Below are 62064 nucleotides of genomic sequence, written 5' to 3' on the forward strand. Positions count from 1 at the left end.
CAGTAGGGAGGGTTGTTATAATCAAGCCAATGCATATGTGAAATGTCACAGTGAAACTAATTTGTATGGTCAATATGCACTAACAATTTTTAAAAATTATTATAGAACACTGAAAAAAAATTCTCAGTTTCACTTCTTGGAAATGAAGATAATAGTAATGTCTATCTTAAAGGTTGATTATAAGGATTATATGTTTTAATGTACATAAAATGCTTAGAATAGGGGCTGGTAGATAGACTTTTGATATTACTTATACATTTGGCTGTTGTTAATTTTGACATAATGCTGAACAAAACATAATAGTGTTCAATTAGGGCAAGAATAAGGGCATGGACAAGCCTTTCTAGGAAGGGCAAGGAAGAACAAAGTCACAATAGGCCTTAAAATTTAAGGCCTTAAACAACAGATGCTTTCCAGACAGACTAGGACAGAAGGAAGTTCTCAGTAACCTTTGCTGAGCCCTCAAGTCTACCAAAATTTCTAATTATGTATCTTTTTTCTTTTGTCAATTCATTTTTCTATTCTGAGCAGTCTACTTCAAATCTCCTGCATTCTTTCATTTTCGATTTTCTTCTGCTTTATTCTCAGATTGACTTCATCTCTTATTTAAAAATGGTGCTGTATCAATCAGGGTTCTACAGAGAAATAAGATATATGTATATATAAAGAGATTTATTTTAAGGAACTGGTTCACATGACTGTGGTAGCTTGTATATCCAAATTTGGTTGGGTAGGCCGGCATTCTGGAAACTCAGAAGATAATGCTGCAGTCTTGAGGCAGAATTTCTTTTCTAGAAAATTTCCATTTTGCTCTTAAGGCCTCAATGGAATGGATGAGGCCAAACCACATTATCAAGGGTAATCTTTATTTAAAATCAACTAATTGTAGATAATTGAAGATGTTAGTCACATCCGTAATAGACTTGTAAAACAACACCTAGATTAGTGTCAAATAACGGTATTATAATCTCACCAAGTTTACACATGAAACTAACCATCAAACTATTTAAAAGGAACCCTCTCAACTTTTCAATACAAAATCAAAAAACTAATTAAATCTGCTCTCATTCATTCCTCCCTCCTTCCTGTGACCAACTAGAGGAATTCTCCTTCTCTGTAAAACCAAACTATATGTCTATGCCTCTGTTCACTCAACAAGTATTCACTGAGCATCACCTAGGTCAGGCACTGTGTCGTTTGGTTATATCAGTGTAAAAAATAATAATGATAAATATTCCTGACTTACAGGGCTTACATTCTAGTAGGGAAGACAAGTAATCAACAAACAAATGAGTAAACTATATAGTGTGTGAGAAGTGATAAATGCTATAGAAAAAAATCCAGAGCAAGTTAAGGAGGTCAGGAATATCTGAGGGGGTTGTGTGGATTGCCAATTTTAATTGGAATCATCAGAGTAAACTTTAATAAAAAGGTGATATCTGAACAAAGAAATGAAGGAAAGAAGGACAGTCTTTCCCCTCTTTTATGTGATTAATTCTAATTTATCCTTTGGATCTCAACTTCAAGATTGCCTCCTGAGAAAAGCTCTCCTTCATTCCACAAATAAGGTAAGTTTGTTTGTAATATCATGTTTCCATTACAATATACATTTGTTCTTAACATTTATCATGATTGATAATTTTTCCTACATTGACCTTTACATATCTATGCTAACTTCCAAGAGAACAACCACTTCATTTATCTTATTCACTTATCTGCAGGGTTTAACCTAGTAAACGCAGTCATTCAAAAATGTGAAATATTTGAATATATGGATGTGAGACACATCCATAAGAAGTTATGAAGTAGCATGGTGTATCCTTTTATAAGTGATCCTTTTAACTAAGGATAAGACAGTCAAAAACTGAGCAAAGAGGGTTGAAGATGAGGCCAGAAACATCACCTGGGAACTCATCAGAGAAAGCCTCAGTTGTGATGCTAAGGAGTACAAATGTCACTGAACTCATTAAGTAGATCAATATGATCATTTATATTTTACAATAATCACTCTTCACTAGTGTTGAAAATTAATTGGTAGGTATCTACTGATAGCAATCATCTTCTTCATTAGAAATAAAATCCCCAGTTTTTGCTGGGCAAATTTTAAGAATCAAAATTACATTTCCCATCTTCTCTTATAAACAAGAGCTGACTACATGACGAATTTGTGATGTACAACTTCTAAGTATATGTCTTTAAAGGAAGGGAGACAAGCCTCTTTACCACCAATCCCTATCCCATTCTGTTCCTTGGAATGCTTATGTGATAAAGAAAGTTCCATCTTGGGTCCCAAGGATAAGAGTCACACCTCACACATAACCAACAGGAAGCTGTTAAGTAGCCTGATTGTCAGGTGACTCCAAAGTCACCATATAAGCTTTGGATAAAATTTTCACTTGAAAGAGAAATAAAAAGTTTGTCAGCCACTGTAATTTGAGTCTCTGTTACATTTAACTGAGATAAATCCTAACTAGTCAAAAGGTGCCCAGACTCAAGGAAAAAAGTTATTAGGAGACTGCTGCTGTAATCTATACAATAGCTGATGAATGTTTAAGGCATGGTAATGATGTTGGAAAGGAAAGTGTTCAAGAAACATTTAAGCAGAATTATAGGATATAGAAATTGAGTGAAAACTAGAACAAGAATGAATTGCTCTAGATGGGGACTTTCACCTGTTGCCTGTTTAAGGACAAAAGATATCATTCGGTAAGTTTTTCAAGAAAAACATCTCTTCAATAATTGGCAAAAGGTCAAAGGTTAAATTTGTAGGTCCACATCTGTCTTTTCTGATAAAGTCTTTTTCTTGGTTTTGTTAATGGTAAATGAGCTAAGAAAAAACTGAAAGATGTTCATTTGACATGTATTTATTGAGCACATATCATGTTCCAGGCTCTCTGATGAGGATATAATGTAACTAATAGAGATATGGATTCTGTTCAAATGAAATATACAAACTGCTAAAAATACTACACACCCAAAACATGAGGAATTATGGGAGCTGAAGTCTGGGAAGAGTTTGTTCAAGAAAGAGAATTTGAACCAAGATCTCAAGAATGAGTAGAACTTAAATAGATTAAGGGGGAAAATATTGCAAACCAGGAAACGATAAGTACAAAGGCCCCGAGATGGTGCAACACATGATAAGCTAGAGGAACTGAAGGTCAGCATGGCTAGAATAGACAGAGAGAAAGTAAAATGTGATTCAAGTCAATTTAACAAGTAGAAGTGATAATCCAATATTTGATAGTCACTGATAAACGGCTGGCAGGCAGGGGCTAGATCATGCAAGGTCTTATGGGTCATAACTAGAATTTCAGTTATTATGTGAAGAATGGCTTTAAGCATCAGTTTTTTTTTCTGGTTGATAAGTACAGAATAGGCTGAAGAAGCACAAAAGCAGGCCAGGGAAAAAGCAGCAACAGCCATAGTCCCAGTGGGAGATTATGGTGAAGATGGAGAGAAACAAGTAGAATCAAGAGATTTTAGAAATGTAAACTGAGAGGAGTTGGCAATTGAGTGATGGGATGATAAAGAAGGATGAGCCTAAGTTTCTAGCTTCTAAAACTGGATAAGTATCAGGCATTGAAAGGTTTATAAGGAAATATGTTGAATTTGGGATGTTTTTGAGACACTTAAGTAGAGATGTCAAGGAGCTTGGAGATCTGGGGGTTATCAGTAACTAAAGCTCAGAGTAGATGAAACTATCCTAAAAAAATTAGTCTGAGAAAGAACAAGACCTAGAGAAAACTTTAGATTTAAAGGCTAGAAAGATGATGAGCTTTCTGAGGCTAAGGAGCTATGACCAAAGAGGTAGTAGAAACATCATTAAAGTGGAAACACAGGCACCAATGGAAGTACCGATGATAATGAACTAGAAAATAGCACCAAATTGCCAGGCCTGGTCACCCACGCCTGTAATCCCAGGTACTTGGGAGCCTAAAACAATAAGGCAGTAAGTTTGAGGCCAGCTGGAGCAAATTAGAGAGACTCTGTCTCAAAATAAAAAATAAAAAAGGGCTGGGGATGTTGTAGCCCAGTAATAGACAGCCCCTGAGTTCAATCTAAAGGAAGGTAGGAAGGAAAGGAAGAGGCACTAAAATATCACCGAGAAGCAAGTTGAGGACTAGGAAATAACCACTGAATCCAGGTCATCACCAAGGTGACCTTAATAAGGGTTGTAGAATTCAAAATGGACTGAGGTGAGGAATGGGAATGGAAAGTGACTTTTAAGATGGAAAGTGAAAGTATTCAACTGTTTTTGAGACATTTAGCTTTAAGGTAGAAAGATAAGACGATGACTGGAGAGAATATGAGGTAGAATGGTTTAACAGGGGGATTTCAGCAGGTTTAAATACTGATAAGAATGTAGTAAAGGAGGAAGTTAAAGACCCTCAAAAAAGAAAGACTAGCATTCATAGCACAAGAATAGACACTGGCATTTGACAAGAGGAATTCCTGCTGTTTAGACAGAGGAGGAAGAAAACCATGCAGATATATGTGGGCGAATAAATGGTGGAATGTTGAGGAAATTACCAACAGATAGCTTCTACTTTTCTGAAGAAATAGGGTGAATAGCAGAAAGAGAAAAGAATGATAGAGGTATTTTTTAAATATTGGTTTAAATAGTTATTACAGTGAGCAGTAAGAAGCAGAAAAATCTAGCGGGATTATAGGAAATAAGATGAAAAGCAAAGAAATTCAGTTAACTGCAAGAAAACCACTGGAGTTTAAGCTGGCTAGAAATCTAAAGGTCAGTAATAATGGGAAAAAAAATGGCCTAAATGCTAAAGAGAAATCAAACAATGATAGTAGAGACAATGGTTCAATAAACAAAGAAGGAATATGGTCAATGACTAAGATGTAGTAGTAGATGTTTTGAAGATGTAGTAGTTTGGGGTGATGACAATAGCTATGATATAACTAAGGGAGGCGCGGCTTAGGGTGGAATTCATTAAAATGGGTCAAGGAATTAAAAGACCTAAATACCAAATGGATTGTCTATAAACATTAAAGTATCACAGGGTGGATAGGAAGATCAAAGAGTAGCAATTTAGAGGAAAATAGCAGGAGAGTAGTAGTTAATGAGTGGTAGAACAAGCAATAACGAGTGTTGTATGAATCAACAGCCTCAAAGGATGAGAATAAGCAGTGGGCAGTTATGTTCTGAATATAATGACAGGAACACTAACTCTGTCTCCAATGTTTGTGATTATCTAAAATACTAGGTCAAAGTTTATTCTATATATTTTGCTTGAAACATTACATTGTTCTCACTCTGCCAATGGCTATCACTTTACTGCAAGACCTGAGGAAGATCAGTTGACTAGACAGTAGTCACAGAAATAGGTTTTTCTCCTAGGTATTGAATATATTTACAAACAGAGAGGAAAAAGCCAAGACAGAAAAGATTGAAAATTTAAGTAAGGGATTGATGGATCAGATTGAGGCACACCTGTTTTCTCATGTCTACAGACAAACTAGGTATAGATGAGATTGCAGATAAAAGCTCAGGCAGTTCAAAAAACACAGGCTTTAGAATCAGATCTGTTTTCCTAGTCTTTCTTCAGCAATTACTAATTATGTCACATAGAAAGGAAACATAATTCACAATGGAAGTTCACTACAACAATACATATAAATGTTGATGGGAATTTCTCCCACCAGCAACACAATATCCTGTCTCCATTCTAGCTCTGGGAGTTGAGAACTTCACAAGCTGTTTGATCTACATTTATACTTCCCAAGGAGAGAATTTTATTGGGGAGATATGAAACCGCTTGGTAATGAATTTCCTGATCACCAACTTTTACCTTACTAATTAACTTTTCTATGCAAAAAATAGCTCAAAAGGGCAAAACTAAAAGCTAAAAGAGCCTCTTTCTCAATAAATGTGTACAAGATGGGCTTCTGATACATTTTAAATTCTTGCTTTCTCTTGTTAAATGGATAACTTCTATAGTTTTAAGATTTAGCATCATGTCTACTAACTTCAGAACCAGAAAAAATAGGTGCGTAATAGATATGATTTTTGAGAGGCAGCCTAGTGTAGTAAAAAGAATATGGACTTTAAAGTCACATCTGCATTTAATATAGTCTGCTACTTCAGAATTTCAGCTTTCTGATCTGTGGATGTCAGAGACCATCTGCTTTGTGGGTGAGAGTTTTTACTTTTTTTTTTTTTAATTATGAGAACCAATATCTAGGAGCTTTAATTCCTCTGTTAAAAGAAAAAAAAAAAAAAAAAAAAAAAAAAGAAAGAAAGAAAAATGAAACACAGTCCCCTCACGGAAATACTTGAGGGAGTAGTGTGCAATTAAAGAGAGTGGTGAAAGTATAAAATAACTGTCATGGTGATTAGGGGAGCGAATGAACCAGGATTCCATGAAGGGTTGCATGTTGGTAGTGAAAACTTAGTTGAGGTTGGAAACCTTAATTGTTCACTAGCATTTATTAACTATTTTTCTCTAGCATTTTGAATGGAGAAATAGAAAATAAGAATGACACAAGAAGATTAAGGATAAGAAAATGGGGTGGTGTGATAAGATCCTCAGACTGCTAAATATAGTAGTACACTACACAAAGGAAAGGGCAATAATGGAGGGGCTGGAATTAAAAGTTAAAGAATAGGTACAGGGATAATATAGGTTAGAAGTGGAAAGGTGGATTTAGGATATTTTAAGTAAGCAGTGAAATATTAAGGTAGCATTAATTAGGTCCCACAGATTTCACTTTGTCCTTGTTTCATAACCACCACCATTTATTTCTCCCATTTCTCTTCCTGAAGTTTGTACTGCAGTTTTCCACTTCCAAATGCCCCTGAAGATAAGAACACAGACCTTTCTTTACCTAAAAATTTTACTAGTAATCCCAGGAAGACAGGAAACACAATGAAAGTAACAGCCCGGGGAAATGGTTGAAATTATAGAACATTCCCAAATTCTTACAGGTTTCATCTCTGTTCTACGGCAATTGACTTCCTAGGGAAGCAGAACCTAAAAGTCTCTTTAAAAATAAATAAATTTTTTAAAAAACCAAAAAAACCCCAAAAAAACTCGGTTGTTCTTAGATACTGTCTTTCTCTAGAGCCAACAGAATTCTCTTCTGTAAAACACAGTCCAGGAGAAAGTTAAAAATCAATGTATACATACTCAGTCATTTAAATTCAACAGACTCAAGGACAGCCAAAAAGAGCACTCATGTGAGCAGGAACCAACTTTCTATTGCTATTACCAAACTTAAAATTGTGTGCACAGACCGTACTTCAACCAAATGCCTGGAAATGCTGAAATTTTTCTCTTACATTAGAAGGCAATTTCTCAGCTGCCAGGGCTGAAGATATGCACTAAGTGAACAAAAGATAGTAACAAAACAGTGAACTAAGATTCCCTGCCCAGAATATAAACCAAACAGAATAAAGAATGGGTTTATTGCCTTCAAAAAACAAAACAAAACAAAACAAAAAGAACAACAACAACAAAACAACAACAAAAAACAGTATCCAGCTTTCAGGTAACCCCTCAATCTCTCTGTACAAGCTTCATTATTAAGCCGAAGGCCTATTGAGTCCTTCAGTCTGAGGATCCATGCAGCACCTTCTCTCCTGGGGTTGGGGATGGCTAGCTGCCTGATGACGAGACTCTGGGCTGTTCTGCAGTAACACCGGGCACAGCTGAGGAAGCCTCGTAGTCTGCGATGCGGCGCTGTACCAGAGCAGGCATGAGCTGCACGTAAGCAGCCATGAGGCGGTGGTTGGAATGGATCAGTTTCCCAGCGCAGCTATGCAGGCAAGCCTCCTGGAAGGAAGACAGGATGGAAATAGAGGCCAGAGGTGTCCTGTCAAGCCCGCCTGCTCCTTCCCCATCCCCAATCTCGGGGTGAGGTCATGGAAAAGCCAGGGTCAGAGGAAGGGTAATGGGGAGGGTGGTGGTGGTGAGCACTCCATCGTTAATTGTGAGAAATCAAGGGAAACCTCCCTACGTTTCCCACCTCCTCAGCGTCCAGAGCTCGATGGTGCAGGCTGGGCACACAGCGCTGAAAGCAGAGTTCTGTCATCCGATTGTAAACCAACAGGAAGTCTCGCAACTGGGAGAAAAGACCAAAAAGTCAGCGAGAAGGGCCTCCACCTCAACTCAAAGCCCCGCCGCCGAGGTTTCCCAGGACCGTGCACCACGGCTATTTCCGGCCCTCGAATCCCTGGCTCTTTAGGGTTCTTGAGATGCGGACAGGGAAATGAACTGAACGTCTGAACCTGAAGCAATTTAGATCTCACTCACGTTCCTCAGTTGTTGCTGCTGCTGCTGCTGCTGCTGCTGCTCCATTAGGCCTTCAGCGCAGGTTACGTCACTTCCTTTACTACGTCCCCGTACCGCCCCGGAAGTAATTTCTCGCCTCTCCCCAGCGACTTGGCCCCAAGATTGCCCCGCCTATGGCTGTAACGTCATCTCCGCCCTTATAATCTGCGACGTGGCCGGCTTCTTCTGCCCAGAGAGGACGTCACTTCCGCCGAGTCCCTGACCTGCTGCTAGAATCGCGACGGGAACTGGAACCTGAGGTCCCCGCACAGCCCGGGCCTGGCGCCCTGAGGGGAAAAGCGTCCCGGCCCAGGTGAGAGGAACATACCTTGGAGAAGGGAAACTTAACGCATAAACCTGTCCTGAAGGCAAGATGCCCCTAAGCCCTGGGCAAGGATGAGGACACACCTGATGCCCAGGTGTATGTGGGTGGCCGGGGGCGGGGGGGCGGGAAGCAGGGACTCGCACACCTGGAAGACATAACCGACTTTGAAAGGGATCGCCTGTGTCTTGGGAAAGAGAAGCTCTTAGCAGACATCGGGAACATTCATCAACTGAATCAACTAAGGCCTTGGGGGGAGGGCCCGAGGAAGAGGAGGTGTATGAGATGGAGGAGGGGGAGACCACCTGAAGGAAAGGGGAAAGAACACCCAGAGATGTGAAGGGGTACGCATTGGAGAACATGCCAGAATGGGGGTGAGCCACCTGAGGCCCTAAAAGGGGTTGTCACCTGGTGGGAGTAAACACACCTGCGTGGGGATAAGTTCCAAGACAGCACAGATTTTCTCTTGTTCACTGCTGTATTTCCCATTACCTCAGGACCTGACACGTCCTGGTCCCTCAGTATACGTCTGTTGAATGAGTGAATGCATGAATGATTACTAAAAGTAAGGATGAATGCTGGGAGAAGACACCTGAGGCTTGGGCACGCATGTGTAGCAGTGTGAACTTTGGAGGGGAGAAGTACATGTACCTGACAAAAGAAGTGGTGCCCCAATGCCAGAACATTCGATTCCTGGGACAACTTCTGAAACCTCAGAAATGGCAAGGGAGGCCTCTGTCTTTTGGAGTCCTGTCCAGTTTCCAGAATTGTTTGTGTTGGGCTTTGCAGGGTGCTGGGGTGGAGACTTTGACTCCAGTCCCTTCCCTAGCCATGACGGACGGGATCCTAGGGAAGGCAGCCACAATGGAGATCCCCATCCATGGGAATGGTGAAGCTGGGCAGCTTCCTGAAGATGACGGGCTGGAGCAGGTGCTTCTGTTTGATTATTCCAATTGTTTCAACTTAGGGATCCCAATTTATAAATTCTGGGCTCTCGCTCCCATTCCAGTAGCTTTCCCTTAACTTATCTTACATCCTTCATTCGTTTTACAAATCTTCATTCTGATTCTGTGTAGAATTTCCTGTGTACTCTTATTCTTCAGTCTAAGCTTGTTCCCACCCCCAAAATGTTTCAGCTGCCCCTATGTTCCTGAAGCCCACCTCTTCTCTGGCCTATAGGACCTCCAGCAGGTGATGGTGTCAGGACCCAACCTCAATGAAACTAGCATTGTGTCTGGTGGCTATGGGGGCTCTGGTGATGGACTCATCCCCACAGGTATGAATGATTAGAGACAGGAAGCTTCAGTGGAGAGGGGAACTGGAATGGTTTGGAGGAGCATAGGATTCAATTAGTAACATTTGAATCATGTTTTGAGATATTGGGAATTTCTGCTTATATAAATCCCATGGACTCTCCTCAGCCTCAGACCAGTTTCTGTGTTGACCATCTGCTTTCCACTTGCCATTTAGTCCCTGAGATGGCTCATTTTTCCTTTTACTATCACCACCACCTCTGCCAAGTTAATACCTCTACTTCCCAGGAATTCCCCTCTGGAGCTTGAGGCTGAGTCAAAACTTTGTGAGACTTCTCAAGAGTTTTACTTTGGAATTTAAAGTTTAAAGGAACAAACAGCCCCGAGTCTCACAAACTAGGATTCCTGTCAATCGGGTTTCCTGTTATCCAGATCTACCATCCTTGACCCCACTCCACCCCAAATTCAGCATATTTTATTTCTTCTGCCCCTATGTACCACTAACCTCACTGCCACTCCAAAGAGGCAAGTACATATTGGGATTTGCTTTTAGGGCACAAAGTTATAATTTCTCCCAGTTAGCAAGAGACTCCAATTGTCCCTACATTCTCCCTTTCAGGAAAGTCATTTTCATGTGGTGGGAGGGAAGTATAAGAGGGCCACAGAGGTGTCTGCTTGTATCTAAGAGAGGCTGGTGTCAGAGAATTTGGTTCTTTAGGGTCTGGCCGCCATCCATCTCACAGCACCACGCCTGCTGGCCCTGGAGATGAGGTGGCTCGGGGCATCGCCGGAGAGAAGTTTGACATTGTCAAGAAGTGGGGCATCAACACATATAAGGTGGGAATGAAGCACCTCTCCCTTCTCCAAAACTCCCCCTGGGTACCTTTTTCCTTCCCCCAGATCCTAATATCTTATCTATGGCTGAGACTAGGAGACGGGAGGTGCTGATGTAGGTACCTGTTGGGGGGCAGGATCTATGGTCTCTGACCCATTACGCCATTTCCCAATCAGTGCACAAAACAGCTGTTATCAGAGCGATTTGGCCGAGGCTCCCGGACTGTGGACCTGGAGCTAGAGCTGCAGATTGAGTTGCTGCGTGAAACGAAGCGCAAGTATGAAAGTGTCCTGCAGCTGGGTCGGGCACTGACAGCCCACCTCTACAGTCTGCTGCAGACTCAGCATGCACTAGGTGACGCCTTTGCTGACCTCAGCCAGAAGTCCCCAGAGCTTCAGGTGCCTCAGCCAGGGCGAGGAGGGGGGGCAGGGGGACGAGGCCGGGGCCCTTCCAGGCAGTCACTCCTCAGCCTCCCTCCCTCCCTCCTGCAGCCCACAGGGAGAACCCCTCCAGGGTGGTCCCAGCCCTGCCCCCAGCAGCACTCACCTGTGGAGGCAGCCTAAGGGTTTGTACAGAGGTCCAGAAATTGGAGGGAGTGGTGACAAGGGAGGGGGCACACTAGGTGTCTCACAAATAACTCTTTACATTGTCGAGAATAACTTTAGTACTCGACCTAATCACATCCCTTCCCCTGCCTGCTGCACCAGCTCTCCCTGTTTCAGTTTTGTGAACTTATCTGAAAACCCCTACATCCCACATTTCTACCCCAGGCATCCCCAGGGTGGCCCTACTAATTTTCTGGCTAAGAGAGCCTTACTAGAGGCAGTCCTTGATTGTTAACAATTTTGATGGCTGTTTCCTCTGTGGGAAGGAGGGGAATGAAGGGTTTATAGCTTCAGTCTAGTAGGGACTGTTATTGAAGACCTGTCCCTCCCTTCTGCCCTCAGGAGGAATTTGGATACAATGCAGAGACTCAGAAGCTGCTGTGCAAGAATGGGGAGACACTTCTAGGGGCTGTGAACTTCTTTGTCTCTAGCATCAACACTTTGGTCACCAAGACCATGGAAGACACACTCATGACTGTCAAACAGTATGAGGCTGCCAGGTGTGCATACTGGCAGGGCCTAAGGTTTGGGAAGTTGGCTGGCATGGGTGGAAGTTTGGGCATTAGGGGCATAAGAATTCAGGAAGGAAAGGAAAATCTGTGTTTAAAACAACTGGGTGGAGACCAGCCTTTATCACCCCCTCCCCAGGCTGGAATATGATGCCTACCGAACAGACTTAGAGGAGCTGAGCCTAGGTCCCCGGGATGCAGGGACACGTGGTCGACTTGAGAGCGCCCAGGCCACTTTCCAGGCCCATCGGGACAAGTATGAGAAGCTTCGGGGAGATGTGGCTATCAAGCTCAAGTTCCTGGAAGAAAACAAGGTGCCAACCCCATTCCCTTGATCCTAGACCACCTTCCCATCTGACAGTAACCTTCCCCTCTGACCCTCCCCATTGTCAGATGGGGAGATGCAGCCTGGCTAGGGAGTGGGATATTTCCCCAGCCCCTCAACTCCTGAGCCTTTTCAGGTCACCCTCCTTCTAATTGCTGGCCCTCTTCTGTTGGAGGATTGGCTGCTCGTCCCAAGAACATAACTAGGAAAAAATAACCCCTGAGCTGGGATACTAAGACCTTAAACCCAGCAAATCAAGACAGGTTTCTTCCATCAGATTGACCCTTCTCCTTTGACTCCCTGGGTGGAGTTCACTCCCCATCCTAAAAGCACCATCAGAGCAGATTCCACGTGCCCCTGGTCTCTACCCAGGCTCAGGCTCATAGCCCCTCAAGAAGGGCGCCTGAGTCCAGCCTTAGCTGAACCTGCTGGACCCCAGATCAAGGTGATGCACAAGCAGCTGCTACTCTTCCACAACGCTGTGTCCGCCTACTTTGCTGGGAACCAGAAACAACTGGAGCAGACCCTGCAGCAGTTCAACATCAAGCTGCGGCCTCCAGGAGCTGAGAAGCCCTCTTGGCTAGAGGAGCAGTGAGCTGCTCCCAGCCCAACTTGGCTATCAAGAAGGACATTGGGATGGGCAGCCCCAGGGTGGAGGAGTCGGACACAGGACATCCCTTGCCACTTGCCCTCTGGCTTGGGCTCCCTTTCCCTTGCTGGGATTTGACACCAGTTTTGCCCATGCTGCTGTGGTATGAAGAGGGCCTGTAGGCCTAGAAGCTGCTGCCCTGTCCTTTATCTTCCTGACCACTGGGTTTCATTCCCAGATCTTTTCCTTCCACTCCACAGCCAAAGGCTATGACAAACCACTCCCTGGCCAATGGCATCACTCTCAGGCCTATCCCCAGCTCTTGGGGTGTGCCCCTGACCCAATGACAGAGCCTAATAGGCTCTGTCAGCCAATGGCAGCTCTTCTTGGGCTCCCCTGGGCCAATAATGTTGCCTCCAATACCCTTTGTCCCTTCTCTATGCGTACCCATTGCAGAGAAGGGGACTGGGACCAAAGGGGTGGGAATAATGGGGAGCCCCATTTCTGGCTCTGTGTCTGAATGGGCCTCCCCTCACCCATCCACCCAGTTTAATTGTGCTTACAGCCCAGGAAGATTGGGATCTAGCACTAGGAATAAACCTTTCATAAAAGCAGGCCCAGTGAGGTCAATTTGTTGGGGTGGGGGGCACTGTAGGAGGATGGGCGGGATGGGGAAATGCTCAGTCTAATATACCTACATCCTATAAATTCAAAGGAGCTATGGCCAGACAGCTGAAGTCACAGGTTTCAGAAACAGTCTGAAGGTTCTGATCTTCTTCAGCCCCAACTGGAGCCAGAGCTTTATTTTGTTCTTCAGCACCTAAACAGCTATGCTTCTCCAGAGCATAGGGTCCAGAGGAGTTTGGGCTTGCCGATCTACATGGTGCATTCAATCACAAAGCAAACATTTACTGAGTGCTTTTATTTGTCAGGCATTGCAGTAGACCCTGGGGAAATAACAGTGAATAAAACATGGTCCCTGTTCACAGTGCTTAAGGTCTAATGAAGGATAGAAACAAGTAACCAGGCAACTACAAAAGAGAAGTACTAGGATACAGGAATACAGGGCTTGCTGTGGGAGTGGAGGGGCATCTAACTTAGACTGGGGCAGAGATAGGGAAGTCCACTAAGGACTTTAATCCTTTGGAGAAAGGGATCTGTGGAACCTTTTAAGTAGAGATTTGACAATTTGGGGGAAGTTTAGGGTTGAAAAAATAGTCCTTCTGAGGCCTAAAATCGTGTGGAACAGTCTTCAATTTCATCTTGGATTGGCCAGTGGCCCTAGCCCCAAACTTCAAGCATGAACCCCTCCTGAGGCTCCTCCATAAGAACTGGAGCTTTGCTGTGCTAGTTGCTGGAACTCAGTGAAAGATTGAGGCAGTTCCTGTGGCCCTGCACCCAGGTGTTGAGCCCAAATCTGAACCTTAAGTGACAAACTTCCCAACAGCACTGGACCCCGGTGTCACTACTTCTGTTGCCCCTTGACCAAAGAAAGCTTCAGAATTTTTCAGCATTCTCCTGCTCTGGAGGGCTGGAGAAAGGGGACAACCCAGTCAGCAGATTCTCCTAGCACTGGGATCCACACAAGTCTGATTGTCATGGATACAGAATTTCCCAGGAAGACTTCCTGGGCTTTGGTTTGTCTAAAGTCATCTGACTGGAGCTTGATTATTGAGCAGGGGGCAATTTGGGGGCTACTGGGGCTCTTTCAACATAAGGGCACTGAGTCTCCAAATGACTGGTGGTAGCACCCAAATCCTTGTTCCACCAGTTTCTGAGTGATTAAGGTTAATGCCTTGGGGAGCCATAGTCCTGTTCTTCCCATTGTAAACCGGGGCAAATAAAAGAAGCTATCTATTATGGTTATGAGTATTAAATGAGGTAATGTATGTAAAGTGATTAGTTCTGTGTCTAGCACATAATAAGCACAAAATCCCTCTTATAATTTTTATTATTTCCCATCTCGGCTGCTTTTCTAAAATGCAATGATTGTGAGAACGATTCTGAGTCTTTGGTGTGAGGAAGGGAGTCGCTGGATGGTCCGAACCATAATTTTCTCACAAGAGGGCTCCGGAGGCAAGCAGACTCACCTATCAATCCTGCGAACCCCTTTTCCCAGGGCTTTGAGTATTGCCTTTCTCCAGAGTTCCATGCGGAGGTACAAATGATCCCTGCTCTCTCCTACTCAACAGAAACCAAATTAGCAAATTCATAGGCACCCCTCAAGAAATTCAGGAGACAGCCAGGGCGGGTTCCCAGAGTCGGAAATCCCTGCTAATCCAGCAGCTTTTTCCTAAAGGCGCCTCATCCCAGTACCTGAGATCGATCACACCGCCCTTTCCAGGGCATTCGGGAGCGGGAGGCAGGTGGCGGAGATCCGGGATATGAGATCCGGGATCCGGCTCGCCGGCTCCCCAGCCGCACCGCAGAAGGCAGCGCGGGCTAAAGCCGCAGGGGCGTTGGGGAGGCGGTGCAGGCGGGTCGGGGGCAGACGGGCAGGGAGTGGGCGGGGCCTCCGTGGCGTCGGGCGGGGCGGGGGTGGGTCTTCGGGACTGGAGTTGCCCCCTCCCCCGACCGGTCCGCAGCCCCGCCCCAGCCCCTCCCTCCGGCCTGTGCGGCTGGTCCGGCGGCGGCGCCGGCGCGGGGACAGGAGGAGGCGCGGGACTTGGGGCGGCGCCGCGGGCAGGGCCGGGCGGACGGGCGCTGGCAGCGGGGGCAGCGCCGCGGGCCCCTCCGAGTGGCTGCAGTCCGGGCCTTGCCCTCTCATCCTGCTCGAACACCGTGAGTGCGACGGGCGGGCCCCAAGGGTGCGCTGGTTATCCCTATGTGCCTGGGTGTGGGTCCGGGTCTGAGCGGCTGTGTGTCTGTCCGAGGGTCTGTGGGTGGGGGCACAGATGCTTTTCAAAAGCTGTTCCTGCCTCTGTCCACGTGAGGCGTGTCCATGACCATGAGAGCAACGGGGGGATTCTTCGGGCTGTGACTGCTCACGTGAGGTCCATGTTTGCGGGGCGGGAGGGGGGCGGGGGAGGCGGGTTAGCGCGGGTGGATGGGTGATGGTGCCTTTTAGGAGCGAGGGGTTTGGGAGCTTGTGTGTGTTGGCGGAGGGTGGTGAATGCTGCGGCCGAGGGTGGTGGAGGGTGGGTGGGGTTGCTGAGTGGGACTCTGGAATCTTACGGTTTAGCTTGTCCCAAGGTTTCCTTTCTCCCTGGTGCAGGCACCTCCACCCCTTGTCCCCCAGTCTATCCTCTTTGGGCACCCAGAGGCCCACCACACAGGATGGAGGACATCCTTTCCTCCTCTGGCACTGCTGTCTGGACAGGAAGCTTAGCAAGGAGGCTGTTACTTGTAGGAAAGGACCCCTCTGACTCCTTTGCAGCCTGGGCTCCGACTGGAGAACCCTAGGCCCCTCCCTGGTTCTGACCTCCTCCTTTCTGGACTTGGCTTAAAATTCTGGACTGCAAACCTGCAGGGACAGATGGTTGCAGGTTGGAAGGGCAGGCTGCACCCCAGGGAGATCAGTCAGGCTGGAGGCAGGCCCTGGGCATGTTTCTGATGTGGGGGTCTGATGTGGACCCCAAACATCCAGGATTGGCCCCACCAGGAAAATACATCTGGAATGAAGAACAGGTACAGAGGTCTTCTTCACAGGTCTCTCCATGCCAATCTGTCCCTCTCACAAGTGCCCATTCATTCCCTAATCAGGGCTGTGGTTTGCTGCAGAATTGGAATCAGAGCTGCAGGCCTGACAGGTGCCCTGCCTATCTTGGCTTGGATACCTCCAGTGACAGAGCACTTACTACCTTCTGCTGTGGGAAAATTTCCTTATCTTAAGTGGAGCTCTCTCCTAGAACTTCATTCACTTGTCTTGTTATTGCCTTAGATTTTTGCCTTTCTGTTGAAACAGAACTGCGGAGATTTAAACATGGCTCTCCTGTCACCAACATATATTGAGTATCTTCTATGTGCCAGGTACTGCCTCAGCCACCTAGGGGACAATGACATGCTTGCTGAGAAAAGAACTTGAGGAAAAGAGGACCATAGTTGAAATAGTACAGCCTGCCTTCAGAAAAACAGAAAAGCTGTATGGTTGGTGTAGAGGGTGCAGAGAGGGAACATCATGGATGACTTAAACTCAGTAAACATTTATTTTGGAAGCGGGGAGCAACTGCGACCACCCTCTAACACACCTAATCTTATGGGGGAAACTAATAGTCAAATAATCAAGTTAATATAAGATGAGATTTCATCATGTACATGTATTAAAATCTGTAGGGACCTTTGACTTGAAAGAGAGCCTTAGGAATCTCAGATTTGAGAACAAAAGACCACCGCCCTCCCAATTTATAAGTGGATGGGAAAGAACTTAACCAGTCTTATCTTGTGTTAGTAGAATAAGTGACAGTGAGGACTAAATCCTAAATGTGACTTTTTAAACCTAGACACATTTTAGAGCATCAAGGATATAGTCAGAGCTTATATCTGAAAGGTGAAAGAGAAGTCAGAATTGAGATTACTAGGGTTCTGGCCGATGTGACTGGGTGAATGTTGGTACTTTCTATGGAAATGAGAAACAGCAAGAAGAGTATGTCAGGGGAAAATGAATTGGACTAGCGCCTCTGTGCATTTTCCTGTTAGAGATGTCCAAGATGCAGTTGAGTCTTGCTCTCTTGCCCAACTAATCTCTCTTTGTTAATTTTTTGTTTCTCTTCCTTTACTCACTGGTTGTCCAATGTACCTATCAATCTCCTGCTTGTCCCTCAAGACCCAGTCCAACCATCCCTTCCTCTGGAATCCTTTTTTATTCTCTACCAAGTTAAATTTTTTTCTGCCATAGAAGTTTGACAATGTCAGTGTCATGGTACTTATCACATTATAGTTATGATATATGTCTATTTCCCACAGTAGTCTAAACACTTGTGAAAGATAGGGAGCACATTTGATTCAACTTTGTTCCTCCAATCCCCAGTGAAGGGTTTGGCCCAGAGAAGTTTGATTGGATTGGTTCATACCACTACTAAGGGAGTAGTGGTGAGATTGATAGTGTGAGTTTCATCACTTTCCTTTTCTACCAGTCTTTAGTGAAAGGGTTCCTTGGATTTGAGAACTTTACCTCATCCAAGGTTTCTTTTGTTCCAGAGAAAGCCCAAAAACTGTATCCTGCAGTCATTTGTTATTTTGCTCAGGTCTCAAATGATCAAATACACATGGAGGCTAGAAAGTAGGTGTGAGTCATTTTAGCAAGTGAGCCTAGCTGACTTCTTGAATACACTTTTCAGCCGTGCCTTGGTCATCTCCACCCATGACTGTGTAAGTCATGTATAAATGAAAATTTTGTGAGGTTGCAGAATGAAGTAGTGGGAAAAATTAGATGCTGTTTGGGGATTTGGAGAAGCTGAAGAGCCTAGAAACATTTTTTGTAGATGTCAAGTATCTAGTAGAGACAGCACTAGATGTCTTCATTTGTCCAAAATCAACTTCTTCCTTTACTCTCTTTATCTGATTTCCTCTTCTCCAGCTCCCAGAAACTACACTCTTTGAGGTTAATGACTGCTTCTTTTGGACTTAAAATCATGGGGTCTCCCTGTGGTATTTCACAGTAAAGATCACTCCCTTAGTTGTGAAGTTCTTTTTCTCCTTTGGCCTTCATATGTCTCTTTTCTGCTTTTCCTACCCCCTCTGACTGTACCTTCTCAATCTTCTTTGCAGCCTTTGCTTCCTGGGCCTATGTCTTAAATATTGGCATTCCTTGGATTCATTGTATTGAACACTGAACTCATCACCATCTCATGCAAATTAGTCTTCTTCCAGTTTCTAAGCTAGAAAACTAGGAATCATTTAAATTCCTTCTTCTCCCTTGATTGTCCTGTAAAACCAACCAGTTGCCAGGCACAGTGGCACACATCTGTAATTCCAGCTACTTGGTACGCTGAGGCAGGAGGATTGCAAGTTCAAGGACAGCCTGGGCAACTTAGTGAGACACTGTCTCAAAATAAAAAGGGCTGGGGGGTGTAGCTCAGTTTTAAAGCGTCCCTGGTTCAGTCCTCACTATAGTGGCAATAGCAACAACAACAACAACAACAAAAAAAAATTACCAAGTTAGGTAGATTCCTCCTTATGAAATCCATTTTAACTGACTCTTTCCTGCTACCCCAATCAAGACAGCCTTTTAACCTTCCACTCTTAACCCTCTAAGCTCTTTTTCCCATAGCAGTAAAAAATATACTTCAGTGACTCTATGCTTAAACTTCCTTTCCCTCAACCACCACCAAACTTTCCTTGGCTCTTTGGATAAAGTCTAAATACCTCAGCAGGGGAGGATAAAGTCTAAACTCCTTAATAGGGCCAGCAAAATATTGTGTGATGTAGATCCTACTTACCTCTGCCTCTCATTTCTTAGCCCTCTCCTGTGACTGTGTTTGATGCAGTCTCCTGAGGCAGAAGGTCCCATGTTCTCTGTAACTTACTCATTTTGTAGTTCTCAGCTAAAATGTCACTTTCCTTAAATCTCCCTTGACCTCCAACCTCTGGACGTACTCCTGCTCCAGATCTGTTAGGTGATTTTGTGTGTGTGTGTTCCCAGAACAATCTGTTTTCCCTTATGGTCCTCATCATATTGCATTGCAGTGATTGTGGAATCCATGAAGCTGAGTTGTGACAATATAACTTTGTATCCCCAACAGAGGTATTGAGTAAATGCTGAATGAGGGAATGAGATGCCTTTAGAACTGAGCCATAAAGGATGGGTGGGATTAAGGATGTAGGGGTGGCACAAGGCAGCTGAAGGAAGGAGGGTAAAATCCAGCCCTGAATCTAAGACCCTCTAAGTATCTGTTATGATAAATTGTCCACTTGAACCACTGCCTGTTGGAGACTGATCTCTAGAGCACAGATGGGAGAGGTGGGTCTAGGAGCCCAGAAGAGGAAGGGAATCTTAGATTCACTCTGGGATGTGGCCTCATCAGCTGTACACCCAGTAAAGTCTGGGTGGGGAACTGAAGCAGGAAGGGGAAGGGAGGGAGGAGCTGTTGGTCCTTGGATATAGCCCAATCCCCGCCCCTGTGTGACAGTCTGGGAGAGCCCCTGGGGCTTGGAGAGAGGCGGAGTCTGACATTCAGCTGCCCCAGCAGGGCTCTGCAAGACCACTCCTACTCTTCCTCCCTTCTCTTGACTGGAGCTTCAGTTTGCTTCTAGCAGCTTCCTTTTCATTCTGCCAACCCTCACTTTGCCTTCCCTTTTGCTATGTGATCCTGGTATTAAGTCTCCAGATTCACATCTGGAGAGAAACTCAGGACCCCAGTTCTCATGTCAGGAGAGAATTTTCCCAACCTTCCCATGCCCACTCTCACACAAACATAAAGCAAGTACAGCTCAGCCCTTCTTTTCCTCCCACACCTGAAGAGAGCTCTGAACTGTCCCCTTGCATGCATGCATGCATTCATTCATTCATTCATTGTCTTTAGAGAGACTCATGGTATATCTAATTGGGGACAGCATTGGTGACCTGGTCCTAGTTACTACCTGTTTTGAAATAGCGTGGCTATTTTTTTGTCTTCCTTCATGACCAAATTTCTGACATGAATTGCCTACGTCTGCTATGTTAACTTCATCTCCCATGCATTATTTAGTCACTCTGTCCTGGCTCCTGTCCCTACCACTTGCCACATCCAAATCTGGTAAATACTTTTCAGTCCGTCTTACTACATACACCCCCTACACACACACACACAGTTTTTTTTTTTTTTTAATGGTCCTGGGAATTCAACCCAGGGATGCTCTACCACACCCTTTCCAGCCTTTTTCACTTTTTGAGACAGGGGCTTGCTAAGTTGCCCAGGCTAACCTTAAACATGAGGTCCTCCTATATCTGCCTCTCGAGTAGCTGTGATTACAGACATGCCTCACTGTGCCCAGCAACCCCATCATTTTCTTGAGGCTGTCTCCCTGGGTCTCTTTGGTTCTACACTCTCTTCCCACCCTACTAGGTTCACCTCAGTAGCCTTTGCTGGCTCTGCTCCTTTAGGTGCAGCCCTTTTCTTATCATTCTTCACTGTATATCCCAAGATGATCTCATCCATTCTCATTGCTTTAAGTGCCATTGATATCCCAATGATTCCAAATCAATAACCAGCCCAGACTTCTCTCTTAAACTCCTGTGTTCTGTTCCTTACTTGACAACTTTACCTGAACATCACAGAGACACCTTAAACAGCATGCCTAGAACAAAATGCCCCAACAAAATTCTCAACTTTTTTGGGAGGGTGGGTAAGAGGGGTACCAAGGATTGAACTCAGGGCCACTCGACCACCAAGCCACATCCCCAACCCTATTTTGTATTTTATTTAGAGACAGGGTCTCACTGAGTTGCTTAGCACCTCACTTTTGCTGAGTCTGGCTTTGAACTCAAGATCTCTTGCCTCAGCTTCCCAAATTGCTGGGATTACGGGTGGCCGCCATTGTGCCCAGCTTCTTCTCAGCTTTTACTGTCTGTTAATGGCCCACCATTTGCTCAAGTAAGAAATCTGGAAATCATTATTGATTTTCCTTTTTCCTTCATATGTCCAATTCATCATGATATCCTTTTGATTCTGCTTCATGACTGTTTCTCCTAATAGTTCACTTTTCTGCCTGTAGCTCTGCTAATACCCAACATCATCTAACCTAAAGACTGGGGTGGCTTCCTAAATGGTCTCCCTGATTCCACCCTTGCTTCTCTCCTTCTTCAGTTCTAATAGTTACCAGAATAACTTTCTAATTTTTTTTATGCTTGTAAAGTATATCATCCCTTTCTCTACCTTAGGATAAAATCATATTCTTAACCTAGCCTACAAATCCTTTATAATCTCATCTCTGCCAATTTCTCAAATTCACCCCTTAACCACATGGTCCACGAGCCTTCTGCCTAAGAACCTTCATATGCTTTTTCTTTAGCCTAGAATGATTTTCTCCCTGATTCCTTGTTGTTACCCATCCTCAACCCTACCAGTTTTCTCTCATCTTCAGTTTTGCTTAAGTTCCCTGCTTGGAGAGCCCTTCCCTGATTATTCAGTTAGAAGTGTTCTTTTTCATTGTATCCTCTTAGTCTTTGTAGTACTCCCCTGACACTGATGTGACACTGTCATGTAATTTTGTATTTACTTGTTACTTTGTTACTTGCTTTTTTTTCCCCCCTTAGTACTGGTCATGGAACTTCTCCGTCTCATGTTAGGCAAGCACTCTACCACTGAGCTATACCCACAGTCCTTTTTGTTTTTTATTTCAAGACAGGGTCTCACTGAGTTGCTCAGGCTGGCCTCAAACTTGTGATCCTCCTGCCTCAGCCTCCAGAGTAGCTGGAATTCTGGGCATGCGCCACCATACCCAGTTTGGAAAGCCTCTTGGAGGAGGGTTTGGGGGAGGCAGAAGAGATGAAGAGTGGGTGTGTCAGTGAAGAGGGTCATCCCTGTGTCATGCACCTTGTGTGTACTATTTCATATTCTAAAAACAGCCACCGGATTGGGGTTGTAGCTCAGTGGTAGAGCGCTTGCCTCTCATGTGTGAGGCACTGGGTTTGATTCACCACATATAAATAAATAAATAAAAAGAAAAACAACCATTTGAGGTAGGGAATTATTATTCACCTGATTGCATATTAGGAACTGAAGCTTAGAGAAGGCTTGTTTAAGGTCACACAGTTGATAAGCAAGAGACTGAGCCAGGTTAACCCAAGTCTGCTGTGAGACAGATCACCATGCTCAGGGCTCACTCATCACACCCACTTTACCCTGTTCCTTCTAGTCACTGCCCTATCCTGCTCCTGTTAGGGAAGAGAGGGGTGCATTTCTCTGCAGGGGATTTGAGTGGTGGGGATTAGATGGAAAGAGGGAGTGCTGGCTTCCCTGCTGCTGACCGTCTCTCTGTACACAGGCTGGTGTAAGTGGCAGGAGCCATCTGTGGTCACCATGGCAAAGAGGGAGGACAGCCCTGGCCCAGAAGTGCAGCCAATGGACAAGCAATTCCTGGTGTGCAGCATCTGCCTGGATCGATACCGGTGCCCCAAAGTTCTGCCTTGCCTGCATACCTTCTGTGAGAGGTGAGGGGGTTGTATACTGGGGATGGAGGAGGACCTTGCAGGCACCGCAAGAGGGAAATGGTATGCACAGATCTATAGTAGGTGAGGAAAACATTCACTCATGTGAGGGAAGCAGGTGATCCCCAACCTGTTTGCAAGAACCTGTGAGTTCTAGAATCTGCTAACTAGGCCAGGGTTCCTTCCCAAAAAGGCTTTTCTCTGCCCCTTCCCAGATCCCAAGGCAACTTTTGGTACCACAGAGATATCAAACAGTGCTGAGTCTCTTAATCAGCTCTGGCACTGTGGATTTCGCGACTAGTAGGAGGATAATTGAAGCTAGGTCTATCCTTCCCTGCCCCATCCTCATTGTCATGCTCAGGCATTGATTGAAAGGCAATTCCTCCCAGCCTCTAGTCTTCTAACCATCATTCATTCATTGAATATTTATTTATTGAGCAACTACTACATATCATACTCTGTCCCTGGCATTGAATATGTGATGATGAGCAAAAACAGATAAGATCTTTACTCTTAAGTAGCCTATATTATAGTAGATGGGCATAGTGGCACATACCTGTAATTCTAACAACTTGGGAGGCTTAAATAGGAGAATCACAAGTTTGAGGCCAGCCTGAGAAACTTTGTGAGACCCTGTCTCAAAAATACAAAATAAAAAGACCTGGGGATGTAATTCAGTGTACAGCATTCCATCCCCAGTACTGCAAACAAAACAAAACAAGCCTCCCAAAACAAAGACCATATTATAGTGAAGAAGATAGTAACCAAATAATTATATAGTCAGATTATGGATAAATGTAATATTGCACCCTTAGTTAGTGCTGCAGATAAAGTGCTAAGCCATGATAACTTGGAAGGTAGGATCTGTTACAGTTTAGAGAATCAGGGAAGCTTCCCTAGGTGCAATGCTGAGGAAGAACAGGAATTAACTAGGTAAAGGAAGTTGGAAGAGCATTCTAGGCAGGCAGGAGAACATGAAAGAAGCAGCTCTCCAGTTCTGCTGGAGCAGAGCAAGTGTATTGAGAATGCCTGGGACAAAGCTGGAGAAGGAACTGGAGGCCAGACCATGTGTGCTTGATCTGTTTGTTAGGGAATTTGTGCCTGCCCCTGAAAACCACATAAAGCCTTTGCAGGATTTTATGCTTGGTCACATCTGTATTTTGACTGTATTCTCTTTTTGACCCTCACCCCTTATGACTTTTTCTTGGATGTGCTGGTCCTTGGGTCCTTCTCACCTTCACCTCCATCCAAGCCTTCGCTCTGCGTCCTGTCTCCACTGAAACATGGCTTTGTCCAAGGCACTGCTTCCTTCCAGATCTGTTCTTTTCAGATTCTAGCTTCACTGCTTTCTCCCCTCATCAATAGGAAGTGACCTCATCCTTACTGCTCACAAGTTCTTCTGTCAACTTGGGGACTTCACTAACTACTTAATGCTTCTTAGTTTGTCCCTGTTTCTTCCCTGTTCCACCTCAGTATACTTTCTACCAACAGTGGTCTCAATCTGGTCATGACCTGGAATAATACCAATTTTGTGGTCATAAACTTCAATATTCTAGGGTTGGGAGTGTAGCTCAGTGGTAGAGTGCTTGCTTAGCATGTGTGAGGCACTGAGTTCATTCCTCAGCACTGCATATGAATAAATAAAATAAAGGTATTGTGTCCATCTACAAATAAAATATTAAAAAAAAAAAACTTAAGTATTCTACTTGTGGCTCTTGTGGCTTTCATTACCCCTCTGTCACTATGCCATCTTTGACTCCCTATGAAATCTAGCCCCGCTCAACTGCTCCCTTCTCTCCCAGTCACTGACTCTACCCTGACCTTCTTTTCTTTCCTGCCCATCCTGTATCCTATGGATGATCATCTGACTAGCCCCTACACAGTTCCCTCATAACTTGGGCATTTGCTAAACCTATGATTGCTCAGTGCTGGATCAGAACTGTAATTGGACATCTCTGCACTTTCTCCTGTGCCCAGATCACTGTGTACTCCTGAAGAAAACAGGTGCCTATGAAATTATAATAACAATAGCTACAATGTATTGATTGCTGTTTGCCAGGGACTTTCTAAAGGATTTGCATGTATTGATTTACTTAATCTTCACAATGGATACTTTATTACCCCCATTTTAGAGAGGAGGGAACTAAGATTCAGGGTCATTAAGTAAGAAATATGGCCAAGGCTACACAGCATGTAAATAGCTGAGATCTGAATCCAGGTTTGACTGCAGAACCTTCATTCTTAACTACAAGTCACTCATTTATCCTTTGATCCCTGCTCTCAAAGAGCTTATACTCTAGTGGTTAGTGATGGATAGTAAGCAAGTGAATAAACAAAAAGAGTTGCAGCTTCTGCTAAGTGTTTTGTAGTAAACAAACTGTAATGAGTGTGACTGGGCTGGAGACAATTCTGTGTGGTCACCAAGGGACAGCTATGAGGAGGTTACATTTGACCTGAGTCCTGACAACGAGAACAAATAGATGTGTAGATTATTGTAGGCAACAGAAAATCTGGGCAGAAACCTTAGGGAAGAAGTAATCAGGGCATGTTCAGAGACCAGAAAAGAAGCTAGTATGTATGACTGAGTGAGGAGGAAATGAGGAGGAGGTGAAATCAGTCATGGCAGTTCATAGGGGCACTTGTAGGTTTTAGGAGAGTGTTTGGATTTTATCCTAAGTGTGAGGGAAAGTATTGGATGTTTTCTCTCTCTCTCTCTTTCTCTCTCTCTTCACAAAATAATGTGATATAAGTGAGCTTTTTTTCCACCATGGTAGTAGTGCATGCCTGTGATCCTAGCAACTTGGAGGGGGCTAAGGCAGTAGGATCAATCAAGGCCCGCCTGGACAACTTAGTGAGACCCTATCTCAAAAAATTTTAGCTCTTCTGCCATCTTTTCATGCCGCCATAAAGGTGTGCATGAATGTTCCAGCTGATGTTCTCAAGAGCATCAACAATGCCAAAAAGAGAGGCAAACGCCAGGTCCTTATTAGGCTCTGCTCCAAAGTCATCGTCCAGTTTCTAACTGTGGTGATGAAGCATGGTTACATTGGCGAATTTGAAATCATTGATGATCACAGAACTGGGAAAATTGTTGTCAACCTCACAGGCCGGTTAAACAAATGTGATCAGCCCCAGATTTGATGTGCAGCTCAAAGACCTAGAAAAATGGCAGAATAATCTGCTCCTGTCCTGTCAGTTTGGTTTCATTGTATTGACAACCTCAACTGGCATCACGGACCATGAAGAAGCAAGACAAAAACACACAGGAGGAAAAAACCTGGGATTCTTTTCTAGGGATGTAAAACATACATACAATGAAGTGCCTCAATGAATTCTGCTTTTAAAAAAAATAAAAAATAAAAATGTTTAAAAAGTTTTTTTTAATTCCTAGTACCAATAAATAAATAAATAAATAAATAAATAAATAAATTTTTTAATTAATAATTTAATTTTAAAAAATAATTTTTTTTTAAAGTTTACTTTGGTTATATGGAAAATGGAGTATAGAAGAATGGAAACAAGAGACTAGTTAGGAAACTTGGTTATTGTAAGCCAGGTACACTCAACAGATGGGAAGGAGGAATTGATAAGTTAGAAGGTATTTTGCAGGAGTAATGCTAGAATAAGTGAACTGGGAAAAGAACTGCAGGGACCAGAGAGATTTCAGAGTTGATGCAGTGGCAGTTGATAAGATGTGGTTGGTGGTAGGAGCATGGGTAGACAGCTGGGGTGAAGTGGAAGAAAAGATCACTGGGGGCGATCATTGGGGGAATTAAGAAATCAAGAAATCACAGTGGTGACAGGTCATTTTGTGGCGATCAGAGCCACTGACAACGATGGCAGAATGTGAGGGAGTTGGGATATGTAATAAAAGAGAGTGAGTCAGGAAAAAGACTTCAGCAATGGGGGAGCAACCATTAGGTCAGTGGAGACAGTGACAAAGAGGGGTGGTACAGAGGCATGAGCTTCAAAAGAGCTGAAGAAAAATAGAATGTTCCAGTTGGGAAGAGTGGGGGCTCCACCCCACCTCTGACCCTGTGGAATGTGGAATATGAGACAAAAACCACCCTCTACTTGAGAGGACTTCAGGGAAAAGTAGGTCACAATTAAATAAGCTAATATTTGTGAAGCACTTAAAATTGTGCCTGACACATAGTATGTGTTAAATTTTATTTCATTAGGGGAAAAGGTATAGGGAACATTAAGAGAAGAGATTAAGAATATGGAGAGTTTGTGTGATGCAGGTCTTCCCTCCACAAATTTGTGGTCTTCAAATACAGCTGCTTACAATCCTGATGTCTGTTTCTAGTAAGTGTCATGCACCCCCCCTTCCCTGGGGCAGTGACTAATCCCAGTCACCACAGCCTCTGACTCCTCCCTCTTTCCTCTCTCCTGTTCTCACTGCTGCTGATCTTGCCTGAGGCAAGTTAGGCATCCTCTCTGGGACTTTGCCCCTGTGCTCCTCTAAATCCACCTCTTTTTTCCCCCTTCCTTTCATCAGAGGATGGTGTTCACTCCACTCGTCCCTTTCAGGACAACCCAAGCCATTCTCCCTATCCCAAAGTCTTTGTACTGTTGGTTTGCTAATTCCTTCCATCTCTCCCTCTCTACTGCGCCCTTCTTAAATTATAAACATGCTCAAAACTCCCAGTATAAACATAGAAAAACTCTCTGTCCTCTTGTCCCCCTCCAGTGCCATCCAATCCCTCAATCCCATTCCCATTCAATTTCCTGACTCCCCCTTTACAACTTTTATCAGTTAAGCTTTTCTTCCCTCCTTTTACTCTTTCTTTCTCTCTTGGAGAAAACTACTCAGATTTGCCAAATTCAGTGGGCATTTTCCAGTCCTCACCCTTTCTGATCCCTCAGCTGCATTCCACCCTGGTTAGTATTAATTCCCTTTTGTACTCATCTTGCTGCCCTGGCACTGTTGTACCTCTGGCCTCTCTGCTCTCCTTGTTCAGTATATGCTGAATGCTCTGTCCCTCTTATCACTGTCTGTCCTTCTTGACTGATTTCATCATCTTCCTTGGATATAGAGGCCATCTAAATGTTGATGGCAGTCCCATTTCTATTTCTAACCTGTCTTCTCCCCCAACTGTCTACTGGAACTCTACCTGAATATTCTACTGTTTCAGTAAGACAAACAGGAAAAAACCAAACTTTCTATAAGTTACTCTGTTTCTCTTCCTCTGGAATGTCACTACTATCCATTCAGGTAGCTAAGTGAGGAAGCCAGGAACCAACCAACATTCATCTCACTCCCCTTACCAATCAAACAACACTTTTCACTTGTTAAACTTAAATACTTCTCAAATTTGTTCCCTTTTCATAGTCTGTGTTGCCCCTGCCTAAATCCAGGCTCCCTCATCTCTTTCCTAGAATCCTGTAAGAGTATACTGCTTAGGCACATGCTTTGTTTTGCATTTAAATCCAGGTTCCAGAGCTCACCAGCTTTATTACTTTGGACTACTTGCCCTTTCTGAGCCTGTTAACATAAAGTGAAGTATAGCTTCCTGATGTACATGTACTCATAAATAAATGCTAACTAGATGATGTCTCCTTCCCTTCAAATTTACCCTCTACACAGGTTGGTGCCAAGGAGCTTGATAAAATGCAAACCTGCCTGTCCTGTGTTCTTATAGCTCCCTCTTGCTACTGGGATTAACGTCAAGCTCCTTGAGTTCTCTTACCATTCCTTAGTTTGAACTTTGTCTCCAATCAGTTCAGGCTGTTTCTAGCTCCCCACAGACTATGCTGATTCTTGATTTCTTCTGTATCTGGACCACCCTTCCTCCTATCCCTATATCTTTCTCTGTTTTGGCTAATAATTATTTATCCATGAAGATTTTAGTTACATTACCTCCTCTAAAGCCTTTCCTGGCCACCTTCTCCACTCACCTGAGCCAGATAATGACTGCATCTACTGTGTTCCTTATATTAATGATAAGTAGTATATTAACAATACTACTAGTCTACCTTATGTAGCACTTTGGTAAGTCAGGCATTTTACATTTAATCCTCTTTAAATGTAAGCAAGTCCTTTACATTTACTCCTCTAACAGACCCTGTGAAGTCTGCACTGTCTCCTTCCTACAAAGGAAGAGTCCTTGGCTCATAAAAGTTAAGTAAGTTGTCAGGGGTCCACCACAGTACAGTCATGACCTAGGAGTTGAAACCCACGCAGCTAGCTCAGGACTCATGTCCTTAATCATTACACTGTTTACATCTTTAAATTCTGTATTTCTGTGATTTTTTTCCCTTCTGAAGTCTATAACTATTTTAAGGGCAAGCTTTGTGCTTTAGCTTTTTATCTGCAGAGCTTGGCTCAAATTAGGCAAGAATGGGAAGCCAGTAAATGTTTAATGAGTTAAAAGAGGGTGGGGAGGCTAGTTGTACATTTTCTTGAGGTTTTATAAACACCTGTGAAAGGTAAAACTGTGTTTGTGCATACTGTGAGGAATGCAGCTATGTCTGCTATTCTGAGAGCACCCAGGGATATATTTCAATTCAGTCATGAGAGGCCTTTTATACCTGCTGGCAGATGAAGTATATGTGTCAGTCAGAGAGGTTTCAAAATGAGTGTATAATGGAATACCTGTAAGGAGAGGGGTCCACACCTACGGGGGGAAAGAAGCAGATGCTGCCCCACCCGCTTCCTTTAACTGCCCCTTCTCACTGACCAGATGTCTCCAGAACTACATCCCTGCCCAGAGCCTGACGCTGTCCTGCCCGGTGTGTCGGCAGACGTCCATCCTCCCTGAGCAGGGTGTCTCAGCACTGCAGAACAACTTCTTCATCAGCAGCCTCATGGAGGCAATGCAGCAAGCGCCCGATGGGGCCCACGACCCTGAGGACCCCCACCCCCTCAGTGCTGTGGCTGGCCGCCCTCTCTCCTGCCCCAACCATGAAGGCAAGGTGGGCCCAAGCGAGGCCCAGTGAGGCCAGGACTTGGGGTGGGAGGAGGAGGAGAGGCAATGGCGGGGAGCCGAGTGACTGTGGGTGAGAGGTGTTTCTCTAGATGAGTGGTCCAGGTAGGGGTGCACTTGGAAGGTGAGGGGCAGATTGGAAGGGGAGAGGGCAAAAGAGTGGTAGTGTTTGGCTGTTGCCTCACCAGAGTCCTTGTACCGCCAGACGATGGAATTTTACTGTGAGGCCTGTGAGACAGCCATGTGTGGAGAGTGCCGTGCAGGGGAGCACCGGGAGCATGGCACCGTGCTGCTGCGGACGTGGTGGAGCAGCACAAGGCGGCCCTGCAGCGCCAGCTCGAGGCTGTGCGTGGCCGGTAGGCACTGGGTGGGGACCAGGGCTGGTGAGGCTGTGGCAGTGGTGTCTCAGTCCGTGGGGCAGGTGTCCTGTGGAGGGGAGAGAAAGAGTTCAGCAGAAATAAACGTCTCAAGAAGGTCTCAGTGGAGGATCTTCCAGAGGGTAGCAGGCTGGGGGCCCCAGGGAAAATGATGGTTTGTTTAATGAGGTGTTTCCAATTCTCCAGCTTGCCACCAGCTGTCTGCAGCTATCGCCTTAGTGGGGGGGCATCAGCCAGCAGTTGCAAGAGCGCAAGGCAGAAGCCCTGGCCCAGATCAGTGCAGCCTTCGAGGACCTGGAGCAAGCGCTACAGCAGCGCAAGCAGGCTCTGGTCAGCGACTTGGAGACTATTTGTGGGGCCAAGCAGAAGGTGTGTCTGCTTACCCTTCCCAATCATTGCCTACTATGAGATGTCTTCTTGCCTCCATTGCCCTCCCCCCTCCTCATTTTCCACAGCAGCACTTCCCTTTACCCAGCCTCTATTTTCTGTGTCCTAACATGGCCTCATAGATGCTGCAGGCATATCCCTTGTCACATACATCTCTATATTTCTTTCATGCCATGGTAATACAAGTTCATCAGTAGTCGCAGAGACTCCCTTGGTGCCAGTCCTGCACACCCACTCCTTCCCTCTCGCCTCTTCAGGTGTTGCAAAGCCAGTTAGACACACTGCGCCAGGGTCAGGAGCACATCGGCAGTAGTTGCAGCTTCGCGGAGCAGGCCCTGCGTCTGGGCTCTGCCCCTGAGGTGTTACTGGTGCGCAAGCACATGCGAGAGAGGCTGGCAGCACTGGCAGCTCAGGCTTTCCCAGAACGGCCACATGAGAATGCACAGCTGGAACTGGTCCTTGAGGTTGATGGGCTGCGAAGATCGGTGCTTAATCTGGGCGCACTGCTCACTACCAGTGCCACTGCACATGAGACAGTGGCCACAGGCGAGGGCCTGCGCCAGGCACTAGTGGGCCAACCCGCCTCGCTCACTGTCACTACCAAAGACAAAGATGGGCGGCTGGTGCGCACAGGCAGTGCTGAGCTGCGTGCGGAGATCACAGGTCCCGACGGCACGCGCATTCCTGTGCCTGTAGTGGACCACAAGAACGGCACTTATGAGCTTGTGTACACGGCACGCACTGAAGGCGAGTTGCTCCTCTCAGTGCTGCTCTACGGACAGCCAGTGCGCGGCAGCCCCTTCCGTGTGCGTGCCCTGCGTCCTGGGGACCTGCCACCTTCCCCTGACGATGTGAAGCGCCGTGTCAAGTCCCCTGGTGGTCCAGGCAGCCATGTGCGCCAGAAGGCGGTGCGTAGGCCCAGCTCCATGTACAGCACAGGTGGCAAACGGAAGGAGAACCCAATCGAGGACGAACTCGTCTTCCGTGTTGGTACAGATGGCTGAGGGTGGAGCCAGATGGGGGCGGGCTCAGGTAGGGGGTGGGGAAAGGAGGAGAGGGGGCCCAAATGATATCCTTTTCCCTCTCATCCCTCCTCCAGGCAGTCGTGGAAGAGAGAAGGGTGAATTCACTAATTTACAAGGCGTGTCTGCAGCTAGCAGTGGTCGCATTGTGGTAGCAGACAGCAACAACCAATGTATCCAGGTAAGTGCCTTTACTGCTCTCCCTCTCACCGAAAAGGGTTTCTCAAACTACAGCCTCTTGAAAAAATAGTGTGTACAGGTTACATTCTGAAAGGTGAAACCCTGCAGATAGTACCATTCACCTGTCCCCCAAGGCCACTACAGCAACCAGAACCTTCAGTCAGGCACCAGTTTCCTGTGTCTACAGCCTGTACCTCCCTGGCCATGCTCAGGTTCCATCAGCTCCTGGACCTCAAGGATCTGGTCATTCCTCCTTCCCCTCTACCTCATGAGCTGCCAACTGGCAGGCTTACCTTCTCCCTTTTGTCTTAGTGGTCAGGATACAGCCTGCCCTCTCATGCTCTTTTCCAACGTATCAGCCTGGCTCCAGGGGGAATACTGTCTGTCTGGAATCTCTTCAGTCATTTGGTTGGCTAACAGTTTAATGCAGGACTGGGGTCACTTGAACAAAGAGGATACTTTGCAGTGGCTAGAAGGTGTAGTGCAACCTCACAGGTGGGTCCTGCTTCTGCCTCACACAGCTGACTAAGGCATCTGCCACATTGAATGGTCATGGTCTCTGATGCATTGTGAGCTTTTTAAAACCAGGAAACATGTCTTTTTTTTTCTTTACTCCTCGTAGTATGTCCAGAGCCCAGGACAGGGGGCAGTAATGGGATTAACAGTTAAAAGCTCAGCCTCTGAAACCAGAAACCTGGGCTTGCATCCCAGCTCTGCCATGTACTAACAAGTCATGTGGCCTCTTTGAACTACAGTTAACTCATGTATAAAATTAGGAAAAGCACCTCTCATGGTTGCTGACAGTATTGTGATGTAATGTACTGTACCTGACACCTAGTGAACCTTCTAATATTAGCTGTAGTTAAAAATATCATTGTCCAGGTGAAAGCTGTAAATAAAGGCAAGGATGTAGGAAAGTGCTGGAGGGGATTGTTCAGAGAACTGAAGGATCCCAACAGGGCTGCAAGTAGATTACTATTAGGAACTAGGGGTAGCTGAGGTCAGAGTGTAAATGGTTTTGGAGATGATGATTTGGATTTTGATTTTATACCGCGGGGAATTATTTCTAACTACCATGTGCTTCAGTTATTAGAAACATGTTATTGGGTAGCAAAACTTTTTCCTGAAGATCCTTACCTCACAACAGCTATACATTTAAATTTCCTGAACCTCCCTGAGGTACTTTTGTCATGGACCCAACTCTGCTAAAGTCATTTACCTCAATGGCCCCTGCTTTCCACTTAGGAGGCTAACGGTACCAGGAACTCTTCTGTGGCCAAATTTATCAATTCTCATCAACCCTCTTTATTCCTGCCCTGTTTCTAAGGGCAGAGGAACAAAGAAGTCCATTGCAGCACAGGGGAGGCATTTGGGCTAAGCCTGGATGGTGAGGTGGGGCTTGGGGTGGAGCACAGGTTCTGGGTCTCTACTTGGGTACATCTTCCACCTTCCAATTTCTTTCATCACCTTAGGCCAGGGATACTTCCTGGCACAAAAGTTGAAATTTGGGACACACCTTTCCTGTTGTGTAAACACATGGTGCTCACGTGGTCACATACACAGAAAAATGGGCACTGCTTTGTCCTCCCTAGTGAGGATGTATGCCTGTCCATTGTTTAAGGGTGCAGAATTGAGAGCACAGGCCTCAAACATCTACTACTCCTAATGCAGTCTTCCTTTGACTTCTACTCCCACCGCTAGCCCAGTGTCATATCTCAGATGCCAAAGCTGAGATTTTGCTTCTCTTACTCTAGGGTTCTCAAAGTTGGTATGGACTGGAATCCAGATGGGATGTGAGACCCCCATTTGTTCATAAGGATTGGGATCCTTGTGAACTTCTCCTCTTTTGGTCCTTCTGTGGTGTAGGGTGAGGCAAAGCCATCATTAAGCAGAACCACCTGACGAAGCAGAAAAAGCTCTGTGATTCTGAATGAATAAAAATCTCTGTGATTTTGAATTAGGAATTTAATTTGTATATATTATGTCATTGTCTTAATCCAAAAATTTTATCAGGTCTTCATGAAAATATCTTCCTTCCCTTCAGTCAGAATGTTGATCAGTTTCTTCTCTGATCTCCCTTAACCTTTTGCTATAGCAAGTTTTCATACTTTGCTAGAAGCATTAGTTTGTTCTATTGTCATTGTAGTTTTCTTTATTTTTGTTTATTGTTTGATTCTCTCACTTAGATTATTCAAGTCAGGGATGTACTTACCAGTACCATGGCATAGGAGAGATATTAAGGATCAAACTAGGACACCAGCAGATTCTAGAGGTATTAGGGAAGTAAATATGATGAGCTATCAGATGTTGAGGAAGAAGGAGGGATCAAGAATAGCAGGACTAGGGCTGGGGGAGATAGCTCAGCTGGTAGAGTGCTTGCCTTGCAAGCACAAGGCCCTGAGTTCGATCCCCAGTACTGCAAAAAAGAAAAAAAGAATAGCAGGACTAGCTGGGTGCAGTGGAGCATGCCTGTAATCTCCGTGCTCGGGAGTCTGAGGCAGGAGGATAGTAAGTTCGAGGCCATCTTCAGCAACTTTAAGAGACCCTCAACAACTTAATGAGACCCTATCTCAAAAAAAACAAAAAGGGCTGGGAATGTGGCTCAGTGGTAAAATGCCCTGATTTCAATATCCAGTACCAAAAGAAAGAAGAATGACAGTACTTGGTAGACTGGGTGGATGGTTGTCGTTCAGGAGCAGGCCCAGGTATGTGTTGATGGGTTCACTTTCTCACATTGTTAAGTTTGTGGTAGCTGTACAGCTTCCAGGTGGAAATATCCAGTTTAGGCCCGAGATTTAGCTGGGGCTTCATTTGTTTGTTGAGTGTCCGTTGTACACTGAAAGCTATACCAGTGCTGAAAATGCAGCAGCAAGCAAAACAAAGGCAGTCCCTTTCCTGTGCAGGGCTTGTATCCTTAGAAAGGGATGCAGAGGTTTAACAGTTAATTAATCACAAAGTGACTGCTGGTATGAAGAGCACTGAAAAGTATGTTATGGGGCCCTAACTTTACTGTATATATTGATTTGAGGAAGGTGAGGACTGGTCATTAATGTTCTCTGAAGAAGTGACCTGGAAATTCTGAGAATCTAAAGATGAGTGGAAGTCGTCCAAGTATAATAGGTGAGAAGAACATAGCCTTACAAAGCCTCACCAGTGTTAAGCCTGAAACTGAGTTTTACAGACTAGAGGAGGCGGATGCACCATCTCACTGCTGGCCTGATGGTACTTTTTAGTCCCCCTCACTTCTGGTCTTTATCTTGTGCTACCTCCCTTCTCATGCTGACAAGGGCTGTCCTGATACAGAGGAACAGTGCAGAACCCATGTGCTGTGCTAGCTGGCCAGACGAAGGCTTGCTAGAAGATCTGCATCAGGAGGAGGAGATGTTTGTTGGTGACACCAGTTAAAACAGCCCTAGAAATCTTAAGACGTGGGGCTGGGGCTGAGTCAGGGAGCCCAGGCTACCAAGGAGGGAGCAGATCTGGATCAAAGAGCAAGGCCAAAGCTTAGAAACTGGGTTCTCCAAGGTAGCTCCTGGCTCTGATTCATCTTGTATCCCCATAGCCTGTAACAAAGCAGAATGTAGGAGAATTATGCAGTGAGTAATGTTTTGGCTGTGAAGGAGAAGCCGGAAGGCTTAGTTTAAGAGGAAAGGAGGATTAAAGGAGGTGCTTCTAGGATGGAGAGATCTAAACATGCTGGGCAGCTTAGGTGGAGGAGGTAGAAGAGGGGAAGTTGTAAGGTTCATCCTTTCCAGGAGCAAAGTAACCTTGTCAGCCCCATAGTCTGAATGGACTAATCCTTGTACACTTTGTCCTCCTTCACCTACCCCTTTCCAGTCTGCTGTGAAGTCCTGTTGAGTCTTCCTCCTATCTATCTACTTCCCTTCAGCCTATTTCCTTGATCCAAGCTATCATCATTTCTCACTTGGACTCCCGTAGCAGCCTCTGACTGCTTCACTAGCTTCCAGTCCTGACTTCTCCCTGTAACCAGAGTGCTCTTTTATAAAAGTAAATTTGATCTTTTCACTTCCATACCCAGATATTTTCAATGATTCCTCATTACAACCAGGACAAAATATAACTCCTCTTGGTCAGCAGAGTGCTCCCCGCAATCCAATGACACAGCACAGGCCCTTGAGCAGTGCCCATACTCAGCTGTGCTTTCACACACTGTTAACTCCATTTCCTCCCTTTTTGGCTGATTTTGGTTCATCATTTGGCATCCTTATTGGGCTATTAGCTCCAATATCCCCTTCTCTTGGTGCCTTTACTCACCATTCCTCCCAACCCCTTTCCTCTCACAATCCCCTTCACCACCTTTGCTGCACGTTCCCTGAGGTCTGCTGTCACATTTGATTCCTCTTTAGCCCTGGCGTGGTGTCACTGAGTGCTTGTTGAATGACTGAATAAATGGGGGCGTTTCCTCCCTCGGGATCCTGCTCTCTTCCCTCTGTGCCTACAGTGTTTCCCCTCCTTCCTGCTCCCTCCCTTGCTCCTCTGCTCTAGGTTTTCTCCAATGAGGGCCAGTTCAAGTTCCGTTTTGGGGTCCGAGGGCGCTCACCTGGGCAGCTGCAGCGCCCCACAGGTGTGGCAGTGGACACCAATGGAGACATTATCGTGGCAGACTATGACAACCGTTGGGTCAGCATCTTCTCCCCTGAGGGCAAATTCAAGGTGAGAGGCCCACACTTGCTGTACTTGGTACCCTTGGTGTCCAGCTCAGCTGACCATGCTCATGCCTCTTGCTGGTCAGGGCCTGAAGTGGTCCAGTCCTACCTCTTGTTGCTCTCTGGTCTGTCCTCAGCCTGAGGTTCTGGTTTGATGCCAGACCTGGAATGCTTTCCCTATTAGTCAGGATAAAGCCCCTTATGGTTTTTCCTATCTCTAGACCAAGATTGGAGCCGGCCGCCTCATGGGGCCCAAAGGAGTCGCTGTAGACCGGAATGGACATATCATTGTGGTTGACAACAAGTCTTGCTGTGTCTTCACCTTCCAACCAAATGGCAAGCTGGTTGGACGCTTTGGGGGCCGTGGGGCTACTGACCGCCACTTCGCAGGTATGGGAGGACAGCTCTAAGATCTATCCCAATACATCCCAGAAAACTCCCCTGGATACCCTAACTCTAAAGACCCATCCTCCTGTATTTTGGCCCCTTCACTGTACCCTAATCCCATCATCCTGGAGACAATTTATCCCAGCCTTAGACACTGTGTCATTCTGGGTACTCTTTCCTGTCCCACTCAGTACCTCAGCATAATGCCCTGACAACCACTTTCTATTTCAGGGCCCCATTTTGTGGCTGTGAACAACAAGAATGAGATTGTAGTAACAGACTTCCATAACCATTCTGTGAAGGTCAGTGTCTTCCCTCCCTCCATGACCACTGTCCCAGTGTCCTTTCCTCTTCCACAAGATTCCTTTCTCCCTCATCTCCTTTTTTCCCTCTTGAAATCATTCATTGAACCAGTAAATGTTTATGGCATGGCTACTTTGACCTAGGCACTATGCTAGAAGCTGGGGTTACAGTAATGTACAAAGCAAACACGTTCTCTATCTTCTTGGCTTGTCTAGTAAGAAAGAAAAGATGGTAACCAGAAAATTACAATATGATATAATAGATTGTTTAATAAGGAGGTTCAGGGAACTGTGGATGTGCAGAGCAGAAGCATTTGATTCAGGCGAGACTGTTTGGGGAAGACCTAAGGCAGAAGTGGGAATTAACCAGAAGGTAGAGAAGGAAGAGTGTTTGAGGCAAAGGGCACAGGAGGACCTAGGAATGGGAGATGGGCACCCTAATAGGGTGTTCAAGAAACCAGATGTATTTCAGAGTGAATGAGGAGTACACTGCTCTAAGGTGATGGTGAGGCCCATGTGCCCTGTTAAGGGGCTTACTCTCTTCCTAAGAGTGCTGAGTGTCCTTGAAGGATTGCAGGTAGGGGAGTAATGCAATCCTGTGTGTCTTAGAAAAATCGCTGTGGCTCAGGTAAGACTAGAGGTGGGAAGATTTAATCTTGCAGTGATCCAGATAAGAACTTGGGTCATGATAAAGGTGTGACAGTTATATACATATGGTACATATTTGAAAGGGATTTGAGATAGAGTTGAGGGTTGTGTTAACTCTTTGTCAAGCAGAGAACATGGTGGAGTTGAGAATGACCCATGCCAGTTGGGTGGTACCACTCATTGAGAACTTTGACAGCTGCTTTCTCAGAAAGATGTGCTGCTTAATTGATATGCTTAGTGGACATCTGCTGAGACATCCAAAAGGTGATAGGTTATGTGGATTTGAAACCTGAGGAGAAGTGGGCGACTGCCATAGATCTGGGGTTCTCAACCTTAGGGCTTCACCTCATCTTTCTCTATGGACCCGCCCTCTGCCTGAGGCCAGGTCTCCAGTCCCTAGCCCCTTCCCCCGCCAGGTATACAGTGCCGATGGAGAGTTCCTCTTCAAGTTTGGCTCCCATGGTGAAGGCAATGGGCAGTTCAACGCCCCCACAGGAGTAGCTGTGGACTCCAATGGAACATCATCGTGGCTGACTGGGGGCAACAGTCGTATCCAGGTGAGTCAGGCCTAGGGATAGCATGAGAGTAAGGTTTCTTGCTATGCCCTGTGCCCCTCCCCCAAGCAGCCTCTTACCTGTCTGACCTTACCTTTCCCTTCATTCTCCACTCCTTCCCCAGGTGTTCGACAGCTCTGGCTCCTTCCTGTCCTATATCAACACATCTGCAGAGCCACTGTATGGCCCACAGGGCTTGGCACTGACCTCGGATGGCCACGTGGTGGTGGCTGATGCTGGCAACCACTGCTTTAAGGCCTATCGCTACCTCCAGTAGCTGCACAGGGGCCCTGCTTGGCTCATGGAGGGACGGAAAAAGGGGTGATTGGACAAGAGGATCTGGCTGGGAGGTGGGCCAGATCTGGCAGCACTGAATGTGGGCTGTGGGCTTGGGTGTGCCCATGCCCTCTCTTTCCTCCCCAAACCCCATGGTTGCACTTTATTTATTCGGTTCTTGCTTTGGTGACTGGGTGGGCCTGGACTGTGTGTCCCCAAGGATGTGTGCAGAGCTTCACCTTACCCCTTTACACACCTCCCCTGACCCCTCAGTCTGCTCTCTGCCCCCCCTGCCTGGGGCCAGAACAGCCTCTTACTCCAGGACAAAAGTCCCTCTGGTTGTCTCCCTACCACCCTTTACACACTGACAGAGACAGCAATACCCCACCCCACATATTAAATAAACGTCTTCACCAAGATGTTTTTGCTGGGTTCTTGTGGGGTGGGACTGTGAAGAATGGGATGTTGGAACCAACTGAACTAAAAGATACACAAACAGGTAGGCAGGAGACCCGCCTTCCCCACAGGCCCTTGTGTTTTAAAACTTCAGGAGAGGAAAGCAAGAGAGGGTAAATCCCTGGGACCCTGAGCCGCTTCCCAAATCTCCATCTCAGCATTTATGGAAACAGGATAGTCTTTTCCTATCTACTCTGGGTCTGAGAAGAACAGGGGAAGACCATTGCCCAGAACACAGCCAGCAAGTCCAGGGAGAACAGTTTCAGGGTATGAAAGCAATGCTTGAAGCCCAAGCCTGAACGGGGGACTTGAGGCCAGCCCAGGTGGAAACGGGCTGGGGCACTCCATGGCTGTTTTAGAACTCAAGTCCTGAAACCCTAGAGTTTATCCCCTTGCTCTCCATTCCAAGGTTACAGCCCTTTCCCCACAGTAGAAGAAAGATCTTTTCACCCACTCCTGAGCTCTAGTTTGCCAGAATTTGACTGCCAATTCCGGAGATAATTGAGACAAATAGCATTCAGTAGCCTAGGAGGTAGAGACTATGATTTTTACTTCTGTTCAAAAGACTAAATCTCAGAGCAACAGGTCATGATGCTGATGAAGTGCAGAGAACAGAATTGAATCTGTAGCTGTGAAACTCCTAACTGGTAAGTTACAGCATCTTACTTATCCTCATGCTCTGGCACCTCGCTTGATGACTAGCAGAGAAGGCACCCAACAATTTGGGAAGTGATAGATCTGGGAAGACTGATCATGACAGATCATAGAAAATATTAAGACTTCATCCTATATAGCATAATTTCTGGACTGAGAATAGGAGTATCTATCCATGGACTTATGGAAGACCGTGAAGGCTTTGCAGAGGTCAAGGGGGCACTACTTGGATCATCCATATGAAAATCTTGATTATACTTATCTCTGGTCCTCTCTGTCCCCACTGGTTGAGATGTGGGAAGCAGGTGGAGGGACAGATGAGTTCCTTGAAGGTTCTAAGGCAGTCATTTTTATAGGGCCTATACTTCTGGTTCTGATAATGAACAAGATTGACTGAGCCACACACCCTGGCCAGCAGAGATAGTGTCATTTATCAACCACTCCACACCAGTAGATTCTTACTTAAGAACTCTCATATGATGGTCTATTATTCCCCTGCACCCCCATTTTGAGCAAAGTACTAGCAGTAATACCGAATGGAAGCTCAAAGTTCCCGTACTTAACCTCTTGCACTGTGAGTACCTACAGGTAGCAGAGGAATAAAATGGCAATAAGATACCCTTCCTTGGGTGGGAAGCCTCAAGTGACTCCCCTACCAGCCTAAGAATAGGCTGCTTGGGCTAATTGCCTTAGATAACAAATTGGTGGTCTTCCTATGTCATGCAAAAAGTCCTCCAAGTGAGGTTACTTTGTTCCTCCTAGAACCAACCATGGTGGGCATTTTCTTTCCAGTTCAGGCCTTGGACCAAGTAGGTGTGAATGGTGCCTGACTGTGGAAGCCATGCCTAGCTTTGGCTGGCATGTGAACTGGATGCCGTATGAAACAAATTAACAGTTGGATAGTGAGTGATTCTGTGGGGTAAGAAGAGAAAGGAGAATGCAAAACAAGACAGTTCAACATCTCTAAACTCTTCTTGAAGACTGAATACTTTAGAATCATCTGTAGCCTTCCAATTTTAGGAATATAGTCAAAGAATATAATTTGGAAAATGCACAAAGAGATAAGTGCATCGATGTTCATTAAAGCTTTATTTATAAATTGAAAAAAATCCCAGAAAAACCTAAATTTTCATGAGCACGAAACAATTATTTAAAATTTTGCTTAAATGTTTAGAGAAACTATTTGCACACTTTTAAAATGCTTACGTTTTAGATAAATCATATTTTTTCTGTTAAGGATGTTATAAGAGTAGAAAAAACTGGAATCAAAAATAAAGGGATCATAATGGTTCTTTGGCTAGCAGAACTAGAACAGATTTTATATTCAAGAAAAATGTTTTAAGCAGGAGATTAAGGTGATCTGAGATATAGTTTTGGAGATCACTGTGGTTATTGTGAAGAATGCATTGTAAAGAATAGAAGCCAGGGAGGCTATTACAGTGGGTAGATCAGAAAAAACTGTTTTCACTACTAAGAGGGCAGGGAGAAATGGACAGATTTCATGTGTAATTAGGAAGTGGGGACCACAGTATTCAAAGTGTATGAAATACATACAGTTTCTTGCTGTCGTTCTAGGTGCTGAAGACATAGCAGAGAAAAAAGCAGATAAAGTTCTTGTCCCATCCATTCAGGTAGTATGGTGGACATTGGGTGCTGGCTGATCATCAGATTTTCATGGATTTTGATAGCCAGTTTTTAAAAGTCAGCCTTTATTAAAAAGTTAAAATTAACCACATTTTATTAAAACTGAAGAATACTTTTTAAAATTCATCACTTCCTAATTAATTTACATTTTACCATTACCTGTGCCCTGAGGTTCTTCACATTGATTGTGCTGTGGTGGAAATATCATACAGTGGTCTATTGTTGCACATCTCTTTCCAACTCCATGTTTGGTATTGTTTATTAGTAGTTTGATTAGCTGTGGTAGGAGTATTTACACTACAGAAGCCAGTAAATGTTAAAAATCAGGGCATTTCCCCTTCTAGAGAGAAGCTGTTGAATATTTACTAGCATATCCCTTCATAGGTTTAGGAACACAACCAGGAATCAGATAGCTAGAGTTTAAACTGAGGCTCTACCACCTGCTAACAATGTAATTTGGCTAAGATACCAAATATTGGTTCCCTCTGTTGTGCTGCTATAACAAAATCCCTGAGACTGGGTAATTTATAAAGGACAGAAATTTCTTCCTTAGTTTTAGAGGCTGGGAAGTCCAAGATTAAGGTGTCAGTAGATTTGGTATCTGGGGGAACAGAAGAGTGAAAGAGAACCCACATCGCCAAGCCCTTTTTATAGTGGTATTAACACTTAACAGCTCCTATTATGCCCTACCTTCCAACACTGTTACATTGGAGATTAAGCTTCCAGCACATGAATTTGGAGGGGACAAACTTTCAAACCATAGCAAGTACTACATATATTTATTAAAATGAAGTATTCCATATGAATTGCTTAGCACAGTGACAGACACACACAGGTGCCCAATAGATGTGAGCAAATAAATCATTATTCATTCATAAAGAAACAATAATAGGCTATTTAGAAGAACCATTATAGACTGAACAAGAGAAGGATATATGGAGGAATCATTTGGGAGCAGCAAATTCTTTTAGGCTGCCTGAAGCTTACCCCTAAGCCCTCCACCTGGGGTGGGTAGGAGAATCCAGTCTCTGCTCTGAAGTACACAGCCACAGGCATCAGGTCCAGAACATCCAGCATTCCATGGGGTTCAGGAAAAATGATTAAGGTGAGAAAACTCAGATCAACAGCAGGGCAGGTGGGACATAGCCATGCCAAGAGACAGTGGATCAATGTCCAACTTAAATATGGCTCATTTCAGTGCAGGAGGAGGTTCTGTCCATGAAGACATTTGCAGGCCCACATTTATATCCCCTTGGGGGAAGTCAGAAAAGCTGTTGGTTAGGAGAATTGAAAATACTACCCCAAAAAAGTGAGATAGTTGAATTTCTTTGGGCTTGAATTCCCAAGGATATCAAGCAATAGATTGAGGTCCCTAAGCCTGCCTTGGGCAGCAGAGGGTCACAGAGGAAGGGAAAGGATCATAGAAGTGGGGCATGCCACTAAGGTCACTCAGGTAGGGCTGAGGGGAGTGAGAAAGGAAGGCTGTAAAGGGCTAATTTCAGGGAGGAAAAACCCTGGGCTCTAGCCTTCATTGAAGCATGGGCATGCACTGGTTCCTGAGGCCTCCAGGGGGCATCAGTCCTGAATGTGGACAAGCTTCTCAGCCCAGGTCAGAAGGCTAAGAGGACTCAGAACAAGCAGAAGCTGCCTCCTCCAGTGAGGTGTCCAGAAGCAAGGCCTGCCATAACTTGGGTACTCTGAGGGGTGCTGCCTTGTACCCTGTGACCAGCACCAGGGTGGCCAACATATCCACACAGTCCTCTACCTTTCAGCTCCTACATGGAATTTGAGCTTCAGTCTGGGCTGCCTATGTGAAGAAGTCTCTACTGACCAGCTCCCTGGAGGCTCTGATAATGTTTCTAAGCCATCCTGGGGTAGATGAATGGCTTAGGAAACAACAGTGGAAAGGGGCTGTAAAGCATTTTTCTTGGCTAGAGTGATTCAAGGGTGCTGTGAAAGACACCAGAGACCAACCTGAAAAACTGTCATCCCAGTATATGTGCTGTTTCTCCTCAAAGAGCCCAGCTAGGCCAACTGGAGACTGATCCCTGGACCAGCAAGTCAGTAATAGGACAATTGAAGACTTTTCTGGAGAGTGTTCATGACTTGAGGTGAAAGCTTCCATCACCCCAGGCAGGCTCAGCAAAGCCTGTAGTCAGACTCTGGCAGCTGAAAACAAACTGAGGAGATTGATGATGGAGGGTCACTGGGTGCTCAGGAGGCAGAATTCCCCCAGGAAGATTATACAAAGTTTCAGAGATTGTGAGGGAAAGAAAAGGTGAGGGGGAGTCTAGAAGTAGCAGGTCCCGTGCCCACTGCCCAGCATCTGGGGTGGAGTGTGTCCAGTCAGAGATACCCTGCAACAGAGAGAAGGTGGATGTCAGATATCAGCCATTGGAGCTATGCCATTGCCTCTCAAGGAACCCAGCATTGTCCACTGATCTATGAAGAGATGATGGTGTTAATGGCACTTTTTCACTTGTAATTCAGAAGACATTGAGCCTGATCACAAAGGGCTGGTGGCATGTTCCAGAAATCTTTGTTTTTCTATTGGGAGGAAACTTTGCAGAGTAGAAAAAGGATCTCAGAGCTGGGGGTGAAGCTCAGTGACAGAGTATGTGCTTAGCATGTTCAAGGCCTAGGTTCAATCCCCAGCACCAAAAAGGGAGGGAGGGGGGATCTCAGACTTTTGCTAAGGTTGTATAGGGGTCTGTGAGGGGGTTTGGAATACTCTGAGAAGAATTAGGACCTTTTCAGGCTTAACTAGAGAACAGGGACCCCGTAAGCTCAGCCTGGCTCAGTGGATTCTACCCACAATTCTCTCCTGACAGCAACCAATCTCAGATGGAAATGAGGCAAGCTCATTTCCCAGGAAAGTCCCAGAGGGTAGTGAGGATAGCAGGTACTAGAGATGGCAGGTGAGATCCCAGGAAGGAGAAGGATGGGAGACTGGGAAACTGGAGAGAAACAGGACTATCAGAGAAAGGGCAGTGACTAGGGCCACTGTGATCACTAGATTTCAATGTGCCATTTATCATAACACAGAATTACTAATATTCTGCCTACCCCAGAAGAAAGAAAATTGTTAGAAATTTGGCTGTAACTCTAGCAACACTAATCAGCACTGAATATGCATTTATTCCATTCATTTAATGACCAACTATTATATACCATTTTAGCTGGCAGGAATTTAATGGTAAATAAGACTTGTCAAAAATCAAAAATAGGACTGGGGGTGTGAATCAGTGGTAGAGTGCTTTTCTAGCATGCATGCGCCCTGGGTTCAATACCCAGCACTGCAAATATAAAACAAAAAACAAATAACCAACAAAAAGCAACCGAATGAGTAGACATATGAAATCATTTCAAGTTTCAGTAAGCATCATGAAGGAAACAAGCAAGTCTGAAATGGCTTGATAAGGTGGTCAAGAAAGACTTTATTGAGAAGGCAGCATTTAAGTAGAAATCATCTGTAAATATTGTGAAACCCCAGTTACAGTTCTGTTTGTTCCATGATGGGTAAATAAAGCATTTCCCCACTTAAGTGGAAACTACCCAGAGAGAATAATTACGAGTAATGGTAGTGCCCTTTGGACGCAAGACACCTCCTCTTCCCACCCTGTTACTGTCAGTTCTTCCCTGCCAGGCAATTTTTACAATGATCTTTGCCGGCAGGCATTGAGGCTGGGCCTGGGGCTTGGACATATGGCAATGATGAATTTTTATTGCCCCCTAAATCATTAGTCTAGGGATAAAGCTGAGAAGGGTTAGGGATACCAAAGAAAAGCCCCTGATAGAGCTTGGAAAAAGTTGTAGGTCTGAGTATTTTAAAGTATGTTTGTCTCTGTGTGCCAGCCTATGTATCAGTCTCTTTAATTGCCTTAGGGCTTTAGTTGAATAGAACTTGACACTTTCCTACACGAAGCTATTACTTCCCTCCTCATCTCTCTTCCCCCACAGTAGAAATAAACTCAACTATGGAAAGGTGATCCTCAGTCTACCTCCTTCTCTGACTTATGGGTACCTAGACTTATACCAGTATAATGGAGTCACAGCTGGATGTCAACAGGGAAGTCGGGGGAGTAGCTAGTCTCTGCTGAAAATTTGCTGAAGGGGGCAGGGTATACTGCCGGGAAAAGGGAGTCTTGGACTCAGATATCTGTTCAGACCCTGACCTTATTTGCAGTGATGTAATCAGCCAATATTAGCATAGGCCTGGGAGACAGCTCATTCCCAGTAGTAGGGTTGGAAGTGGGGGTGGTGCTGCTGCCAACTCTATATAAGGAGTTTAACCCAGTGCCCAGTGCTGTCCTGTGGCCTTTCCAGCTCAACATGGCTAGGGTACTAGAAGCACTAGTTGCACTGGGGATTTTGGGCCTGTGCTGGTCTCTGGTCATTGCCAACCCACTTCCTTCGTGAGTAAACTAGGGACTAGGGTTGGAAAATTGGAATCTGGGCTTGAGTAAGTTAGGGCCAGTTTTTAGGCCTTGGTCAAGAGCCCAGGGAGACAAAATGGTTCCATTGGATCCAGACTTCTATCTGTGTTCTCTTTAGGACTAGTGCCCATGGGACTGTTGCTGAAGGCGAGACCGGAACCAAGCCAGACCCAGGTGTGATCTGTGAGACCCCAACTCCTTAAGTCCGTCCATCTGTCTGGTTTATCTTTGCATTTTATCATCTTACTGTTTTGTTTTGTTTTGTTTTAACTTTGCCATCTCCCTACCTCCACCCCAGAACACTGCTTGGATGGCTGGAGCTTTGATGCCACTACCTTGGATGACAATGGGACCATGCTTTTTTTTAAAGGTAGGAGGGGCTGTAGTTAGAGCACGTGGTACCTCAGACTCAGTCTCCCTTTGTAGAGGCTATTTCTGCCTATGGAAGGGCTGAGGAATTATCTGAGAGTATCACCAACAACATCCCCATAACAATCTCAGTAGGCCAAATATTTGTTCTGGGTCCCTCAATGAGTGTGGGTTTTTCAGGGGAGATTGTGTGGAAGAGTCACAAATTCATCCCGGAGTTAATCTCAGAGAGATGGAAAAATTCCACCAGCTCTGTGGATGCTGCATTCCGCCGTAGTGACGACAGTATCTTCCTGATTAAGGTACTGCTGGGCCAATGTGAGGGATGGGCCAGAAAGGGTTGGAATTGACACCAGAGACCTCCTTCAAGTGGTCCTGGCATGGAGCCTGTCTTAGTCCATTTTCTGATGCTATAACAGAATATCTGAGACTAGTTCTCTTTAAAGAACAGAAATGTATTTAGTTCATGCTTCTGGATTCTGGGAAGTCCAAGACTATGGTGCTGGCATCTGATGAGGGAATTCCTTTTGTATCATAGCATGGTGAAAAGGCAGGAGGACAAGAAAGATCTGAACTTGCTTTTACAACAACCCATCTTTGTGATAACTCACTCCCATTATCATGTTAATGTGATGACATTAATCCATTCATGAGGGCAGAGCTCTGATGCCCTGATGACCTAATCACCTCTTACTAGGCATCACCTCCCAACATTGTTGCACTGGGGATGGGGTTTCTGACATCTGAACTTTGGGGGACATATTCAAACTACAGCAGATCCCATACTATTAGATACCAGTGTTCCTCCCTGTGCGTTTTCTTTTCCCCAAAAAAAGCCCAGGCTAAGGGAATATGTGTGTACATGGGCCTGAAAGGCACAATCTCCAGTCACTGTTCTTCAGTCCTGGTCTTAAGTTCTTGCCAGCTCTGCTACACCTAACACTTGTTGGCTATCCTTTCCTTAATGTGATTTCTTTCCTTGTTTTTCATGATCCTGTGTCAGCTCATCTTTATATGGTGGGGCAGGTCATTCCCAATGCAATGGTACCTGGTTAAGGGAGCAAGTAAAGGATGAAATACAGACTATCATGCTCACCAAGTCCTGTGCCCTGGTCAGAACTGTGTGTGCTCAGAGAGCCACCTTCTCCTTACTTGCCAAAGGTGCCTACCTTTGTGACCCTGACTGCCTCTTTTCCCTCTATTCTCAGGTTTCCCATCCTCAGCCAATTGCCAGATGTTACTTGGGGATCTACTCCTAGCCCTCTCATACACCCTCCCTGGCTGATCCCAACTATTGCCTTGTTCTCAGGACTCTTCATGCTGTGGACACCAGATCTGGATCTTCCCCTAACACCCCCTCAGATATTTCTTAATCAATTTCCTGGCACAAATCTCTGCCTTTGGTGTTCCGTAGGCACCCTCAAATTCAGCATCTTCTGGATTTATCATCTTCCTTACAGATCAACCTTTCCTTTTCATTCAGCAAAGATACCATCATGTGCCTGGTTATTACAAAGTCAGATGTACATGGGTTTCATGAACTTGACCCTTGGTTTCTCCTCCCTTGTCATGTTCACTGTGTGCCAGCCACAGGAGATCACATAGTTTTTTGAACTTCTTCATTTTTGGACTCTGCTTGCTGCTCCCTCTGCTGGTAACACTCTTTCTTCATTTGTCCATCTGGAAGATTCCTGCTTATTTTTCAACTCAGGCCAAATGCTTCATCTCTGCTGTGAAGGCTTCCAGGACATATATAGTCAGACTTAGGCATTCCCTTATGTTCAAGATATACTTTACATGCTTTCCACGTTAGTGGCTACCTGGCTAGGATTGTAGGAATTGTTTCTGCTTTTGAACAGTGAACTTCTTGAATTCAAAGATAAGATCATCATCCCTTGACTTCCAGTGCCTCTCACAATACCTGGCATTTAATGGTCGTTCAGTAACTGGTTCTTGAATGAATGCATAAGTAAATGAACAAATAAATATAGGAGTGGATAGGTGACTGTAGGATGACTATTTGTGGATGTATTTGCCCAAACTGATAGTGTTATGATTAAGTGTGGCCCAGGAGTAACTGGTTATACTTAGTGAGGCGTGTGTGTGTGTGTGTGTATGTGTATGTGTGTGTGTGCATGTATGTGTGTGTGTGTGATAGCAATAGCAACTGATTTGCACAGAGGTTATGTATTGTGCAAGGAGCAACAGATTGGTTTCCACAGATGGATTGAAAATGTGTGGTTCTGCAGGAGGATATCATATAAGTGCAATAGATAAAAAATGCTGTGTATGAATACCAACAGTATCTGAGAATGCACAGTTAAAAAGAGAGTGCTTTTGGATGCAGGGGAACAAAGTCTGGGTGTATCCTCCTGAAAAGAAGGAGAGAGGATATCCAAAGTTACTCCAAGATGAATTTCCTGGAATCCCATCCCCACTGGATGCAGCTGTGGAATGTCACCGTGGAGAGTGCCAAGATGAAGGGATCCTTTTCTTCAAAGGTCAGTCCAGATTGGAATCCAAGGACCTGGAGCACTGGTCAGATGATGGTGTAGTGGTACTTATAGTGATGATGGTGGTGGAACCACTATAGGGATTTATAAAAAAGGAAAGTAGAAAAGCCAATTATGATATAGAGGTTAAGCAGGGGGAGGAGAGGAACTCATTCTGTTGAAGATAACTAGGCATAATTCTGCTAAAATTCCTTCATTGTTCTCCATGACCACAGAACAAATCCATGCTCTTTAGTCTTATGTCTAAGATTCTCTAAACCCTTTGAACCTCCAGCTTTGACTCTTCTCATACCCTTCTCTTGAATAGTAAATTTGAGAAACTCTATGCTATTCCCTGTACTTTGAGTTTGCTTCTCACTTAGTTCCATCTCCCTGTCTTGTCTGACTTGTAACTCCTACTTCAGATTTCAGTTTCTTGCCTTCCCTGAGAAGTTTTCTTTGACTCTATTGCTGAGCTGATTGTGTGTACCTTGCAACTGAATTTTGTCCTATCTTTCTCACCTGTCTCCTGCTGGGCTGTGAGCTCTCTGTGGCCAGTACCATATCTGACCCTCCCTGGGCCCCAGTGTAAACACAAAGGAGGACATAACCCAGCCTCACCAAATGCTTGTTGATCTATTGGACAAAGGTAACCGCAAGTGGTTCTGGGACTTGGCTACGGGAAACAAAAAGGAGCGTTTCTGGCCAGCTGTGGGGAACTGCACAGCTGCCCTGCGGTGGCTTGGACGCTACTACTGCTTCCAGGGTAACCAGTTTTTGCGCTTCAACCCTGTCACGGGAGAGGTGCCTCCGAGATACCCTCTGGATGCCCGAGACTACTTCATGTCCTGCCCTGGCAGAGGTGAGAAAGCTCCAGCCCCAGGGACCTGCTAGAATTCATCCACCTTCCCTGAACTTGTGGACCACATGTGCCCCAGCTCCTACCTTAACTCTGTGCTATAACACCTTGGCCTTAGGGATGTTCTAATATAGAACGTGACTCATTATTCCCTGCCTAACCCCATTGCCATTCTGACTCTTCCCATTGTCTAGCCATCTCTTCCACCTCAGACCCCACTCTGACCTTTGGTCTCCCCCTCTGTTCTCCTCCTATTTTTTCCTCTAGGTCATGGTCTTAGACACAGAAATGGAACTGCTCACAGGAATGGCACCCACCATGGCCTTGAGTACACACGCTGTAGCCCAGATCTAGTCTTATCTGCCTTGATATCTGACAACCATGGTGCCACCTATGCCTTTAGTGGTAAGAGATTCCCCAACTCCCCCATCTCTGTCTTCCCATCTCTTTTGGTTGTACCTGTCCTCTTTGAGGCTTTTCCTCCATTTTCATCACTTGACCTCACTTTGTCCCCTCTTTCCCCACCCTAGCATGTTCTTTTCCATTCTCATCCCCTTTGATGCATATTTTTCAACCTTGTCTCTCATTGCCTCTAATTTTATCCAGTTGTTAACTTCTCAGTAAGCAGGCATCTACTCCCATGTCCAGGCCCTCTGTGGACCTCTCTGGCCCCCAAGGACTCCTTATGGCTTCCTTGCCCCATGTCCTGCTGAGCCCTCTGACTTTCTTTATTTTATAGACTTCCTTGTGTCTCTGTGTCTCCTTGTATCCTTTTATTTTTGCATATCTTTTTGAGTACACTGTTTTCCCCAGAATCGATCATTAGGGGGCTCCATCTTTCCCCAGGTACCTAGTTCATATTTCAGGTTTCTGAGATCAGCATCACCTTGGGATGAGATGTTACCATTGCTGAGAACCAGTCAAGAAGTTTTAGATATCCTAGGCCTTTATGAGGAGACTTCAAGGAGTTTTCTCCTCTGAGTGTCCAAAGGAAACACATGTCCCTTGACTTATGACATCAATTGGTAAAAGTCATCTATTGATACCTGGAGATGTTCTGGGATTAGTTAGGCAGGGAATAGTGAGTCATGTTCTATACTTAGAACATCTCTAAGAGAGGGAATGAACAACCACATTATACTCAACCTGAGATATATGTATGAACAGATATAAAAGTAGGATAAGTGGTGAAAACAGAAAAGTGCAAATTCCTTTTTTTTTTTTTTTTGCTCCTCCTGGACAAATCTGATCATTCATGACTACCATGTTCCATTCAAAAATGCACAGCCACAAAGAGAGCATATCCCCTCAACAGGAATGCACACTGTAATGAGAACACAGGATTAGAATGAAACACACATGTGTAGTGACAATACAGAACTAAATTGAGGATGTATGCCAAGTAAGAACATGCAAGTATCAGGATGAGCAGATATGGTGAGAGTGTGGGAGAACACGTAGACAAAGGGGTGGGAGGGGTGGGGGAGGAGGGCTTGAGAAAACAGGGCCCTAGGAGTCACACAGAAATATAGAGAGAACACTCAGCCACGGAAAGATCATGGCTATGAAGAGAATGCCGCTGAACTCCTAAATGAAAAATATCATATATGTTCTATATGTTCCATAGCTGAGAGAGCACATGGACATGGAGAGAACACCATTATATTAGAAATACCCAGCTGAGGTGAGAGAACACACTGTCTTAGTGAAAACATCTGTGTGACCTATCTACTCAACATGGGCCTAGTTATCTCCCTTCTCTCTAAATGTTTCTTTTCTCTGTCTAATAGTTTCCTATTCTCTCTCACAACTTTGGCTTGCACAAGGAGCATCATGTCTTCTCCGCCATTTCTATTTCATGATCTTTCAGCCTTGGATCCAACTGACAACTCCTTTAATTGTTGTCTTTGTTTAGTTGATTTCTTGAGAGGGGTTCTGAATGGTCCGACCCCATATTTTCATACCAGACTACATTCAAATGGCTGCAGGCCAACCTACATATGGCTGCAGATGTTTTGGGGACTAATCATTTTTTTCCTCTGCACAAAGAGCAGCATACCTCTGGTTCTCAAAATAGGGGCCCTGAGGGCTGGGGATGTAGCTCAGTGATAGAGTTCTTGCCTAGCATGCACAAGGTCCTTAGTTTGATTCCCAGTCTCCAAACCCATGCCCCCTTTCCTCAGTAAAAAAACAAAACAAAACAAAACAAAAACAAAAGTTAAGGCTCTGAGCAGGGTAATTCCAGCAGAAGGGAAAGATAGATATAGCAATCACCACTACAAACTCAGTTCACAGCTATAAAGCAAGAATACCAAGTATTTACTTAACAAATATTTATTGAGCCCCTGAGAGTCAATGGGCATTGTTCAAGGCACTGGGATACAACAGTTAACAAAGAAGACAAGAAATCTGCCCTCATAAAGCCACTAGAGGGAGAGGACTATAAGAAAGAAGGAACTAGAATGCTTTCACATAGTAGTAAGATCTATGAAAAAATCCAAGCAATGGCACAGGCCTGTAATCCCAGAAGCTTGGGACACTGAGGCAGGAGGATGGCAAGTTCAAAGCCAGCCTTAGCAACTTAGCGAGACCCTGTCTCTAAATAAAATATTAAAAGGGCTGGGGATGTTGCTCAGTGGTTAAGCACCCCTGGGTTCAATCCCAAATACTATTAGGAAAAAAAAAAAAAGAATCTGTGAAAAAAATTAGGGAATTAATGGGATAGAGGTGAGGAAAATGAGGGGCATCTCTTTGGAAGAGACAAGTTTTAAGTTGATTTGTCAGTTATGAAAAGTAATTAGCCACACAAAACTCTGGAAGGAACACATTTTAGAGAGCATGAACAGCATATACTTGGAGTAATCAAAAACACAGTGAAGGAGCAGGTAGGTGACTTGAAAAAGATGGAGACAGGGATCAAATTACACAGTCCTAGTAAGGATTTTCAACTGTAAAAGAAAGCCAAGAGAAGGTCTTGAACAGGGCTGCAATATGTTCTGACATTTTTTAAAAGACAATCCTGGCTTCTTGTGGACCATCAGCAATGCAAATATGATTGTGTAAGCAAGGAATCCAGGTTGTTATTCCTACAGCTGTCCCAGCTGGAAGTGATAACAGCTTAGACTAGCATGATAGCTGTAAAGGTGGTGAGGGGTCATCATCATATATTTTGGGGAAGAGTTTACAGCATCAGCTGGTAGGTGGGATAGTGGTCAGAGTCAGGAGGGGAAAACAGAGGTTTCAAGAATAACTCAGCTTTTGGAGAATAGAAAATTGAATGGCTGGTGTTTTCTTTTTCTAAAATTGGGAAACACTACAGAGAAAGAGAGTTTTGTGTTTGCACATATTAGGTTCATTAGGCATCAAATAAACATGTCAAGTAGGCAATTGAGTTTGAGCCTGAAGTTCAAAGGAGACATCAATCAGAACTGAAGAGAACTGTTGGGAAGTTCTCAGCATGTCATTTAAAGCTCCAGGACTAGTTGAGATCAACCAGAGAGTGAGGGTGTATAGAGAGGAGAAGAGGCCCAAACGAGGACTCCAATCTTCAGATATCAGGATGAAGAGAAGAAGAGTCAAAGAGGTAAGAGGAACGCTGAAAGAGTCTGGTATCATGGGAGCCAAGGTCCAAAAAATATATTTAAAGAAGGGATTAGTAAGCAGTCAGATGCTGCTGACAGATAGTCAGGTGAAGTCAAAGAATCAACCATGAGATATGGAAAATGGGAGAATACTAGTAACCTTGACAAGAACAATTTCAATGGAGAAGGAGACACTAGCATAATTGAAGAGGGCTGAGCAAAAAGGGTGAATGGAAGCCTAGATAATTTCTTTAACAAGTTGTTGTAAAAGGTGAAGAAGAAAAATGGGTGCTGTCCTGGCTACTCCCTCATTCTCTTGCCACTTCACAGGGATCAGAAAAGACCGCCAGGATTTATTTCCTGTATTTCTAGGATGTATTTTCCACTTAGTGGAAGTTTGTAGTGGTCCTTCCCTTTTAACTTCTGACCCTTATATCTCATTACCTGCAACCACATCTCTGTACGTACACACCTGAGATGTTCAGATAGCCCCCACCAACCCCCACAATGTAGCCCTACATGGAAACTTGACTACTGTTTCCCTTGCTTACCTCTTTGTGATATCTTTTTTTATTTTTTATGTTTTCTTTTTCAGCCCTGGGGATCAAACCCAGGGCTTCATGCATGTGAGGGAAGCATTTTACCATTGAGCTACATCCCAGCCCCATGCTTGCCTCTGCTGACTGCATTTCCAGTGGGGCCACAATTCCTAACCTTACTAAATCTTAACTCCATTTCTCCTTTCACCTGACCTCTCACTTCTTGCCTGTGGAGGAGTTCTATCCCTCTCACGACACCTTCCTGCATCTGCCATTAGCCTTTTTGCTGCTTGGGCTTTTCCTGCCAACACTGGAGCTACTTTTGATACCCCACAGGGTCCCACTACTGGCGTCTGGACACCAGCCGGGATGGGTGGCACAGCTGGCCCATTGCTCATCAGTGGCCCCAGGGTCCTTCAACAGTGGATGCTGCCTTTTCCTGGGAGGATAAACTCTATCTGATCCAGGTGCGTTTTGGGAGACAAGTTGAGGTGGAAACTTGGATAAAAATATCCAGCTCTATGTTGATTACTCTCCTTTGTCTTCCAGGGTACCCATGTGTATGTCTTCCTGACAAAGGGTGGCTATCCCCTAGTGAGTGGTTATCCAAAGCGGTTAGAGAAGGAGCTTGGGAGCCCTCATGGAATGAGCCTTGAGTCTGTGGATGCAGCCTTTACCTGTCCTGGGTCTTCTCGGCTCTACATCTCTGCAGGTGAGGGGCTTCTGGTTCCTAAAAGTTGACTCATTGTGCTGCCTCCATGGCATAGCATCCTACCAGGGCATAAGAAGAGCTAAGTCAGCATCCCCATGACATGGAAGCCATGTTACGTTTGGTATCTTCTTTCTAGGACGGCAGCTATGGTGGCTGGACCTGAAGTCAGGAGCTCAAGCCACGTGGACAGAGCTTCCTTGGCCACATGATAAGGTTGATGGAGCCCTATGTATAGAAAAGTCCCTTGGCCCCAACTCGTGTTCTGCCAATGGTCCTGGCTTGTACCTCATCCATGGCCCCAATTTGTACTGCTACAGTGATGTGGAGAAACTTAGTGCAACCAAGGTCCTTCCTCAGCCCCAGAGAATGAGCAGCCTCCTGGGCTGCAGTCACTTAGGAGCCTTCTGACAAAAGTCTGGCTCAATCCCATCTCCCACTTTCCTCCCAATAAAGCCAGATTGCCTCTTCACTTGAATCATGGGGCCTCATTGTGGAACACTCTTCTTTCTTTGAGTTGTAAAGTTACTACTTTCTCTTTTGAGATTTTTAAACTCAAACAAAATTATAGGAAGCAGAGAGGGAAAAGCTAAGGGATGAACCTGCATCGATAATTCTTAAGTCCAGCCTACAAACTGACTTTTTCCAGACTATCTATACATAGCAAGAAAAAGAGAGCATGCCGAGTTTGCACAAGAAAGAGACAGAGCTAGGATTCTGACCCAACCTGCTGAAAACTGACCACAGATTGGTCCCAAGGCATCAGGAACCATGCGATCTGGAGAGCTATAAATGTGCAAAGTGGATTAGTTCACAATAACCATGTGGGGGCTCCTATTTGGGGACCCTCAAATTGCAATTTCCTGGTGGTTTATGCAGAAAACATAAGATGAGATTTTGGTTGTCATGAGTTAGGCATAACAAGTGGTATGAAGTTGAAGTAGGAAAACAAAGACACTAGCTATGTGTCAGAGAAAGTGAAGAGAGGAGAGAGAGAGTGATTCAGCGACCTGGCACCATGAAACACATTTGCAGAACACAGCCTCAGGGGATCTTCTGGAGCCTCAGGAGCTCTGCTGGCAGAGAGGATCCAACATACCCCTTCAGTCTCCTGGGTATCTGCATCACTTAGGCCAGCACCTGTCAAGTTGCATAGAAAGTACAGTGCTTGGTTCTTTTCTGGTCACGAACTGACCAAAGCATTGGTTCCAAATTTCCCAACAACTATTTAGGGACCAGGCCCAGACTATAGGCAACTGGGTCTCAAGTGAGGTTCTTTTCCTTTTTCACCTTTTAAACTCAGCTGAGATTGGAGGTTAGTTTGTTTTAGGCTCAAAAATTAGCTTGACAACTATAATGCACCAATAAAAAACACAAGAAGAAAAGAAATAGCCTGAGACTCTAGCAGGGCACCTTTACCCTGAGCTTCTGTGTCTTAGCCTTAATTACCTCTTCTTTAAAATGGGTATAATACAGTCCACCTTCCAGTGACAAGTTCATTCTTTGGATTTATTCAGGAAGAAACCCTGCCAGTAGACCCAGACTATGTCCCAGGACTTCATCTAGTTAGAGTCAGCCCTCTTGACCTGATAGCCCCTTGTTTTTTGAGACTTTGGTGGATAGAATAGTAGACTGACAAGTTCTGATAGCCATGATATCCTCTCAGATTCATATTCCATGACTAATAAGCTTCCCTATATCCTTCACTTACTCCTTGGTTAATAATCTTCTCTACCTCTTTACATCCAGCTTTAACTAAGAGCAGGCTGTTCTCCTTTCCCTGTCGTCAACCTAGTGGATGGGAAGCTGTGTTAACATTGGCAGCATTGTTACCATTTTCTTCCCCCTTTCTATGCAGGTTAAATTTCTTCCCCTTTGATATCACACATTATCTCTACCATCCTTTTTTGTTTGATTTTTGTTTTTATGTACCAGAAGTTGAACCCAGGGGCATTGTGCCACTGGGCTACATCCCCAACTCTTTTCACTTCTTATTCTGACACAGGGTCTCACTAAGTTTCTGAGGGTCTTGCTAAGTTGGCTAGGTTGGCCTTGAACCTGGAATCCTCCTGCCTTGGCCTACTGAGGACTGGGATTATAGACACATGCTATCTCTTTACCATTCTTTCGGACATCCTCTACCAACCTCTATGTCCTCTTAGTTGCTGAAAATTTTGCAGACTGAAGTACTTCCTTAGCCTCCCAATTACTATGACAAATTCTGACTCTTATCACTCAAAATAGTTTCACATGTAAACAAATTCTTTATATTCCAACATACCACTGGTAAGCACGAACTCTTTATCTTTCTGCTTCATTCCTACCTTTCTGCTCTTGAACTTAGTTACTCTCGGTTTTCCATTCCCTAAAAGATATATTTTCCCTGCCCAAATTGAACACCAAGTCATTTGAAAAACTTTTTTTTTTTGTACTGGGGATTGAACTCAGGGCCACTTGACCACGGAGTCACATCCCAAGTCCTATTTTGTATTTTATTTAAAGACAGGGTCTCACTGAGTTGCTTAGCACCTCACTTTTTCTGAGGCTGGATTTGAACTCAAGATCCTCCTCCCTCAGCCTCCTGAGCTGCTAGGATTACAGGTGTGCACCCCTGAGCTCTGATGAACAACTTTCTCAACAATACTTTTTACTTCTCTTCTCTTCCCCACTTTAACTTTTTATTCAGCTATTTAAAAAAAAGAAAAAGTTCAAAAAAAAAAAATGGGAAACAACAACAGCAGAGCAACACGGTGCATGTCTGTAATCCCAGGTACTGGAGAGGCTGAGGCAGCAGGATTCCAAGTTTGAGGCCAGTTTCAGCATTACAGTGAAAGTCTGCCTCAAAAAATAAAAAGCGCTGGAGATGGTAGCTCAGTGTGGATCACCCCGGGTTCAATTCTCAGTACTATTACAACAGCAAAACCTGAATCCAATATAGGTCAGAGAGTCAAGCATGTCTGACTACTGTTTTTTTTTTTTTTTTTTTTTTTTTTTGTACCAAGAATTAAACCCAGAAAAAAAAAAAAAAAAAAAGAATTAAACCCAGGGCACTCAACCACTGAGCCACATCCCAGCCCCTTTTAAAAATATTTTATTTAGAGACAGAGTCTTCCTGAGTTGTTTAGGGCCTCACTAAGTTTCTGAGGCTGACTTTGAACTCACAGTCCTCCTGCCTCAGCCTCCCAAATCACTGGGATTACAGGCATGTGCCACTGTGTCTGGCTTCTTTCTTTTTTTCTTTCTTTCCTTTCTGATTAATAATTTATTGCGAAGCTGTGTCTATTTCAAGAACAGATCTTGAATGTTAGACATAGGTTATCCCTTCCTTTTCCTGTTTTGTTTAAAGCAGTCTGACTTCTAATCCCAGCTAAACCTCTTACTAACTTTGTAGATTTGAGATACTTACTGAACTTCTTGAGCTCCGTGTGTGTATACACATGTGTGCATATACATGCCCTGGATGTATATGCAAAATAGGAATGTATATTTCCTCAATCATTTTTCAATAAGGATAAAGAAATCACTCTAGAATTCGAATTCCAAGTGGAGAAGGATTTAATGCAAGGAAATGATTACAAAGTGATAGGGAGGTTTGGACACATAAGAATGAAAGCATGATTACCCAGAGATTAGGAAGCTACTACCAATCTTGATTTACAGGAGCCAAAGGAATAAAAGTTATTGCCCAAAGATCCAGAAGCTGGAGCCTACGAATCTGCACTAGCTTGTATTGCTGATGCTGCTGGGACTGTCTCCACTTTTGCTGGGCAGGAACTGCTGCAGCTGATGTTGCCAGTAGCACTGCCAGAAACAGAGGGCTTTCCCCTTCTTCCCACCTTCAGACTTCACTGGAACCAAGCTGACAAGGGAGTGTGGGAACTGTGGCTTTCAGATTCCCAGCCCTGGTGATCCAGGGGAGATCACAGAGGAGTGGATGTGTGAATGAGCACCAACAGGGAATATCTGCCATGTGCTCATACTCTTCAAAACACTTAGTTGCAAGTGATGAGACGCGAATTGCTGTAAGCCAGAAGATGATTTATTGACTTATATAACTAAAAAATCTCCGGGCAGCTTTTGACTTCAGGCAGAGGTAAATGTAAATATTAGATTGATACTATAAGACATCCATCCGTCTCTTTCTAGTTCTGAGTTTTGCTTTCTTTGAGTTAGTTTCATTCTCAGGAAAGCTGATTCTTCCTAGTGGCAAGATGGCTACCAGGTTTTCATTCTACCAACTCTGTCGCCTGATAGGTCAGGGATCTGGTTTTCACTGGCTCAGAGTTAGTTATATGCCCATCTCTGAATTGACCCCTTTGACCCTGATACGGACAAATCAGTGAAGTGGGTCTTGGGACGAGTATCCCACATGAACTAAAAATGGGAGGATTTGAGTCTCTACAGAAAGCTGATCTGCTCTTGCCAAGGGGGAATGGATGATGGGTAAATAACAATGGTGTCAACAACAGATGTTTATGACAGGATATTACTCGTCTTGTGAAGTTTTTCTTGTTCTCCATACACAGTCTTCCTTCCTTTCCTCAGCTGAAGACTTTGAAAATAGTGATATTATTAGCCATGAAACACCTCAGCTCCCCTGCTCCTGCCCTTTAAGTTATCCTACATATCCTCTTTATCCTCGCCCCTGTCCCTTCAGACTATAAAATTACGGACTCTGCTGTTGATCCCATACCCGCCTCATCTCCAGGATCTCACACTATCTCCCATCTTCTTTTTTATTTTATTATTTTATTAGTTTGCATTGCTAGGAATCAAACCCAGGCTCTGGTACACACTAGGCAAGCACTCTACCACTCAGCTAAATCCCCACTCCTCTTTATTTAAAAAAATATATTTTTAGTTGTAAATGAACACAATACCTTTATTTTGTTTATTTACTTATTTATTTATTTTTTTATGTGGGGCTGGGGATCTAAACCAGTGCCTCACATATGCTAGGCAAGATCTTTACCACTGAGCCACAAACCCAGCCTACTCCTCTTTATTTTTAAATTGATCTTCTCCACTGGTATCTTTTGTTAGTTTATACCCTTGTCCAAGTTTCTATTACCTTTAAAAACGATGACAAAAGCAGAATTTTTTAAATCTGAAAGATGAACTTCATTTGATTTTTAATTTCTTTTGTTATAAGAAAATTTTCTTTTTCAATTTCTTTTTTTGTTGTTCTAATTGGTTATGCAAGACAGTGGAATGCATTTTCACAAATTGTACACAAATGGAGCATAACTTTTCATTTCTCTGACTGTACATGGTGCTGACTCACACCACTAATGTAATCATACATGTATGTAAGGTAGTAATGTCTGTCTCATTCTACTGTCCTTCACATTCCCACTGCCCCACCCCTCCCCTCACTCCCCTCTACACGATTCAAAGATCCTTCATTCTTTCCTACTCATGCCTCACTATGGATCAGCATCCGCTTATCAGAGAAAGCATTCAGCCTTTGGTTTTTTTGGGGGGAATTTGCTTATTTCACTTAGCATGATATTCTCTAGTTCCATCCATTTACCTGCAAATGCCATAATTTCATTCTTCTTTAAGGCTGAATAATATTTCATCATATACATATATACCACATCTTTTTTATCCATTCATCTGTTAAAGGGCATCTAGGTTGGTTCCATAGTTTAGCTACTGTGAATTGAGCTGCTATAAGTACTGATACAGCTGTGTTACCGTAGTATGCTGATTTTAAGTTCTTTGAATATAAACTGAGGAGTAGGATAACTGGGTCAAAAGGTGGACCCATTCCAAGTTTTCTTAGGAATCTCCATACTGCTTTCCATAGTGGTAGCACCAATCTGCAGTACCACCAGCCAAAAAATGAGGGTACCTTTTCCCTCACATCCTTGCCAACACTTATCATTGCTTGTATTCTTTATAATTTTCATTCTGACTAGGGTGAGATGAAATATTAGAGTAGTTTTTATTTGCATTTCTCTAATTGCTATAGATGATGAACATTTTTTCATACATTTGTTGATTGATTGTATTTTTTTTCTTCTGTTAAGTGTCTGTTCAATTCCTTAGCCCATTTATTGATTGGCTTGTTTTTTGTTTTTTTTTTTTTTTTTTTTTTGTGTGTGTGTGTGTGTGTGTGTGTGTGTGTTAAGTTTTTTTGAGTTCTTGATATATCCTGGAGATTGGTGCTCTATCTGAAGTGTGTGTGGTAAGAATTTTCCCAACAGAATCTTTAATCTCATATCACTTCTCAGCTACTGTTTATTCTTTCTTCCAGATTTCTCAAATGGAGGTTGTATACTTACTTATTCTACTTTATGATTTTTATGTGCTCAATTCATCCCACTGTGGCTTCTTCCTCCATTTTCTGCTGATATTGACTGATCAAATTGTGGGGATCCATGATGTTAATGTTGCCAAATTCAAAGAATACTCTTTATTTTTTTCACTTTTTAATATATATTTTTTAGTTGTAAATGGACACAATACCTTTATTTTTTATTTATTTATTTTTATGCAGTGCTGAGGATCAAACTCAGTACCTCATACATGGTGGGCAAGTGCTCCACCACTGAGCTACAATCCCAGCCCCCAAAGAATACATTTTTTCCTGGAACTTTTGGGAAATCTTTGCTGCATTTCATGCTGTTGATCACTTATTTCTCCCTGAAAGTTTTTCTTCCCTTGGATTTCCCCCATAACCCTACTCTCTCCTGATTCTTCTCTTACCCTTCTATTTCTTCTCACTTTCCTTCCTAACCTTCTCTCTTTTGTAGGCTCCCTAAGTGTTGACATTTCCATAGTTCAGCCCTCCATCCTTTTCTCTTCTCGTATGTGTTGTTCTGGGTATGTTTTAGAATAGTGCTGTTGAAGGATGTTGAGAAAGTTCTTGTCAGGCCTTGAATTTGGCTTCCAAATTCCACGTCAGGTAGTACCTGGGAAGATTTCACTACTCATAGATTTTCCAAATAAAAACTACTACCCAGAATGAATGATATTAAAGATAAACTACAAGAAAAAATACAATATAAAAATATTTCTATGTAATGGAGGATAAAGCTACTTTTGCTCTAGAACTCTTTACAGTTAATAGAGATGAAAATTCTGATCTTTCACATAGGCAGTTGGTTTGCCAACTGCCTGCTAATGTTAATTGGCTGGCTTACCAAATCAAATAATATAAAGCTATTACTCTTAGACACTTAGTAAATACTGGTAGGGACTCTCTGTAGGCTCCCAAGATGGCTCAGGGTCTCATATGGCAAGAAGTACATACAAGAGATTGAGTCAAACTGGTTTTTATAATAGATGTACTCTCCAGATAACTCATAGTCCATTAATCCATAAATGGATCTTATCAAATCTTTGTGGGGTTTTTTGGTTTTGTTTTGTGTTTTACTTTTGTGGTGCTAGGGACCTTATACATGTTAGGCAAGTGCTCTACCACTGAGCTACATATACCTCAGGCCTGTTTATTTTTTATTTTGAGATGGGGTTTCACTAAATTATACAAACTGACCTGGAATTTGTGATCTTCCTACCCCAGCCTCCCCAGTTGCTGAGATTACAGGTGTGTGCCACCTTACCCCACATCTTATCACCTCCTAAATATCTCACCTGATATCTCACCTCTTTATATCTCACAATAGGGATTAAATTTGAAAGTGACTTTTGGTGGGGACTTGAGATCATAGTAACACTCATATTTGCCTTCCTGTGCTTCTCCTCCTATTTGGAATAATTTTCTCTTATCCTGCCTGATCATCCCTTTTTCTCACTAATTTCTGTAAATTCTATCTCCTGAATATTTATTAAA

At 44.4% G+C, this 62064-nt stretch overlaps 4 protein-coding genes and 1 pseudogene across 7 annotated transcripts; 4 read left to right on the forward strand and 1 right to left on the reverse strand.

Annotated features, from left to right (window-relative positions):
• Nucleotides 1–7391: 7391 nt before the first annotated feature.
• On the reverse strand, nt 7392–8393 carry Timm10b (translocase of inner mitochondrial membrane 10B). The gene is made up of 3 exons (XM_047517629.1): nt 8274–8393; nt 7987–8082; nt 7392–7793 (listed from the first exon to the last, which is right to left on the reverse strand). The coding sequence occupies exons 1-3, from the start codon at nt 8316–8318 to the stop codon at nt 7617–7619; spliced, it is 318 nt and encodes a 105-aa protein (XP_047373585.1). The 5' UTR covers nt 8319–8393; the 3' UTR covers nt 7392–7616.
• A 93-nt stretch (nt 8394–8486) lies between these two features.
• On the forward strand, nt 8487–13363 carry Arfip2 (ADP ribosylation factor interacting protein 2). 4 transcript variants are annotated; one of them, XM_047519596.1, is made up of 8 exons: nt 8487–8604; nt 9403–9543; nt 9793–9889; nt 10585–10703; nt 10878–11099; nt 11649–11806; nt 11955–12129; nt 12580–13362. In XM_047519596.1, exons 2-8 carry the CDS (start codon nt 9445–9447, stop codon nt 12733–12735), a joined length of 1026 nt encoding a protein of 341 aa, XP_047375552.1. In that variant the 5' UTR covers nt 8487–8604; nt 9403–9444; the 3' UTR covers nt 12736–13362. The 4 variants fall into 4 exon arrangements, with proteins under 4 accessions (XP_047375552.1, XP_047375553.1, XP_047375555.1 ...); XM_047519597.1 differs by having other exon boundaries at nt 12513–12648; XM_047519599.1 differs by lacking the exon at nt 10878–11099 and having other exon boundaries at nt 12580–13363.
• A 1975-nt stretch (nt 13364–15338) lies between these two features.
• On the forward strand, nt 15339–38943 carry Trim3 (tripartite motif containing 3). Its single transcript, XM_047518565.1, is given in 14 exon segments — nt 15339–15510; nt 22633–22798; nt 29482–29713; nt 29930–30017; nt 30020–30091; nt 30288–30322; nt 30324–30470; nt 30746–31478; nt 31588–31691; nt 36197–36364; nt 36579–36747; nt 36976–37046; nt 38111–38251; nt 38373–38943. Coding segments are annotated over 13 exon segments (2244 nt in total). The 5' UTR covers nt 15339–15510; nt 22633–22667; the 3' UTR covers nt 38526–38943.
• On the forward strand, nt 25712–26126 carry LOC124958363 (40S ribosomal protein S15a-like; annotated as a pseudogene).
• Nucleotides 38944–45534: 6591 nt separating the features above from the next.
• Nucleotides 45535–54735, forward strand: Hpx (hemopexin). Its single transcript, XM_047515801.1, has 10 exons — nt 45535–45693; nt 45833–45888; nt 46013–46084; nt 46264–46385; nt 48431–48584; nt 49225–49437; nt 49702–49839; nt 53891–54021; nt 54104–54266; nt 54403–54735. The coding sequence occupies exons 1-10, from the start codon at nt 45611–45613 to the stop codon at nt 54672–54674; spliced, it is 1404 nt and encodes a 467-aa protein (XP_047371757.1). The 5' UTR covers nt 45535–45610; the 3' UTR covers nt 54675–54735.
• Nucleotides 54736–62064: the final 7329 nt, after the last annotated feature.

This window comes from Sciurus carolinensis, chromosome 11 (assembly GCF_902686445.1).
Source record: "Sciurus carolinensis chromosome 11, mSciCar1.2, whole genome shotgun sequence".
Classification (NCBI taxonomy): Eukaryota; Metazoa; Chordata; class Mammalia; order Rodentia; family Sciuridae; genus Sciurus; species Sciurus carolinensis.

What these genes read in the sequence shown, in the direction of transcription:
- Timm10b (XM_047517629.1), bottom strand. Translation starts at nt 8,318, where the DNA reads ATGGAGCAGCAGCAGCAGCAGCAGCAGCAGCAACAACTGAGGAAC. An exon ending in AGCAGCAACAACTGAGGAAC is followed by an intron (nt 8,083 to 8,273) that starts GTGAGTGAGATC and finishes CTTTTCTCCCAG; the next exon opens with TTGCGAGACTTCCTGTTGGT. An exon ending in GAGCTCTGGACGCTGAGGAG is followed by an intron (nt 7,794 to 7,986) that starts GTGGGAAACGTA and finishes TCTTCCTTCCAG; the next exon opens with GAGGCTTGCCTGCATAGCTG.
- Arfip2 (XM_047519596.1), top strand. Translation starts at nt 9,445, where the DNA reads ATGACGGACGGGATCCTAGGGAAGGCAGCCACAATGGAGATCCCCATC. An exon ending in AAGATGACGGGCTGGAGCAG is followed by an intron (nt 9,544 to 9,792) that starts GTGCTTCTGTTT and finishes TCTGGCCTATAG; the next exon opens with GACCTCCAGCAGGTGATGGT. An exon ending in AAACAGTATGAGGCTGCCAG is followed by an intron (nt 11,807 to 11,954) that starts GTGTGCATACTG and finishes CCCCCTCCCCAG; the next exon opens with GCTGGAATATGATGCCTACC.
- Hpx (XM_047515801.1), top strand. Translation starts at nt 45,611, where the DNA reads ATGGCTAGGGTACTAGAAGCACTAGTTGCACTGGGGATTTTGGGCCTG. An exon ending in ATTGCCAACCCACTTCCTTC is followed by an intron (nt 45,694 to 45,832) that starts GTGAGTAAACTA and finishes TGTTCTCTTTAG; the next exon opens with GACTAGTGCCCATGGGACTG. An exon ending in GACCATGCTTTTTTTTAAAG is followed by an intron (nt 46,085 to 46,263) that starts GTAGGAGGGGCT and finishes TGGGTTTTTCAG; the next exon opens with GGGAGATTGTGTGGAAGAGT.